Source organism: Pan troglodytes, chromosome 3 (assembly GCF_028858775.2).
Source record: "Pan troglodytes isolate AG18354 chromosome 3, NHGRI_mPanTro3-v2.0_pri, whole genome shotgun sequence".
Classification (NCBI taxonomy): Eukaryota; Metazoa; Chordata; class Mammalia; order Primates; family Hominidae; genus Pan; species Pan troglodytes.
The window spans coordinates 26513033-26585121 of NC_072401.2; the positions used below are offsets into that span (position 1 = coordinate 26513033).

At 43.8% G+C, this 72089-nt stretch overlaps 1 long non-coding RNA gene and 1 pseudogene across 2 annotated transcripts; both read left to right on the plus strand.

Moving 5' to 3' along the window:
- Nucleotides 1-22109: 22109 nt before the first annotated feature.
- Nucleotides 22110-57464, plus strand: LOC107974065 (uncharacterized). Of its 2 annotated transcripts, none has more exons than XR_001716607.3 (4): nt 22110-23371; nt 31844-31984; nt 33807-33914; nt 57082-57464. It is a non-coding gene; the product is annotated as an uncharacterized LOC107974065 (long non-coding RNA). The 2 variants fall into 2 exon arrangements; XR_001716606.3 differs by lacking the exon at nt 57082-57464 and adding an exon at nt 55680-55892 and having other exon boundaries at nt 22120-23371.
- A 6153-nt stretch (nt 57465-63617) lies between these two features.
- LOC100614398 (zinc finger protein 248-like) lies at nt 63618-65593 on the plus strand (annotated as a pseudogene).
- Nucleotides 65594-72089: the final 6496 nt, after the last annotated feature.

The following is a 72089-nucleotide window of genomic DNA, read 5'->3' on the forward strand; positions in this document are numbered from 1 at the left end:
CAGAGATACAAATACGCCAGGCCATGGCCCCACAAAGTCTGGCCTCAAGGCTGCAGCCCATTTGGAAAACGTTTTAATTTCATTTGCGTGTTTTTTCAATTTGATTATTAAGTGCCGTTTACACACGGACGGGGAAAGCCTGTTTTCATTCGCTGATTCCCCTTCCTCCCTGGCCTGCGTGCCTCCCTGGTGAGTAATGGGGAGGCTGCTTTTCTGGAGCACAAGGGAAAACTTCCAGCAAATTGCAAAAGCATGTTCCTTCCTTGAAAAATCCTTTCACACTTGTTTTTTACTCCGTTTGTAAAGTTCATGAAAAGCCTCCATAAAAGTGCTTTAAAAAGCCTAAACTTTCTTTGTTCTCCACGTTCAACTTTCTTTTTCTCTCTTAAGAGGGTATATAATTTCAAGGGATAACAAACAAAACATCAAACCTAGGGAGCAAGTGGCGAGATGAAGGAAATGAAGCAAACTTTAGAAATGTCGGAGGATCACAGGTTGGAGGTGCCAGTGAGGGGGAAATTTCCACATGTGTTTTCAGAAGATGAGAATCCAGCACTCCCCGACTGGCCCCATCATCGCTCAGATTTGTTTCTGAAGTTATTAACATTTCACGCAAGGCTGGGGCAGCTGGGCAGACAGAAAGACTGAAATAATAAAGGCTCAGGAAGAGCGACACATCCTTTTAGGTACATTTCAGCAGCCTCAACTATCAGGGGTGCAGGAGATGGGAGCATAGGAAACGGTGCTGCCAAGAATTTGCAAAGAAGGTTTCCCTCCTGAAGGCCAGAGTGGGGTCATCCGATCAGAGAAATACAGAATGTTCTTGAAGGGGATGGAGGCCATATAAGGAGTTTCCCTCTGCAGAGACAGACTCCATTCTGGTTTGGGTTTGATGAGACAGCTAGAAAAGAGCTGAGAGGATGGGGTTCCCACCAGCCTCGAGGGACTGTCCTGGAGAGCCTCGTGGGGGTAGCCAGGGGAAGTGCCATGGGGTTCTGTGGGCAATGCTTGGGGACTGGGTGGCATGCCTTAGCCAGCTATTGATCTAATTCCGGTCACTGTGACCTGCCTGTCCTGGTGTCTGAATCCATCTAGGGCTGCATGTCTGGTGTATCTGTCCCTAGCCCTCTGGGCTCCAACGTTGGCAAAGTAACACTGGCGGGCTCCCCTCCCTACTCCCATTTCTCTCTCTGCAGCACCTGCTTCCCCCCTGCATACCCCCTCCTCATCTGCCTCTCTCACCCGCAAGGAAGGACTTCCAAGAAGGGACTGAGAAGAGGCAGAGAGCTGTATTTTCACAAAAGCCTGAGAGGGAGAAATGCTGTTTGTTTGCTTAGTGGGTTCAAGATATGGAGGATGGGCAAGAAGCGGGAGGAATGGAGCCATCTTCAGCTCCTGAAATCCTGGGATGGACACTGTGATTCCAAAGGCCACCGTGCCTACCTAACCTAATAATGAGCTCTGGGTGGACAGGGGCCCAGTCTTCATCAGCGCTGTGGGCCCTGGGTTCTGGGATATTGCAATTAGGATGGTGCTTTCCCCAGTAATGGCCACGTGATCAGCAAATAGATCCTTACATCTCTTTGAGCCCCAGACCCTTCCTCTGCCGCAGAGAAAGAACCAGCAGTGCACCCTGCACACACCCTCTTCCTTAGGTACTGGGCTGACCATAGGACTTGCTGTGCCTACTGCTGAGGAAGCTGCCCTGTGGCTCCTCCGCCCTGCCTGGGTGGCCTCCTCTTCTTCCCCAGCTGGCACAGTCGCCTCCTCTCTGTTCCGCCTTTTCCTCGCCCTCTTTCTTTCCCTTCCTCTTTCTACCCCTCTGATCCTCTCTGATCCTTGGATTGCCTGGCAGAAAGCCAGGGGGTAACCCGGAGTTCACCTCAGCAGCCTCAAGCTCAGAAGCAGTTTCATGCTAAGCCATGGCTACCCCAAAGGCCTCTCACCTCATTTACATCGAGGGCTTTTCCTCAGCCACACCCTCGTGGGTGCTCCGGAGAGGATGTGACAATCACCATGTCTTTGTGTCAGTCCTAAGTATAACCCCAGCCAAGACAACCTGCTTCTTCCAACACCTGATCTTCTATAGTTACTTCCACTTTGCACATGGAGAAACTGAGGCTCAGAGAGATGAATTTACCTACTCTCCGGAGCATGCACTGCCATAATTATACTCAAGTAAGGAATCACTTGTTAAATGCATCTAATCCCATCTTCTTTCGAAGAACAATGTGGTCAACAGGGTTGCATCAGGGTTGTTAATTAACCTGAACTTCTCTGACCTGGCTACCTGCATCCCCTCCCTGAGACACCAGCTTCCTCATGCTTCCACTGTTCCTGCTCCACCCCAATTTAGCAAAAGCCTGGCCATGCTTTGGATCTTTCCCTATCTCGGGCTCTACCAGAACCTACTGAGAATGAGCGAGATTGACATAGCTCCCAGCTCCTTGGGTTTTCCTCTTCAATCACTTGAATACATGATGCATTTTTATGTGCTTGCAATGGGACGGCTTCAGCTTTGCAAAATCAAGACTGTCAGCCCCTTTAGAGAGAATCTACTCCCTCGATTAACTTGAGGGTATGGAGAACCTAATAAATAAGTTGCATTTAATGCAAAGAAGATCATCACTTTTAACTGTCCCTGTGGAGAAGCCCATGCCAGATCTCTGATTCTTCTCCTGAACTAACTGGTTCTTTGCTGGGAGATGAGTGAAAGCAGAGTTTGTTGAGGCAACCGGGAGGAGCTGTCCCCCCCTCCTCCCCATTCCTCCCCCAACCCCCGCCCCTTGGCCCCTGGAAGGCTCTTTTTAGGGCATGCTGGTTTTCATGCACACTGATGACTGTTTTGTATCTGGGCTGATAGGCTTGACTGAGCGGTTGCCGCACAGCCGGCACACGCTGCAACACGGCTAGGAGGGGGTGTTTATGGGGCTAGCTGCTAATGATTCCCATTTATGGAACATGTGTGCAGCAGCTGAGTGGGGCTGGCTAAGATAGGACATCAATAAGAGCCCTGCTGCACACACAGGATCTCCTGGACGGCTGCAGGAATGGTTCCAGTGTAAGCTTCTGGGGGAACCTGAGGCTCCCCAGAATTCAGGCCCTTCAGTGCTAATCATGCCCTAACAAAGACAGCTATGCTGGGAAAGCTGTGGCCAGGCTGACTGTACAAGGCCAATAAGAAAAAGGATTGCTGGCCGGGCGCAGTGGCTCACGCCTGTAATCCCAGCACTTTGGGAGGCTGAGGCAGGTAGATCACGAGGTCAGGAGATTGAGACCATCCTGGCTAACACAGTGAAACCCCGTCTCTACCAAAAATACAAAAAATTAGCCGGGCGTGGTCGTGGGCGCCTGTAGTTCCAGCTACTCGGGAGGCTGAGGCAGGAGAATGGTGTGAACCCAGGAGGCGGAGCTTGCAGTGAGCCCAGATGGAGCCACTGCACTCCAGCCTGGGCGACAGAGCGAGACTCCATCTCAAGAAAAAAAAAAAAAAAAAAAAAAAAAGAAAAGAAAAAGAAAAAGGATTGCTGTGATAAGAATTAAAACTCACATTCACTGGGTGCTCACCTTATACCTCGTGCCAGACATTGTGGGAAGCTAGCACATGCGTATTTTTTTCCTTTTGTTTGAGCCTCACAACAAGCTTATGAAGTTGGAACTATTTTTTTGTTTGTTTGATTAATCATGGTACAGAAGAGGAAACACTTGTAGAGATGAAGGACTTCGCCCAAAGCGGCAGAGTTGGGATTTAATCCTGGTGGTCTAACTTCAGAGCCCTGTTCCATAGGTGTGGAAAAGTGAATTCTAGATGTTCACTCAAATCATTTTAGATCATAGTTGACATAAGAGTAAAAGACATGCATTTTGGTATTAGAAAGACCTAGATTGAAGCTCCAGCTTTGCCACTTACAAGTTATATAAACTCCTTAAGCCTTGGTTTCCTCACTAAAAGAGAAGATAATATAGTGTTACCTAGTACTAGAGTGTGGAAAGCCATAGCCCAGTGCCCACCATCGAATAAGCCTCCAGGAAATGTGGAACAATGCGTTCACACCCACAGACCCCAGGGGTCAGTGCACCTGGGGTTCTGAGTATGGACCCCAAGATGCAGGAGCATGCTGGATGGAGCTCAGCTTCTACAACTTTCTCAACCCCACCCCCTGCCCCACCCTGAGCCTTAATTTCCTCATCAGTAGAATGAGACGGTAATAGGGACTGCTAACAACAGGTGTGTCAGGGACCACACAGAGTGGGATGTCAGGAACAGAGGAGCTTGTATGTACAAAACACATTTTGCATCTTCCAAGGCTCTGGGAAAATGCTACTTGTTGTCTTTGGAAACAAAATCCTGTTGGATTTCTCCCTTTTGAGCACAGCCGCCCTGCACATGGCACGTAGTTATAAGCAGAGGGGAAAACAGAAACCCAACCTTCAAAGTTCTTATGCGCTCCAGGGGGAAGATGGGATCAACAAAAATAAAGCGTTCATTAAAAACAAAGTGGCATGTCCATATACACACATGCTTGCAGATAATCACTTACAGCCATGCAGAGACGTGTGCAGGGCCTTGGGGATTTTGCTCGAGTGCCTGGGATGACATCTGCGTGGGTTTGTAGAAGGAGGGGCCATTTGGGGCAGAGGAAGGAAGCTCCCCCCTAGAGAGGGAGCTCCACTTCATTTCCTTCTCATCTTGCCACCAATGCCTCCAGCACACAGTTGGTGCTTAATGTGTGCTTGTGGAATGAGAACAGGAAGTGGAGAGAGCAGGATCCAAGCAGGGGAAGTGGACAGGGTGGCGTGACTCAGAGGTGGGGCAGGCACACCACTAAATGCTGAAGGCATGAGTTTATTCTTCTTGAGTGTTTTCTGCCAGAGGTTGGCCCATGATAGGCCCAGAGGACCTTCTTCTCCCCAAAGATATCCTTCGGGGATAAGGAGAGAGAGAGAGAGGAAGAGAGAGAGAGACTGAGGGAGACAGCGTTCCATTTATGCAGTTTTATCTCATCTTCGTGTGAACTTTACACACACAAACCCCTCCTAACACTAGATTCCAGTACGAGCAAAAAGTGATCCTCTTGGGGCACAGACACTTTGGGTGGCCTCACCCAGATCTATTCTCCCCTTCCTTCTTGTTTACAGCACCCCAGTCTTGTTCAGGAATCACTCCTCAGGGATGGTCACGATGATGGCTTTGTCATGTATTGGTGTGGCTAGGCTGATGGTAGTTTTCTGGAGTCCACTTTCTTGTATGTTTCCAGTTCTGCCACAAGAGATATCTTGCCTGAGATTTGGAGGGCAGAAGTCAAGCTCCAAAGGTCAGGCAGTGTCGCCAGGCTCATTTCATTGTCAGAGTGTGGTGGGCGGGCCTGCAAGTGCTTTGCCTCTGCCTGGATCCTTCTTCAGCATCCTGAAGGCCGTGGCAGAGCTCAGTGACAAAGGACACCCACTTCTCCTGCAGCACATGGAGATCATCCTCATGGGGTCCAGCTTGTCCTTGCTCTTTTCCACTTGACATCCATCTCCTCTTCTCCACTTCCCACCGCATGGACTTCCAGCCACAGCCACAGCACTGTAGAGACAGTTGAACCTGTTCCCACAACTGCAGAGGGTCAAACCTCTGTAACAAATCTCTCATTGCATGTTTATATGCAGAGCCACTTTCTGTCTCTCTATCAAACTCTGACTTATGTAAATACCATATTCCCAGCTTGAGAGTGAATCCTGGTTGGTCTGAGCCAGTTGTGGTTCATTCCCCTTGATGGTGACGGGATCAGGGATGGACATGTGACCTGGGACTCCAATAGTGGAGCCTGGGGGAAAGGCTTCCTAGATCTGAAAAAAAGACACAAAGAAAAGATGGTGCTCTTCTACTGATGCAGTATCCAGATATCATGCTTGGAATTGAGGCAGCCATTGTAACCAAGCCAGGGGACTACCCAAAGAACCAATCTGAGGACCAAGATAGAAAAGATGGAAACAACCAGTGTTCTCCATGGTATAGTTCAGCTGGGGAGTTAACCTTCCTTGAAACTGCCTACCCCAGCGTTCCAGGTATGGGAGATGTTATGCAGTATCCCCCATTATGTGCAGGTGATATGTTGCAAGATCCCCCGTGAACGACTGAAACTGCAATAGTACTGAACCTTATATATGCTATGTTTTTTCCTATACATATATACCTATGATAAAGTTCAATTTATAAATTAGGCACAGTAGGTGATATGGTTTGGTTGTGTCCCCACCCAAATCTCATCTTGAATTGTAGCTCCCATAATTCCCATGTGTTGTGGGAGGGAGCAGGTGGGAGATAATTGAATCATGGGGGTGGTTACCCCATCCCGTTCTCATGGTAGTGAATAAGTCTCACAAAATCTGATGGTTTTATAAGGGGAAACCCCTTTTGCTGGGCTCTCATTCTCTCTTTCCTGCCACCATGTAAGATGTGTCTTTTGCCTTTTTGCCATGATTTTGAAACCTCCCCAGCCACGTGGAACTGTGAGTCCATTAAACCTCTTTTTCTTTATAAATTACCCAGTCTTGGGTTTGTCTTTATCATCAGTGTGAGAATGGACTAATATGACAACAATAATAAAATAAAGCGAGTATAAAAATATGTCAGCATCACTGCTCTTGAATTTAGAGCCATTATTAAGTAAAAGAAAAGACACAAGCGCTGTGCTACCTCGAAGGTTGTTCTGATCACCAAGATGGCTACTGAGTGACTAAGGGGCAGGCAGCATCTACAGTGTGTATATGATGAACAAAGGGATGATTTATGTCCCAGGCAGAACACAGCAGGACTATGAGAGATTTCATCAGCTACTTAGAATGGTGCAAAATTTAAAACTTATAAATTGATTATTTCTGGAATTGTTCATTTAATATTTTCAGACCACAGTTGACTGTGGGTAACTGAAACTGCAGAACTTGAAACCGTGGATTGGGGAGACTACTGTATTTTCTCGTTTAAGCCAATTGAGGCAGGCTTTCTGTTTCTTGTAACCAGAAAACATCCTCTTCCAATTCCCACCCCAAGAAGGAGCCTCAGGTTTCCTCTTGCAGTGGGTCCTGAAGTCTCCTTGCTCTGGGAGCTTTTCCAGAATGGAAGTGGTCAACTTGGAGTGAAGCTGGTATCTGGCCTCCCTGAGCTTGGTCTTCTCATCCAAGAGGCCGGAAGATGGGCGCCCCAGCAATCCACAGAAGATTTGAAAGTAAATAGAATTTAGGATGATCAAAATGGTTTCCAGATTATGGCCCAAGGAAAAATGGGCTAAGGCTCTAATTGCGGTAATTATGATAATCAAGTGTACCAGCCGGATGCAAGGAATGGAAGCCCAGTGGGAGCTGGTGAGACCCGCCCTTTACCTCTCGGCTGTCATGTCTAAGCTCACCCTACTGCCCTGTGATGCCAGAAGGGTACTCTGCAAGCCACAATTGACAGACTATGCCCATAGGAGGCACTAGAGGGAGACTGGGGCAAGAGAAGAGGAGAAGGACCTCATTGTTGTCTTTCAGCTCCTGGCAGTGTCTCTCTAGCAGGAGCAGACGGTGAGCTCCACTTGCCAGCTCCATTCAGCATTCCCAGGGGCCCCTCACCATGCACCTGCAGAGGTGCTGGAGCCCACCAACAGCCTGGGACCTGGGGGGTGGAGGACAAGCTTGACAGCTTCCTCACCTACTCACTGTGGGCATCAGAGCAATTCCTGGCCCACCACCCTGGGGGTGCGAGCATCTGTCAAATCATGCCCCCTCCTCTTCAGTGGTCTGAACACAAGCTATGCAGTTTCCCCCCAGGAGCCCGGCACCAGCATCATGAGACCCTCCTCTGGTAAGCACCCTCTCCCCTCTTTTCTGCCAGCCCTAGGAGTAACCTACTCCCAAGTTATCGCAGCATCCTCATTTTCATCTGTCACTGTGTAAAATTCTTTTACTAAATCTCCTGTTTTGAAATATCTACTGTGGTTTCTCTTTTCCTGGCTGGGGCTCATCTGAGAGAGTACATTGATTAGGTTATGTAATCCACAAGTCCAAATTGAAGGTAATCTCAGGCACAATTTGTTCCAAAGCGTCTAAATATGATTAGGGCCAACACTGAATTTTTTGTTGTTTTTTTTTCGAGATAGGGTCTTGCTCTATTGCCCAGCCTAGAGTGCAGTGGCATGATCACGATTCACCGCAGCCTCTAACTCCTGGGCTCAGGTGATCCTCCAGCCTCAGTCTCCCAAGTAGCTAGGACCACTGGCATATGCCACCATTTCCAGATAATTTTTTCCCACCCTTCTTTTTTTTTTTTTTTGAGATAGAGTCTCACTCTGTCACTCAGGCTGGCTGGAGTGCAGTGGTTCAATCTTGGCTCGCTACAAGCTCCGCCTCCTGGGTTCAAGTGATCCTCCCACCTCAGCCTCCTGAGTAGCTGGGACTACAGGTGCCCACCACCATACCTGGCTAATTTTTCTATTTTTAGAAGAGATGGGTTTTCCCTATTTTGGCCAGGCTGGTCTCGAACTCCTGACCTCAAGTGATCCACCTGCTTCAGCCTCCTAAACTGCTGGGATTACAGGTGTGAGCCACTGTGCCCAGCCATTTTTCCCACTTTCATTTAGAGATAGGGGGTCTCCCTATGTTGCCCAGGCTGGTCTTGAACTCCTGGCCTCAAACAATCCTCCCTCCTTAGCCTCCTGAGTAGTTGTGATTGCAGGTGTGAGCCACTGCGCCCAGTCCACTCTCTTTCCCAACATTTTCTCAGCACCAGTCTCTTCCGTGTGTGAACTGTTTTTAGGGTGGCCTCCTTCTGGGTAGCAAAAATGACTGCAGCACCTCTAATCCTCACATCCAGAAGCCAGACCTCATCTGAAGAAGACAGAGAATGCCTTTGTCCCACATTTCTAAACACGAGCCCTGAACTTCACTTTGCTTAGATTAGGTCCTGCCATTTTAACCAATTCCTGTGGCCAAGGCACCAGCCCACTGATTGGCTTGGTGTGGATTGCATGCTCTCTTCCTAAAACTGGGGTGGGGCCAACACCTATGGGGTCACTGGACGCACAGATGGAAATCAGAGCTTCCTGGGAAGCTATAGTTAGATGCTGGTGAGATCAAGATCCCCTACACTTAATCTCAGATTGTCCAGGGAAGTCCAAGCTTCCTATCACTATTGCTGCTGTTTTTAAAATAAAATACCTTTAAAAAATATATAGCTGCATTAGTCCATTTCTATGTTACTAGAAAGGAATACCTGAGACTGGGTAATTCATAAAGAAAAGAGGTTTAATTGGCTCATGGCTCTGCAGGCTGTATAAGCATGGCACCAACATCTGCTCAGCTTCTAGGGGGAGCCTCAGGAAGCTTTTACTCATGGTGGAAGGCAAAGTAGGGGCAGGCGCATCACATGGCAAGAGAGGGAGCAAGAGAGTGACGGGGGCTCACATCAACTGGTTACAACATATGTGCTGAGTGTGTCATAGAACAGTTCCTCCAAACTTTTTTTTTTACATTTATTTATTTATTTATTTTTAAAAAAGAGTCTCACTCTGTTTTCCAGGCTGGAGTTCAGTAGCATGATCTCAACTCACTGCAACCTCTGCCTCTCAGGTTCAAGTAATTCTCATGCCTCAGCCTCCCAAGTAGCTGAGATTACAGTTGTGCACCACCACACCCTGCTAACTTTTTGTATTTTTAGATGGAGTTTCACTGTGCTGGCCAGGCTGGTCTCGAACTCCTGGCCTCAAGTGATCTGCTTGCCTCGGCCTCCCAAAGTGCTGGGATTACAGGAATGAGCCACCACGCCCAGCCCAAACTTCTGACCTTGCATCTCTACCATTTAAAATATTTGAGAGCACAAGCCAGTCTATGGGTACCAAAAACACTCCTGATCATCCATCCTGGTCCCTGGAATGGGCCCCTGACCCAGTTAAAGGACTTCCCTCGGACCCCAGCTCAATAGTTAGTATCTTATGGAGGAGATTGGGTCTTTAACAAGGCTTCTACTATCCCAGAGCTGTCGATAGTACTGCTGCAGAACCTTCCCAGATGACTCAAGGGTGTCGCACAAAGCCCTGCTCAGCGCGGGTGCCAGGGCATCCTTGCCCTTAGGGCCCCACTCTTGGTCTAGAGGAAACCAGGTGGTTTCCCCATTCGACATTCATTTTCTCTTTTTTCTTGTTATAGCCTGGGAGGCAGAGTGTGGCGTGCCCGCCTGTTCACTCACACACGTTTCTTCTGCTCGTTCCAGCTGGCTCAGAGCCCAGCTGTCATGGAGCATGTTCTCTGGCATCCATGCACACACACAGGCCAGTCCTGTGCCAGGGAAACACCATCCCAACTTTCTGCCTGCTGGACCAACTACTCACCTGCAGGGTCTCAGCCCAAATATTAGCTCCTTCCAAAGCCTTCCATGGCCCCCTTGCCGATCTTGCCACATAGCTCCCTTCAAGATGATGATCTGATTTTGTAAGAAAATGAAAGAGGACTTTAAGTGACAATGTAATTCTTTGACAGGAAACCAAGGCATTCAATAAACGAAAGTAGCACATTTGTGAACAAGCCTGGATGAATATTTAGTTATTTTTCAAATGTGAAATGAATGCTTTTTAAAAAATGAACTATTTTAAAGTGTTCTGAAAGACAGGTTTAAATACTTGTGCTGGTGAACTGGCATCATGTTTTCTTTTGCTTTGAATGTGAGGATGCTCAGAGCTCATGGATGCCAGCTCAGAGCTTGATTCGGTGGCTTTCCTCTGCCTGGGCTTTGAAGAGAACGCTGGCCCTCTTGGTTTTGGCCTTTGTCTTCTGTGAGAGCCCATGAGGGCAGCAGCTTGATGGGGTGGACAGAGCTTGGGCTTTGCAACCAGCACTGGGTCAGTCCCTGACGGCTCACTCACTAGAGATGTGCCTTTGACTTGGGCTCGGTTCTCCTACAGGCAGGCCTGAGACAAGATGGGAGAGCAAGTAGCTCCTCTGGACAGGATCATGAGAAATGCCAGGAGGGGAGTCAAGAGGAGAAATGGGAAAGAGAAGACAGAAAAGCAACCCAGAGAGCTTGACTGAGCAGGTTAGGTCACCACGGAGGGCAACTGGGAACTAATCCCAGAAGGGATCTTTGAGAGACTGTGGAGCACACCTCAGAGCTGTCCCACCCAAGAGGGGAGGAAGCATGGGGATTTAGCTACCAGCTGCCATCAGCCACAGGGCAAGGGCTGCTCCTAGAGGCATTAGCTCCTTGGCACCTCTGGTCTGTCCCTAGCACAGGCTGAGTCAGAGCCTGTGGCTGAAGAAACCTCTTAGGCATGTTATGGGCTGAATGTTTGCATCCTTCCAAAATCCCTGTGTTGAAACACTAGCCCTGAATGTCATTGAATTAGGAGGTGGGCCTTTGGGAGGTGATTAGGTCATGAAGGTGGAGCCCTTGGGGTGGGGTTACTGCCCTTATAAGAAGAGACGCTAGAGTTTGCCCACTCTTTCTGCTCTTGAGCATGTGAGAATACAATGAGAAGACAGCCATCTGCAAACCAGGAAGCGGGCCCTCATCCAACACCCAATCTGCAGGTGCCTTGGTCTTGGACTTCCCAGCCTCCAGAGCTGTGAGAAATAAAGGCTTGTTGTTTAAGCCACCCAGTCTCTGGTGTTTTTTCTTTTTCTTTTTCTTAAATAGCAGCCAGAACCGACGGAGACAGGAAGGGACCACTGGTGCTTACAGTAAGGAGCCATCAGGGATGGTGAGAACCCAGGGCGTAAGGAGGGGCAATGACAGTGTCTGCTACCGACCATAAAAGTAAGAAGAACAATAAAAACATGAATGCTAACTTCAGTGTATGGCTGGGAAATCCAATGAGGTGATACATGTGAAACCACTGTGTAAACTAAGTCATCATACCAACATTCCATTTGATACTAGGGATGGTGATGATGCCGATGACAGCAATGAATCACATGCTAGATCACTTGCTCCATCTCCCTCATAGGAATCCCTGACCATAGATTGGGTTCCAGTAGCTTTTTAAATTTCTTTGTAAATTTCTCAGGTGGCTGGAAGTGGCATTTCCTCAGTTTGTTGGACCTGTCCTAAGAGTCAAAAACGAAACCCTGCACAGAAGTCCCTCTCCTTCCAGCCCCGGACCCTACAACTTTCAGCAAATAAATAGAAATGCCTTTTGTTTTATTTCTAGCATTTTGAAATTCAACTTTTTGAATGTATTTGCATGGGGCAAAATTCTGGGAAACATTAAATATATTAAGAGGCATACAGTGAAACCATCTCTGGTTTTCACTCATTCAGTTCCCTTTCTCCCAAAAGTCAACATGACTACTATTTTCTCATGCAAATTTACAAAGTGTGCATATTGTGTATTCAGATTTATTTATATTTATGTAAACCAAATTTGCATTTTCCTCTTTTCTTTTAAACAAAAGATTTGAAATAGCACAAATTGTTCTTTGCCTTCCTTTTGTCACTGGGCACTATATCCCAAGTTGTACATGAAGAGTTTTCTCTTTTTTTGTTATTATTATTATTTTACCACCCCCAGAAATGCTACGTGAGTGTTTTCTCTTTTTTAACAGTTCTGTAATATTCCATTCAGCTTTTGATTCTAGAAAATGTGAATCATCAGCAATGGGTGAGCCTGCTATGGGGTTTAAACACACGACCTTATTAACCCTTACACAGTCCCAGGAGGTAACTAGGGCCTGTAGTTATCACCGCCATTTTGCTATAAGGAATTGAGGCCCATTGAGAGATTAAGTCCTGGCCCAAGGTCATAGAGTAGGGAAGCGGCAGACCAGTCTTGGGCCTGTTGCACTACAAGTGCATCCCTTAACCACTAGACGGCCTCCCTCTCACGGAGAGACTTTGGACTATCACTAAGACAGTGAGCTGAGTGGTATCCTAAGGTGCTTGGCAAAGGTCTTGGATGCCAACTTGGGTATTTCTTTGGCAATAATGCCATATTGCCTTGTGCATGCTGTGTTTTGTTTCAATGCATATTTATATGATTTCCTGCATTTTTGCCTCTCAAGAATCCCATTTGAGGCATGAATTATTGGAGGAAGTTGGCGGGGGGCATTCTTAAGGACAGGCCCAAGAATTTGCAGCAGTGCTGGCAGAGTGCAGTGGAGCACTGTCCTCAGTGAGCTGAGCCCTGGGGAGCCACTGTCAACAGTAGGGGTCAGGGGCACACACTGCAGGGCCTGGAGCTGGGCCTGGGCTGGAGCCCTGCTGAGGCCAGGGAGGAGTCCAGGGCTCTGGGCCAGGAGGTAGATTTAAGGGAGGAAATTGGGAGGGGAGCTGGGAACTAAGAACAATGTGGGAGCTGGGAAGGGTGTCTGGAATCATTTGGTACAAGGCCACATTTTTCGGGTGAAAAAAACCGAAACCCAGAGCAAGGTGGTGGCAGCCCCAAGTTCACAGAGACTGGAGCTGAACAAGAAGCCAGGCCTCATGACCCCTAATCCATTGCCCCTTCTACCACCGCTCTGAAGACACATGCGCATACAGTGTGTGTGTGTGTGTGTCTCTGTGTATGTGTGTTTGTGTGTTTGTAGTCTGGGGAAAATAAGTGTGCATGTGAACCTCTGTGTATGTCAGTCTGCAGCACAAGCTGAGGAAGGGAGAGTAAGAGGAACTCAGGGACAGGAGGAAGAACAAGGATAAAAACGAAATAAAATCCAGGAATCCTTCCAGTATGCATGCAAGTCCCAGGACTTCCAATTTGGAATTTTGCCATCTTTAATTCCATGACAATGTGTGACCATATAACTGGTATTCATCTGAGGGGTTGTTGTTTATTTTTATGACTCCAGCAACTGCAGATGTGAGAGTTCTCATGCCCTTTGGCAGATTCTCAGAAGCTCTCACTTATTAATGGTCTTGATCACACACATATGCAGGAGACGGTTGCTGTCCTTGGCTCAGCCTTCACTGCACTTCTTCAGGTGAAGCCCCACAAAATGATGGGGATTGACAGTGGAAGAAAGATGGTTCCCTAAAGACTTTTTGCCAGAATTTGGCCTGGCGTGGTGGCTCACACCTGTAATCCCAGCACTTTGGGAAGCCACAGCAGTTACATCACTTGAGGTCAGGAGTTCGAGACCAGCCTGGCCAATGCGTGAAACCCCATCTCTACTAAAAATACAAAAATTAGCTAGGCATGGTGGCGGGCACCTGTAATCCCAGCTACTTGGGAGACTGAAGCAGGAGAATCGCTTGAATCTGGGAAGCAGAGGTTGCATTGAGCCGAGATTGTACCACTGCACTCTAGCCTGGGTGACAGAGCGAGACTCCGCCTCAAATCAAAAGAAAGACTTTTTGCCAGAATTATTGGGGAAGAAAATTTACCCCCCCTGTAGTTGCTACTGGAAGCAAGCCTGGAGAGGTGGAGGCCTCTTCGTTGGAAAAGCATGTGAGGATGAAGGCAACACAGATAAAAAAAGCAGAACATAGAGAGTGATTCCAATTGATACCTTTTTGAGCACCTGGATCCAGCGTGTCCGGAATTGGTGGGTTCTTGGTCTCACTGACTTCAAGAATGAAACCGCGGACCCTCCGGGTGAGTGTTACAGCTCTTAAGGTGGCGCGTCTGGAGTTCGTTCCTTCTGACGTTCGGATGTGTTTGGAGTTTATTCCTCCTGGTGGGTTTGTGGTCTCGCTGGCTCAGGAGTGAAGCTGCAGACCTTAGCGGTGAGTGTTACAGCTCTTAAGGCAGCCCGTCTGGAGTTGTTGGTTCCTCCCGGTGGGCTCGTGGTCTCGCTGGCTTCAGGAGTGAAGCTGCAGACCTCCGCGGTGAGTGTTACAGCTCATAAAAGCAATGTGGACCCAAAGAGCGAGCAGTGGCAAGATTTATTGCAAAGAGCAAAGGAACAAAGTTTCCACAGTCTGGAAGGGGACCCCAGCGGGTTGCCACTGCTAGCTGGGGCAGCCTGCTTTTATTCTCTTATCTGGCCCCACCCACGTCCTGCTGATTGGTAGAGCCCAGTGGTCTGTTTTGACAGGGCGCTGATTGGTGCGTTTACAATCACTGAGCTAGATACAAAGGTTCTCCACGTCCCCATCAGATTAGTTAGATACAGAGTATGGACACAGAGGTTCTCCAAGGCCCCACCAGAGCAACTAGACACAGAGTGTCGATTGGTGCACTCACAAACCCTGAGCTAGACACAGGGTGCTGATTGGTGTGTTTACAAACCTTGAGCTAGATACAGAGTGCCGATTGGTGTATTTACAGTCCCTGAGCTAGACATAAAGGTTTTCGAAGGCCCCACCAAACTCAGGAGCCCAGCTGGCTTCACCCAGTGGATCCCGCACCGGGGCTGCAGGTGGAGCTGCCTGCCAGTCCTGCGCCATGCGCTCGCACTCCTCAGCCCTTGGGTGATTGATGGGACTGGGCGCCGTGGAGCAGGGGGCGACGCTCGCGGGGAGGCTTGGGCTGCACAGGAGCCCACGGAGGCGGGGGAAGGCTCAGGCATGGCCGGCTGCAGTCCCGAGCCCTGCCCCGCGGGAAGGCAGCTAAGGCCGGGCGAGAAGGCAGCTAAGGCCGGGCGAGAAGCGCCGGTGGGCTGCACTGCTGGGGGACCCAGTACACCCTCCGCAGCCGCTGGCCCAGGTGCTAAGCCCCTCATTGCCCGGGGCCGGCAGGGCCGGCCGGCTGCTCCGAGTGCGGGGCCCGCCAAGCCCACGCCCACCCGGAACTCCAGCTGGCCGGCAGGCTCCGCGCGCAGCCCCGGTTCCCGCTCGCGCCTCTCCCTCCACACCTCCTGCAAGCTGAGGGAGTGGGCTCGGGCCTTGGCCAGCCCACAAAGGGGCTCCCACAGTGCAGCACTGGGCTGAGGGGCTCCTCAAGTGCCGCCAAAGTGGGAGCCCAGGCAGAGGAGGCGCCTAGAGTGAGCGAGGGTTATGAGGACTGCCAGCACGCTGTCACCTCTCACCAGCTGTGCCTGAAGCAGGTAATACCTGGACTTTTAAATTACAGGAGTCTTTACATGATCTTTTCTGTGATATACATGATGAATGAAAACTAGGCTGCCTGGGTTTGAATTTTGGAGCTGCCACTTCCTAGTTGTATAACCTTGGACAAGACACTTAACCTCTTTGCCCCTCCACCATATTATCATCTATAAAATGGGATAATGCTAGTATCTACCTCATAGGTTGATATGAGAATTAAATGAGTTAACAAATGGAAAGCATTTAGAACAGTGCCTGGCATAGAGTCAGCATATTGTAATTTAAAAAAATTATATGTATCAGACACTATACTGCAATAACAGCCCCAAAGTCTTTGTGGCTTAAAATAATACAGTTTTTATTTTTGCTCATATTACATATTCAGAAATTCAGGTTGATGGAGCAGCTGCCATCTCTAATGTTGCTGGCCACCACGACAGAGGAAAACAGAATCTAGAAAAAGCCATGCTGGCTCTTAAAGCTTCTCCCCAGGATGGATACAGGTTGCTTCTATTCATGTTTCATTGGCCAAAACAAGTCATGTGGCCACACTTAACTTCAAAAGGGAAGAAAGGGCAATCCTGCTGTGTTCCCAGAAGGAAGAGCCCTATTGACCCCACATTATCATTGTTATTTTGTAACTGATTGAATATCAAAAAGATGCAGAAATAATTTTTTAAAAAATCTGTTTCCCTGTTTTTCTTGGGTTTTATTATATTTTATTTAAAAAAATTTTTAGAGACGGGGTCTGGCTGTCACCCAGGCTAGAATACAGTGGCACGATCATAAGTCACTGCAGCCTTGAACTTCTAGGCTCAAGCCTTCCTCCCACCTTAGCCTCCCAAGTAGCTAACACCCCAGGTGTGCACCGCCATGTCCAGATAACTTTTTATTTTTTATTTCTTTTGGAGAGGCGGAGTTCTCACTATGTTGCCCAGGTTGGTCTTGAACTCCTGGCCTCAAACAATCCTGCCTCAGCCTCTCAAAGTGCTAGGATTATAAGCATGAGCCACAGCACTCTGATTTTTTCTGGTTTTATATTCCCCAGGGACCAGGAGATATGACTGAGCCATACTCTATTTACCCCACTTTTCACCATACTACGCCAATCACTTTAAAATCTGTTGGTCCTGGTGTCCATGACCCAGGGGCCAGGACCAGGTCACTGACATTTTCAACAATCTCTTGCTGGTGAAATCCCAGAGAAGAGGAAAGAAGCTGTATCTTGGGCCCAGAGTCACAAGCAAACAAGAGAAAGAAAGAATTGAGGACAAAAGAAGAAAAGCTCTCCTTGAGAGAGGGTGGTGTCTTGGGTCTGGAGCAAAGGGCTATGAGGAAAGCTGGACGGGGCAGGGGAAGGTGCTAAACAAGGATGTAGCATCAGCTGTGGTCTTGTTCAGCCTGACTTCATGGGCAGCTCTGAAGTGTGAGTTGCACACGGAGTGGGTCCTGCCCTGAGGCAAGGGAGCTGACCTTTTGTACCCCATGACTATGAGTCATTGGCAGTGAGCTACCTCTTGAAGGGGGGCATTCACCTTCTGGGTCAGGCAGCTCCTGTTGGGTTGGTCAAGGGCAATTCTTGGAGAAGGGGGCCACTGTGCGCTGTTCGCATCTAACCCTAGCAGGCGCTAGGGGATGCGTGCAGCAGCCCCATCAAGGGACCTGGGTGGGGCACCAATAGCATCTACTACAGGTGGTCAGAAAAGCACTAGAGGGCTCATCTGCCATCTTTCCCACCCATATAACTGCACTTTCGAAGCATGAGATATATTGACATTAGTGGGGTAAGTAATGGCATCCAATGGCTTCCCATTTACCTCCTGGATTGAACGCAAATTCTGCCATCAATGTATATTTCCAGGCTATGTCCCAGTGCTCTCCCAAACCCAGGCTATATGAAAAGTCACCTGGAAACTTGCCATCTTCTGAAGAACCTCTGTGCCTCGGATCAGGCTCTTTCTTCTGCCAGGAGTGCCCTCTCTACCCCAAGACCCATGAAATTGTATCCTCACTTCAAGGCCCTTTCAAATACTAACCAATTCATAAAGCCTTTCCTAATCACTCAACGGGATGTGAGCTTTTTTTTCTTTCTCTCAAACACTCTTTGAAACTTCAGAGTCCTTATTTTATGGAGTGGGTCCCATTCCATGAATTTGAGTCGTTTGATCAGGTTATTCCCCCAAGTCTTTTGTGAACTCTTTAGGAAGAATTGAGTCTTTTTCTCTTTGCAGCATCTGGCAAACACCCTGAAAGACAAAGGCACTAAATTAATGTATGTGTAATTGAATTGAGACTTTTCTGAGATTAAACGTCTGTGCTTAATCAAAGCCTTGTCTTATATACATCACCCATAACAGGCATGTACTGAGCATTCGTTTTGTGCCAAGAACTGTGCAGAAAGGATTTTCTTCACATTAATTATCTCATTTAATTGTATTATTAATGATCTCCACCCAACAGATGAGAAACTGAAGCTCAGAGAAGGCAAGCAACTCACCCAAAGCCACACAGGTAATGGGTGGTAACTGGGTGGAGACTCGTATGTCTAAATTCAGAGCTCATACCCCTAACCTCTATGAAGCAGCTGTGATAGGGACAAGCACGGGTTTTCAATCAAAGACATGGCTTCTGATTGGGTACATCAGCAAAATTGGCAGAGACTGGCAAGCTCTGTATCCAACCCATCCCCTTTTCCTCCTGGGCAAAGAGACCAGCGATTCTCAGGTTTCAATGTGCATGTGATTCACCTGGTGCTCACTGAGAATAGAGGAAACAAGCAGAAAACACACACATGCACCCACCGTAACACAATGTGAGAAAGTCTATTATAGAAATATGCTCACAGTTGGGAGAAGAAGGCCGGAATGCAGACAGAGGTGCAAGGGAAGTCAGGAAAAGTGCCCCAGAAAAGGTAACCCCAGAGCTGAGTTTTTTTTTTTTTTTTTTTTTTTTTGAGGCAGAGTCTTGCTCGACCCAGGCTGGAATGCAGTGGGTGCGATCTCGACTTCATGCAACCTCCACCTCCCAGGTTCAAGCAATTCTCCTGCCTCAGCCTCCCGAGTAGCTGGGATTACAGGCACCCACCAGCACGCCCTGCTAATTTTTTTATTTTTAGTAGAGACGGGGTTTCAGCATGTTGGCCAGGCTGGTCTTGAAATCCTGACCTCGGGTGATCCACCCATCTCAGCCTCCCAAAGTGCTGGGATTATAGGCATGTGCTACCACTTCCAGCTCTGAGTCTTAGGAAGGAGGGAGTGGGAAGAAACTGCATTACAGGTGGCAGCTTCAGCACAGACAAAGGCAAGAGAGGCGAGAGTACACGAGGGCATTTGGAGAACTGCTAACAGCTGAATATAGCTGGAGGGTAGAGTGAGGGTAGAGTGAGAGAAAGAGCCAGGCCTGGAGAAGTAAGAAGAGGGCAGGTCCAGGAAGCATCATTTGAACCATGTACCAAAGGTAAGGGGAACTGCTGAGGCATCTCAAGGTGAGCGAGAGTGTCGGCCTGACCTTCAGAACTTTCCTCTGCCTGCTTTTGGGAAGACCGGATTAGAGGGGCTGAAGTTAGGGGCTGCTCAGTTTATTTTTAGATGAGGAGCTTCCTGGGTCCCAGCAAGCCTCACTGCCTGGGACCCCATAGTGGGAGGCTGTCCCTAGGATTCAGATGATCCATGCAGGGCATTTCAGAGGCCAGGGAGTCACAGAGCCATACAGCCCTGGGGATGCGAAGCAGGCACCTTGAAGAAGGCCACCAGGACATGGAGTAAAGGGGAAAGGAGGCTAAAAGTTCAAGAGGGGTGGTCTAAGACAGACCCACACAGACATCTTTTCCCTGGGATCAGTCTGTTATCTCTTCACCAGGCCATTAGTTCTCAGCCTTTCTCCTGTTGAACATAGAAGGCACATGACCTTCGCCAGCAGGACCCATGTCTTTGATACACCCAGGGTCATACACACTCCCTGGAGCCACCAGTACTTGCAACTGAGAGTGACATTCACAGAGGGATGACCATGAACTCACTTTAATTTACAAAATAAGTAATTCACACAAAACCATTGATGTCTTCTCCATTGTTAGAAGTAGACTATAGGCTTGGAAGTCAGACAATCTCAGATTCTCATTCTGACCCCCTCACTTATAGGCTGTGTGGTGCTGGGTGAGTTACTTCCCCTCTTTGAGTCTTAGCATTCTCATCTGCAGAATGGGTATGATAATAGAACTCCTACGCTGGAGGGTCCGTTAGGATTGGATCTGATTATGCAAACTAAATGCTTGGCAATGTGCCTGCTAATGGTAAATACTCAGTAGGTGATAACTGCCTTATTATGAATATTTTCTTATTCTTGTCATTAGCAATATGCCTCACGGCCGATGGGAGCACACCTGTGGGTAATAACACCGTGGCTGCCTCTTAGCCTATTAGAGAAAGGAAAACCATTTACTCCTAATTGGTTCACCTTTGTCCTTGAAAGTCATCATGCTGTGTTTTTTTTTTTTTTAAAACATGCTGTAATTGAAAATTCAGTCTAATTCACCCAGCCCTCCCCTCCGTTCCCAATCAGTGGGACTTTTGCTGGATAGGGAACTGGGTTGTTCATAGGTTCTAAGCCAAAACCCAGCTTTAATTTCCTATTATAGGCCTGTCCTTTTTAAGATATGCTGGATGAAAACAACATCAGTGGTGGGGCAGAAGGAGCTAGGAATGGCCTCCTGTGCATTGACAGGGGAAGTATTCAGTCCCGTAACAATCTTTCAGCAGCCCACATACCTGGGCTCCATGTGGCTTGTAGTCTCTGCCTCTCCAAGAAGCTGTTTCTCTTCACCACCCGTAGGGGGCAGAAATACCTTGATTAGGGCCCCCTCTAACAGTGTTTCCATCTGAATAAATTGGCATGCTGCCCGCTCAACCCTACAAGAATTTAATTAGTTTGGTTGTTGGCAGGTCCCCCAAAGATGAAAAGAGCAAGAGATTCCACTGTCTCATCCAAGCCAGTGTCCTCTCCGGCCCAGACCCAGGCAAGAGCCCCCTAACTAGTCCTGCTAAGTAAGCCCACTCTGACCCCGCCAGCACATTCTCTCTATGATAGAGAGATCCATTTAAAAATGCAATCTCATTCCATCACTTCGCTTGTCAAGCATTCTCAATCGCTTTCTCAATCAATGCTAGGACTCAGATTTTAGCCCCCAGGGCCCACGACTGGCTTCTGCTGGCTGGTCCAGCCTCATCCAGGCCCTTTCTGCCTTTCTGTGCCCAGTCACACCAGGGCTTAGGCAGTCCTTTGAGTGTGGGGAGCTCCTGCCCACCTCTGCCTAGCTGGCATCTTTGCTGGGAAACCATATCTTCCTTCCCCACCTCCCACCTGTACTCAACTTTTGCTCCTATGTTCTCAAGGTTTCTTATTTTTCTCCCCTGTGGGCTTACCCCTGCCTCCCCCAGTGGGGTATCAGCTCCATGAGGGCAAGAACTGTGTTTTATTTACCTCTTCATTCCCAGTACTGACCACGGTGCCTGAGCGGCATGTAATAGAGAGTTGACAAACTTTTTAAAAATGACAATCTTTTTTTTTTTTTTTTTTTTGAGACAGAGTTTCGCTCTTGTTGCCCAGGCTAGAGTGCAATGGCATGATCTCGGCTCACCGCAACTTCCGCCTCCTGGGTTCAAGCAATTCTCCTGCCTCAGCCTTCCGAGTAGCTGGGATTACAGGCATGCACTACCACGCCCGGCTAATTTTGTATTTTAGTAGAGACCGGGATTCCTCCATGTTGGTCAGGCTGGTCTCGAACTCCCGACCTCAGGTGATCCGCCTGCCTTAGCCAAAATGCTGGGATTACAAGTGTGAGCCACCACACCCAGCCTCAAAAATGGCAATCTTTTATTATATTGGAATTGCACATGAAGAGCTCTGTTTTTGCCAAGGGAGATGGAGTGGAAGTTGGTTTATCCATTTGATTGCTGTAGACTCAATTATTCAAAGGGCAAATGCAGATCTGCCTATTCCTTCAGAATATTATGCTGTCAGGAGTTATTTCCCTTAATCTTAATGTTCCCTTTATGTCCTTCAAACTCCTTCTCAATTAGAAGATGCTATTTATTACTTCCTTATCCATGAAGCCTCAGGCTTCTTTGGTGGTTATTATGTCACAGAGAGGAATCTTGTCAAAATCAAATGGAATGGAGGCAATCGGGGGAAAAGGATTTTATTTTTCATCTGATTACCATCATTTTCTCTCCCTCTCTCGGGTCTAAGAGTGGGATGGATGTAGGAAGAGGAAGGAGTTGTACTAATATGGGTTACTGAAATGTTATTGGCCCATGTTAAATACAGAAATGGAGGGTTTAGAAATGTTTAAGGTGATTTTACTTTGCCACAGTGTCCAAGCACCTGATCAATGGACTTGTCTTGATGAAGAGGGCAGTGGTGAGCATTTGGGGTGCTGTTGAATTTGTGTGGTGGCTCACACACACTAGGACCACATATCCTCCCTCAAAATTTTGGAAATTTTAAAAAACTCATCCTTAACTGCAGAGAGTTTATAAAATATATTGTCAAAGATAACATAGCCCTAGTCACATGGTAAGGAAAAGCCAACAATCAAGAAATGCTTGGAAACTGAGAAATGGTAAAGGCAGGAGTACAAAGGAGGTGAAGAGAATGGTCACGGTAGGTTGAGGTGAAACAGGAAGTCGATCCTTGGAGATGAATCCTCAGAGGGTCTTGAAAAAAAAAGTTGGCAAATATTAAGGGGTAGAAGGATGTTTCAAGAGAGAGGAAGCTGTGAGCGAAGGCATGGAGGCCTATGCAGAAGATGTGAAGGCCATGCACATTATTTGCTGATTGAAATAGAAAGGTCAAGAGTCTGGGTTCTGCCATTTGGCAACCGTCCTAATGATAATTGATTGAAGTAAGAACATTAATGGATGCTAAGGAGTGGGCAAGTTTGAGAAATAACAGACTATTTAGATAGTCTCAAAGTATCCGCCCTCCAGATTCTTAATGACAAAGCAAAACTAATAACCCTCCAATGATAAAACCTAGCAGATACCACCTTAATTAACTGATCAGTTAGTGTTACAAGAGATGAGAAAAATCCACAGCATTTGCCTCCTGATGTGATGCACTGGGGAAAACACAACAACACAACATCATATTTGTGTTATTCCTGCAAAAAAAAAAAAAATAGCATAACCTAAATCTACTCATGAGGAAACATCACGCAAATGTCACTTGAAAAACATTCTACAAAATAGCTGGTCCGTATTCTTCAAAAATGTCAATATCATGAAAGACAAAGATTGAGGAAGTGTTGCAGATTAAAGGAGACTGCAGACACGTGACAACTGAATGCAATGCATGACGTGGGATTATCTTTTGCTTTAAAGCAAAATGTTGTTCTTTAAAGGACAGTTTTGGGACAATTGGTGAAATCTGAATAAGGTCTGTTTACTAGATAAAGGTATTGTATCAATGTTAATTTCCTGAATTTTGTCATTGTACATTCAGAGAATGTTCTTATTTTTAGGAAATACACACTGAAATATGTAAAGGGACATTGTGTCTCAAACAGTTCAGAAAAAATATAATACTAGTGAGGATGCAGATGTGGAGATAGATTGAGATACAGGAATAAAGCAAAGTGATAAAATGTTAACATTGGGGGAATCTGGGTGAAAAGTATGTAGGCCTATGAGAATTATTTTTATTATTCATGTAACTTTTCTGTGAGTCTAAAATTGTATCAAAGTTTAAAGTTAGGCTGGGTGTGGTGGCTTATGCCTATAATCCCAGCACTTTGGGAGGCTGAGGCAGGCAGATCATTTGAGGTCAGGAGTTCGAGACCAGCCTGGTCACCATGGTGAAACCCCATCTATTAAAAATACAAAAATTAGCCAGGCATGGTGGCATGTGTCTGTAATCTCAGCTACTTGGGAGGCTGAGGCACGAGAATCGCTTGAACTTGGGAGACAGAGGTTGCAGTGAGCCGAGATCGTGCCACTGCACTGCAGCCTGTCTCTAATAATTAATAATAATAATAATAATAATAATAATAGTAAGTTAAAGGAAGAGAAGAGAGCCATTAGGCTCTGGTCCCTTCTTTGCTCTGTATAAATGTGTAATTTTGGCTAAGTCTCTGCACCCCTGGGTCTCCTCCTGCCCTTCCAGTTGGAGGCCTCGTGGCTTGCCTTTCTTGTTCTGCCTCCTCCCAGCTAATTTCCAGATTGACACCTTGTCTCCTCTTCCTGAGTCAATGTTTCTTTCGCACTGCGCCCTGATAGCTGATCTCTTTGGCTTAAAGCCCCTTGAGATCTGGGCCACCATGGAGGTTTTTGTCCAGCATCCAGGACGTTTTTTGCCGACTTGGGCTTGTACTCCAAACAGATCAAGGTAATTCACATTTATTGAAGTCCTACTCTGTGCCAGCACTGCTCTTGATCTTTTCAATAACCTAAAAGGTAACTTCTCCAATGTGTGTGGTCTACTCTCACTATTACCTCCACACAAATTTCAGTGGCTCCAAAGCCCTACTTCCTTGATCAGAGAAAGTTCAATATTTAGTGGATCATACCTTCATGTGAGAAAACTCAGGACCACTTAAACACGGATCCTACTTGGTTGTCCACTTATAGCTATGGATCACAGAGCTAGGATTTTTGGCCTCAAGTCCTCAATGTTCTATTGAAGGGGTCACTCAGGGTTCCAGCTGTCTCCATTATTTCTTGGGTACCATCAGAGCTGAACCTCAAAGCTAGATATCTTGTCACCTGTGAAATAAAGAGGAAAATGCAGGCCTGGTGTGGTGGCTCATGCCTATAATCCCAGCACTTTGGGAGGCCAAAGAGGGAAGATCGCATGAGGTCAGGAGTTCGAGAACAGCCTGGCCAACATGGTGAAACCCCGTCTCTACTAAATATACAAAAATTAGCCAGGTGTGGTGGCGGATGCCTGTAATCCCAGCTACTTGGGAGGCTGAGGCAGGAAAACCAATTGGACCCTGGTGGCGGAGGCTGCAGTGAGCCAAGATGATGCCATTGAGCTCCAGCCTGGGTGACAGAGTGAGACCCTGTCTCAAAAAAAAAAAAAAAAAAAAAAAAAAAAAAAAAGAGGAAAGTGCTCTTTTCATGTTACAATCAGTTGCAGTCGATGTGAGGGGGTCCCACAACCAGTTCCAGAATTCTAGTGCAATGGCATTTATGGCAAACCTGTTTAAATTCTGGGTAAGGCTGAGATCCAGTACCAGCCACATTATAGTACCAGGGCCATTCTGCCTCCTGAACACTCAGGCCTGGCTTTGGAGCCCGCCTCCCCACACAGGACCATTTCCTCAGTGTGAGTTCTTTCCCAACCCTTGTTGACTCTGTCTGCAAACTAAATTTTTAATATATCTGAGACAGAGATTGTGGACTTAAGTCAATATGTAAAGGGTATTGCCTATCGCCATGGGCCACCAGGAAACCCTGGGCCAGATCCTGCCTCATCAAGAGACTCTGTTGACACTGGAGGCTCAGAGAAGTTACCCATTTGAGGCTGGGGGTCCCGCAAGTCATAAGTGGTGGGGTCAAGATTTGAACTCATATCTCTGGGGCTCTTTCCAGTCCACTGTCTTGTTTTCTCCTCAAAGTGCAGCATAGACAACAATTAGGTAAATGGAGGCCTTCCTACTTGAGGCTTTGTTAGCAAATTGAGGTTTTTCTGGCCTGGCCTGGGATTCCGGAAGTACAGGGGACAATTGTTTATGCTGCTGTTGGTGATTTCACATTTAGATGATGCAGACTGCTTGTTTTTCTTTCTTCATAGTACCTTTTCCCTCCCAAGCACTTAATCACCCAAAAGACGGAAACATCAAGGGTAGCCCATTTTTATACAATTCTGGAAAATGCTTGGGGCAGGTGGGAGGAAAGGGTGAAACGACTGGCAATGTGGTTTTATAGAAAGAGCGTGGGCATCAGAATCAGACAGTTCTGGGTTCAAATCTGGGTTTGTCGCTTCCTATTTGAGTAAACATTTAGAAGTTAAAGGTCTTCATCTGTAAAACAGAGACAATACCATCTACCTCTCAGCGTTACATGAGAAACCTTATTTAAAATTATCAGTCTTGAAGAGGGCTCAATGACACTTAGTGTCCCTCACTTTGGCTGATCCTTTTTGGATTATATGAGAATTTTAGCTATCTATATTTTGCTATTCATTCCTCTTACAGACAACCCTCAAGTCAACTCAGAAGCAGGTCTTGTTTCCATGGAGATGTATTTAAGGTAAACAAATGTGAAAAGGGGAAGCACAGACGCCCATCCTCTACACCCACTCACGGCCAATGCACCATCTCAGCAGAAATGTTTCCAAAGAAATGTTTCACAAAGCTTTCGGGGAAGGCCAAGGGCTCTTTCACAGTCTTGACATGCTTTTTCATTGTACGGCTCTTGAAGTGAACAATAATTCGAAACAGATAATAATGAACTTCACACAGCAATGGATCAAAAGTGGAATTACTGAGCTCAGCATTGTCTAGTATAATTAGGCTGACATGCTGCTGAATCCAAATGGATGGCTTTCCGACCCCCACTTTTGCATGTGCACGTTTATTTGCAGAAGAACTTTTAATGGGCAGAATATTACAAGATTTCTGGACCCCACATGGTTTCAATTCTAATCCAAACAGCTTACTTTCTTCTGAAACTCTGATTTTCCTTCCTCGCTTTCTTCTTTTTTTTTCTTTTGGCATCACTATTTTGTAAATTTCAAAGGAGAATTGGTTCCTTGAATGTGCATGGAAATATAAGCACATAAATCACACGCTGAATTTACTTAACAAGGAGCAATAATCCCACTGTCACTTCCCACTGAACAATGCCTTTTTAGGAAAAAATGCTGCAAATCCTTTAGAAGTCCAAATCCGATGCATCCAATCAACTCACTTTTTTAAATTCCACAAAATAATTTCTCTGTCTTAAATAGCTTATTAAACACAACAGCAATCAGATAATAGATATTTCTTAATTAGACCTAGCTTTAGATCTCTCTTCAATCATGGCAGACAGCAGACTAGCTAGTCATTTTATAGGGCCATAAACATTCATTTCAAAGTCTAATAATAGAGTGGTTTCCTCTATTCTCCCTCTAACACAAGGGCCAATTTTTGTCGAGTGAAAATCAGCCCATGTCTTACACAAGACATCTGTCCTCAAGATGTGACACCTAAAATGATAAAGCAGAAATATGTCACCAAAAGCAACAACTTATAAAATTATGGCTAACAAGACTAGACAATCTTGTTGTTGCATCAACCACAAAAAAGAAAGAGAAAGGGCATTTAATATAGCCTTTATTAGTCACTTTATTAGTCACTGGTACCTGTCTTGAATTTTCCAAAGGCTCTAACAGAAGAATTAACTTGGCCCATTTACAGAACCACAGGCAGAAGATTCTGCACTATCAGGGATATCCATAGTGGTAGCAAGAACGATTAGCAGAATGTCTAGATGTCCCTAAGCAGACAGATTAATGCCACCATCCTCAAGGTAGGCTCTGAGCTGCTAGCTAGAAGGATATAAGGAGCTCTGGTTAATACAGAGAGAAGGTCCCAGCCAATAATTACTAACATTGCTGGCCCCATCCATCCACATTAGATCCAGAGTGGAGAATGAAGTTGAACCTTAGAATCCTTCCCATTGTCATGCAAACAAATCTGTTAGATGAGATCTTAGAAGCATTGAGCAGCCCCCAAACCATAGAACTGCCAACCTTAGAGGTGGAAAATTGTAGAAGAGGAAACTGCAGCTGAAGGTGGTGAAATGACTCGCCTAAGGTCACACAGAAACCACACCACCCTTCACCACTTGTGACTTGAATGGAAATAGTCTTTTTCTGACCAAAAAAAAAAAAAAGAGTGAGTACACTGTGTGTCAGCAAATGTTATGCCACATGCAGCTAGATCATTGCCCAACAAAGGAAATGTGGATTCACAGAACTAGCTTCCTACTTTGAACACTATTTTTCCTGTAATCGGGTAAGGCTGGGGGCAAATTCTGGTCAAACCCTACAAAGATAAAGGGAAGCTCCATGTTTATAGATGCATGAACTGTAGGCCTAGTGAAGACTTCTCAATCATTTATCAATCCAGTATTGATTGGGGCATGCCCAACATGGGGCAGGTGTTTTGGAAAATATAGAAAAAGCGTAAGACATAGCCTTTTCCCTTAAGAAAAATTTAAACAATGTAGATGATTCTTAGAGATCAAGTGCAAAGATTAGATATTGATGATGATCCCAAAAGGCGTTCAAAGATGGGAGAAATCGCAGGGTTTTTCACAAGTCAAGGATGGCTTGACTGACCTGAGATCTGTAAGGGACCTTGAAATCTGGATTGTGTAGAAGGATAGATGTAGGGGAGAGAAAACCTGGGGATATCTAAGCAGGAACAAAATTTCTGAGGTTGGAATTAATATGGCCCCAGAAAGTCTGGTCAAGACACCTAAGTGGCCTAGAAGTTGGTTTTAAGGACACAGTGAAAAACAACACTGAACCCCGAGGGAAAGCCATAACAAGTGACTCACCAAATCATTTGGCCAAAGCAACACCAAACAAAGCTCAAGAGTCAGACCCATTTCCTTGAAGACTCGTCTCTCTGGTATGCTAAGAAAAATTAAATTTGCAATTTTCGGATGTACATATGCCAGAATCATCAAAATGTCGTGGATTCTCCTTCATATCATGACTAATATCCTCACCTCTGTACAAAATAGAAAGTTGGCCTGAGCTTTAAGAGGAAGGATTGCCGCTTTCTACCACCGCTCCCCAAAAGGAAATTGACTAAATAGTTTTGGAAGCCATTTCTAGACCCACAAGGCCCTAATTCAAGAAAATAAGGTGTTGCCAAAGGTATTAAATATCCAAGAAACTATCCGAATACCTTTCTATGCTTTTGAACATTCCTTCTCTCTGACCTTAAACATGCGCTTAAATTTATCAACTCCTTCCATCTGAAGGTGTGCCCGCACATGGCCTTTCTAATATTACCTCCAATTTGGGGGGGCAGAGGATAAACGGACAAGCTGAGGAATTATAGAGCCACCTAAATGGGAGGCTACTTCAAGGTTAAAACATGGCATGCCCAAACGCTTGCTGTACACAAAGGCTATTTATAATAGTTCTGATTTTAAACTTGGATTTATAATGAAGTTCAAGGCAGAAAGAGCAAAATTCCATACTGAAGAAAAATTACAGCTGGAAAAATCATTTGAAAAAAAAAAAAAGAAAAAAAAAAAAAACAAGAAAGCCTTCCAAGTGGTTACTCAATTTGGGAATTTAGAGAAGATGGCAGTTTGTGTCCAAGAAGAAACTACTTTTGGGGAAATGGAAGAGTGGAAAGTCTTGCCTTCAGTCTATTTTTGTAGCCCTGCCTCCAGCCATGTACATAACTGAGTCAAGGAAGGGCATTCCTCCCCACAGCTTCCAAAAAGGCGCATGTGAACAGATGCCCCTGGTCACACTATGGTGAGCCGAGTGCAAAAGCTTCAGGCAGCGAAGGGCAGTGGGAGGAGAGATATTAACTTGCCTCTGGCCTTTGGTGCCCAGCAAACCTGTGCCCTGCCTGCCTGTCCAGCCTGCTTGTGCCTCTCCAATCTATGTTCCAGCATCTAGCTCCAGGTCACTCAGGAGTTGCGTGTGTTAGAGGGGGTGGGACAAGGTGATGTGATGGATAGAAACTCTCTTCCTCTCTTACTTTGTCTTAAGTGGGAAGGAGTTTTGGGCTTGCGGGGAATCGTTGCTCAGCATGCTTGCTTGTGCTCTGTAGGTTAAAGCATTTAACTATAGGGTGGCGGGTGGTATCTATCTATGTAACCACTTCTTACCTCTCTCTAGCAGATGAGCCTCCAGAGCACAGCACTCATTTACTTTGAGCAAAGACTCAACTCCAGAATCCTTCCCAATCCAACAGTCCAGGCTGTCATTACTAATCAGAATGGGCAAGTGGTTTGCAACTCATTTGCCAAGGTAGAGAAAAGAAGAGCAGGAAGAAAGAGGAAAGTAACATTTTCTGAGCACCAATCATATGCCAAATAGTGGCATGTCAAGTGGGTGGGGAAGTCAGCCTCGATGAGGAGGGGACAGGTTATCACTGGCATTGCATAGTGAATATAAAATGACTTCGATCATCTTTACACTGGGCTCTAATACTCCATGGACAATGCACCCTCATTGCCACTCCCACTGTCCCCTCCGCCCTCCTGACTGCACCACCAGGACCAAGAACAGCTGGTGGCCCTTTCACAGGGCTTGTCTTTCCCAACAGCCTGGTGGTGTGGCAAGGACTTGGAACCATCCCTCTTATACTGTTAAATCCCCTGTTGAGGTCAGACTGTGCCTCAGTTTCCTCACTTGTAAAGTGAAGACAACAAAGCTGTACCTTTCCTAGAGGGCTGTAGTGAGGGCTAGTGCTTCTGCAATTGTGAGAGGGCACAGAACCTGGCATATAGGAAGAACTGTTAAATATCAATTTTCCCTTAAGTTACCAGCTGAACTGGGCTGCCCCACCTGAGTTTTAAGATCATTACAATAATAATAATAACCAATTGTAATATACCACATAGGATTGTCTGGTTTAGAAAAACAAACAGGATACTCAGTCAAATTTGAATTTCAGATAAGAAATGGGTAACTTTTTAGTATGAGTATTTCCCAAATATTGCATGGAACATAGTTATACTAAAAATTTATTTATTTTTAATCTGAAATTCAAGTTTAACTGAGTGTCCTATATTTTATCTGGCAACACTAACATCAAATCTTAAGGTGTGTGGAATAAACAAAGGCATAACTCTTTGGAAATAAAAATGTCACACTGAAAGAAATGTTTCTCCAAATTGATTTTCAAACTTTTTCCAGCCACATTCCACAGCAAGAAATACATTTTGCATCACAGTGCAATACACACAAATGTGTATTAACTGAAATCAACATTTTACAAAACCTTTTTTGTGTACAGTATATTCTGATATTTTGTCTCCTTCATTCTACTTTATCTTATTTCTTTTTAAAAAAATTCTTTGTCCAGTATCACTTAACTGATTTCATGACCCCCTTAATTGAGGGGTCAACAAATTATGGCCCAGGGCTAAATCTAACTAACCACCTCTTTTTGTAAGGCTTGTAAGCTAAAAATGTTTTTTACATTTTTGGCCAGGCGCGGTGGCTCACACTTGCAATCCCAGCACTTTGGGAGGCGAAGGTGGGCGGATTGCATTAAAACCAGGAGTTTGAGACCAGCCTGGCCGACATGGCGAAACCTTGTCTCTACTAAAAAGAGAAAAATTAGCTGGGCATGATGGCGCATGCCTATAGTCCCAGCTACTCTGTAGGCTGAGGCAGGAGTTGCTTGAACCTAGGAGGCAGAGGTTGCAGTGAATTGAGATCATACCACTGCACTCCATACCACTTTTTGAGACTCTGTCTCAAAAAATAAAAAAGATAAGATAAAAAGTTAAAAAGATAAGATAAAAAATTTTCTACATTTTTAAGTGGTTGGAAGAAATCAAAAGGAGAATGATATCTCATGACTGGTGAAAATTATATGAAATTCACATTTTAGTATTCATAAATAGTTTAATTACAGGACAGACACGCTCACTTGTTTACCCATTGTCTTTGATCATTTTCGCACTACAGTGACAGAGTTGAGCAGTTGCGAGTTGAGAGTTCCGTGTTGAGTACAGCCCACAAAACCTAAAATATTTACAATTTGTGCCCTTACTGAAAAAAAATTGCCTACCCCTACCCTAAAGGGTTGCAATTTGCAGTTTGAAACACTCTGTTCTAAATGGTTTTGCCCCAAAAGGATTCATTTCTATTCATGTGAGTGAGCAGTTTTTTTAACAATGTCAAGTTAACCTTACTCTTCTTATTTCCTCATAGGATAAAGACAGAGGAACAAATACCAGACCAGCAAACTTACCTGAATCCAGCTGCCCTCAGAATATGGCTGAGGCTTGGTCAAAGCCCAGAACTTAGCAAGGGTTAGAGGACATCATGGGACCATATTCCCAGTCACTCCAGGTATCCACTACTCACAGGGAAGGGAGGGATTATGAAGAACACAGAACAAATGTCAAGTTCTTGACTTTGAATCATTTAGGCTCTTGACTCTTATTACAGAGATTGGGTGGGTCCTCCATAGCCAAGGTTTGTGATAGAAAAGTGTGATCAAATCTAAAGGCTAAGCCCCACGTAAGCACGACATAGAGTTTATACTACAAACAAGAGAATGGAAAGAGAGGAAAGGATGGTTGCTCTAGCTAGGGAAAGAGGAGAGGGGAAGAAGAAGATGCTGACATAGCCCTGAGGGGTCCTGCACTTTGCCTGCTCCCTCGTCTTGTGATTTTCTGAAGTGGAGTAGCGGGTGATAAATCATCAAGATAGGTTTAGTAATGCCAAGACCTCAGAATGTGTGCCCTGATCTACGGGAGACGCCTGGAGTTAGGGGAGAACAGCACAGATACATACAGAGATCATCAAGGACCCCAAGGGCCAAATGCAGCATGCTACTTCCTTTTGTAAGTGAAGTTTTATTGGAACACAGCCATGCCCGTTCATTTATCTATTGCCTGTGGCAGCCTTTGTGCTACAGTAACAGAGTGGAGTACTCATCTAAAATACGTGCTGTCTGGCCCTTTACAGGGCATAGTTTGCCATCCCCTGCGTTGTATGCTGGCCATAGTGGAGAAGAGAGCGCAACAGAGCAAAGCAGTGGGGAGGCCCCAGGAAAGCCCCCGATCTGTCACAGCCAGGCCCATGTAAGAGAGCATCCTAAAGTTTCCCTTGCTCCTCCCTCCAAAATGGGCACAAAATGGCCAAAAGAGGGCCGCAGACCTGAGCAGAGCTTGAGGTTGGGACAAGAAGATACAGTGGAGATGGAGGGCTTTCTAACAACGGAGGCCTTGGCAGCCTCCAAGTATGGCCCCTGGGTGCCACTACGCATAGGTGCCGATGGCCAAAGACCAGGTCTGCTTCAGGCTAAGGATGCCTGTGGACCATACCACCCCATCCCTCTCTCAGTCCCCCAGAACCCCGTTTTCTACACCTACACCATCCTATATTTCCAGGATCTTACCAGCAACCCCAAGAAGAAGGGAAGGGCATGAAATTTTGAATTGAGTGACTGAAACCGGCATGACTGCATAAACACTGAAGTGAGTGATTTTTACCAGGAAGACACTATATATTAAGTTTCCTGCCACTAGAAGAATGTAGACTTAAACTAGAAATTAGGTTATAGAAAAATGAAGAGGTTTACATTCTACATAGCCGATAGGAAGAACAGGAAACTGACTTTGTCGCTGCAGGAAATTGGAACTTCATTCACAGCAATTCTGAGACCACAGAAGTTGAAGTCCTTATGGTTCATGACTCAATGACTCCATACCTACTCATTTTTCTACCGACTTCTTTCTAGAATAAGACAGTTTAAAGCAGTCCAAATCTTCCGGAGATTTTTCCCATTCTACCTGCAACTCCATAAAAGGAATCCTGTACAAGTCTAAATTTTCACCAGTAGGTGGTGCTAACACAAACACTACACTGTACTTATCTGAGGATGAATTAGCCAGACACTAATTAAAGCTCTCTGCATTAGCACTTTTCTCTACAGCGCCTTCCCTCTGGTCTAATTGAACTTTGTTATTAAGCAGTCCCTGAGTGGTTTCACCTCAGGGCTAACGAGTGGTATAATGGAAAGAATTCCAGCATTAGGAAACATGGGGTATGGATTTTGGCTGTCTTACTAATTAGATGAATTCGCCAAGTCACTTAATCTCTCTGAGTCTTAGGATCTTCATTTTTAAAATAAGTGAATTGGGTTTGTTGGATGCTTGTTTTCCAGGTTTGAGAAACAATTCCACAACCGCTCTTCTCCCATCAAGCTAATACATTTTGAGGAAAAACTCAAGATTTCAAGAAATAGGCTCTCGGACACAATTCTGTGGGGGAGGTAAGAAGTCCGTAGCACAGACTTTCTGTCAGGCAATTTGGCAATGTATAGTGGCAGTCCTAAAAATGTATGTACCTCTTGACCACGAATTCCATATCTGGGAATTCATCTCAAATAATTACAGGCATGTGCAGATATGGAGCCAAGAGAACACTCTATAATGCAGTGCATGTTGACTTTGTTGAGAGCTCAGTGTATCTTCGCTAACCAGTTTCTGAACTTCAGATAATCCTTAGAACTATATTATAATCCTTGTATAAGGCAACAAAACAAACTATTGCTTAATCATACAATGAAAGGAAGAAGTAATGAACATATTTTGTGTGCCACACACCAAGCCAGACACTTTTCTTAAGTTCTTTATTCTTACAATAACCCTATGGCGAAAAGGTATTATTAATTCTATTTTATAGCTAGGGAGTCCAACACTCAGACCAGTTAACCTTCTTGATCAAAGTCACCCAGTGCTGATTACAGGGAGAAGAATTGCATCTTCTACTTTACAAAGATCAAGTTCTCTGAGGGCTTGGGGAAAGCTTTCCCTGTCATGGAAGTAAGAGGAGGGAAATTCAGTAGGTGAACTTTGATTCTGCCTCAGAATTGGATCTGGGCTCTTGGGCGTCTTTGAGGAAGAAGTGCAATTTCAAAGCTTCTGCCAATTCTTTGTGCTGCTAAAAATGGAAACCCAAATTAGTCTGCGGGGGCCAACGCTTTCTGGTGGAGAAAACGTTCTTAATTGAGCTTTTATCTGTGCAAAAGGAAATTCCGTTCTGGGATGGGAAAGCCTAGACAAGGAAACGCTCAAGCTCTGTGTCTACCAAAGTAAAAGAGTGAGGATTGTTCCGATGTTAATGGATTTGGGGCTTCCTCTGGTAGACAGAGGGAAGAGGCTGTGGGGGCACAGCATTCAGGGAAAGAGAAACACAGTCAATGCAAACCCTGGTGTGGAGGTAAAGACGGCATAGGAGCACACCTGGCAATGTGCTGGGAGCCTGAAGGTGAAGGAAGACCAGTAGGAATTGGGTGGGATGAGATTTGACCCAAGGACTTGGGGTATGGTTGGTCATGGCTGACACTGAGCTTCATTTTTCCCTCTCTGCACTGAAATTTTTTCAAGCTTTCAGTTGAGCCAGAAAGCCTCATGTTAGCATTGTCTTGGGGTGAAGGGAGGCACTGAATCCATTGGATCAGGGACATACATTCAGGTGGAGAAATGGTAAGTGAATGCCAAGACTGTGTCTACATTCCTTGGAAGAACCCTGGGCTTCCTGAAGCCTCCTGGTTTGGAAGCTGGAGTTCTTTTATTTGCATATATATATATTTTTTACAAAAAGGATGGTCTTGGAAGGTTGTCATAAACTCAGGGACACAGGAGTTCCGTCTCATTGTTATATTTCAGGGACTGAGACTTAAGATGTTCTGCAGGACAGCTGAAACCATGGAGAAGGATGCTTTTTAACAGGGTTCACCTGTTCTGAGGACTCTGCGACCACAAGCACTTGGCCACTGTCAGCGGGCTAGGTGATTACAGCATTAGATCATGCCTCTAATGGGAAAAAGGCTTCTCCTTTCTGGCTGACTAATCAGCTTGCCATTTTTATTGCATGATCAGTATCAAGAGCCAATGATTTCTGTCAGCTCCCCGGGTGCACACTAGCATGACAGAAAGAACAGCTATATTAGCAAAGAAAACAGGTGGAGGGATTAGCAAACTCACTTAAAAGGTCAAGACAGCTTGGTCCCTTATGGCACAGTGACAGGAAGGCTGAAGGGGCCCCTTTCTTAGAACAAGAATAGCTGCTAGTACGAGACTCCCATACTTCTAGTCATCTAGTCATCTTGCTATTTTCCTTTTTCTTATTATTATTTTAAAGTCCAAAGTATTTCATGCTCATTGTCAATCTGTAGCAGTTCCCTAGGGCTGCCATGACAAATTACTACAGACTTGGTTTCTTAAAACAGCAGGAAATTATTCTCTCATGGCCCTGGAGGCCAAAAAGTCTGGAATCAAGGTGTGGGCTATGCTCCCTCTGGAGGCTTTATTGAAGAATCCATCCTTACCTCTTCCAGCCTCTGGTGGCTCCAGGCAATCTTTGGCATTCCTTGGCTTGTGTCTGCGTCACTCCAATCTTTGCCTCCATCTTCGCACGGCCCCCTCTTCTCCCTAAGTGTCCCTTCTCTGCGTTTCTCACATAAGGACACTTGCTGTTGGACCTAGGGCCCACCTGGATCAGCCATGATGACCTCATTTTGAGATCCTTAACATAATTACATCTGCAAAGACTCACTTTCAAATAAGGTCACACCCATGGGTTCGAGGAAGACATGAATTTCGAGAGGTCAGTATTCAACCCAGTTCTTGGGGATGTTCTTTTGTGTCAAAGTGCTTTCAAAGCTCTTGAAAATTCATGTTCAAATTCTCAAGTGCGAAGGGCTGATCTGTGAAGAGCAGTGCCAGTGTATCCATAGCTGCCTGAAGGTGGACGATGGGCAGTGCTGGGGCCAGGACACCTCCGGAATAGTGCTCCCTCCCCACTCAGCTCACATCAGCCACCAAGTGCTGTGTGTGGTCCCCTCTCCTCAGTGTCACACCATCATAACCTCTTCTCCAAAGCTCAGGCCACCAAATTCCTTACCTGAGGAAGAGCAACATCCTCTGGAAGGAATTTCTTCACCTCCTGTCTTGCTGGCCTCCAGTATATTCTCTAACCATCAGCCCACGTGATCTTTCTAGGTTAAAATTAAAATTTTGCAAAGCTTGCTCATTGCCTTTGGGCTGTGGTTCAAGCCTCTTGGCTGGGCACTCCAGGTCCTCTGAGACCAGCTCCTTGCTTCCCAAGGCAGTCTCAGCTCCCCACCACACCTCTGGCAGCCTAAGCCCCAGGCATTCTTGCCACTGAAGAACGAAGCAAGTCCACAAACACCTCCTTGCCTTTACATCCTCTGCTCTTCCTGTCTGAAAATACTTTTTTCCTTATTCACCTGGTCTCTTGGGGTGAGTAGTGGCCCACAAAAAGATATGCCCTGTCCTAACTTCCAGAACCTGAGAATGTGACCTTATTTGGAGAAAGGGTTTTGCAGATGCAAGCAACTTAAAGATCCCAAGATGAGATCGTCCTGGATTACCTGAGTGGGCCCCCAATCCCATGACATGTGTCTTTATAAGAGAAAGGCAGAGGGAGATTTGACACAGAGCAGACAGCCTGTGAAGACAGAGGCAGAGATTGGAGCAATGCTGTGCAACCTGAAACCAAGAATTGCCCAGAGGAATCACTGGAAGCTGGAAGAGGCAAGGAAGGATTCTCTCCTAGAGCCCCCAGAGGGAGCATGGGCTTGCCAACACCTTAATTTTGGACTTCTGGCCTCCAGAACTATGAGAGAATAAAGTTTTGTTGTTTTAAGCCACCCAGTAGGTGATAATTTGTTAAGCAGCCCTAGGAAACTAAAAGGCACGGATAATCCCAGGATCCCATGGAAGGTTGTGCAGGTTGCTGAATTCTCAAGGGCACTACTTGAGAGGACGAGGAGAGACTAAATACAGCTCACACTGGGCCTGCCAACCTGCATGGCCTGCAGGAGACTGCTCCTGGCCAGAAGGGGTACCTCTCTCTTATTTACAGCTGGCCAGCGCCAGCTCTCATTCTTGGGTTTTCTTCAACTCTCTTCTCCTGGGTCGACCTTCCAGGAAGCCTTTCTTGAGCCACACTTCTCCCCAGGACTAGTCTGGACCCTTCTTCTGCTCCAGTAGATATATTTATCCTGCTGTAACACAATTGTCGGTTCACATTTCTATACCCTCCTCCATATCTCAGAAGCAAGGGCTGCTCTTAGTCTCCTCTTTCCACTGTGCCTAGCACATCATAGGTGCTCAAAAGAGACCTGTTGAATGAATGAGCAGGAGCCAGCTATGGAGCCTCAGTGAGCCTGCGGCAGCAAGAGGCACAGTGAGCGGGAGCAGGGATGAGATGCCCGTCCCAAGGGGCTGCTGAATCAAGGCAATTTCATGGTTGTCACAATTTGCCCAAACTAGCCATCAAACAGAACCGAAAAATGGCTCGAATAGAGAGCACCACCAGGACGTTAACATTTTGCAGATGTGTTATCTGAGCTTGTGCCTTTATCTTTTCCCTAACTGAGGCATCAGTGCCTAAGGATATTTCCACTGGGGCCAAACACATGCTTACACATCCAATGGGACCCAACGTACTGCATTCCACGCAGATACACACATGAGCTCATGCAAGTCCCAGGGTGCTCATCTGGTCCAGATTTGAAGGAAACTATTTAGCTAGATGGAGAAAAACACATCATGTACAACTTAATACCAAACAGATTTTATGACATACTGAAACTGCTTTTGATAATCTACTAATATATCAGAAGAGCTAATCAACTAAAAAAGAACCAGCTAATATCCTATCTCTGAGGTCTGGACAATGTTTATGTGAGTTGCAGGGATGACAGAAAATACAAAAAGATGCAGGGAGCTTTAGGGAGAGTTATCCAAAGGCTCCCCCACCCCCTGCTGAGATGCAGTCCTGTTTATTGTAGCAAGAAATGTATTTTGCCAATTTATGAACATAGACAATTATTTTCTGGCTGAAAGTCAGAGTGGACTTTTCCACAGATGCAGAAACGCTATTGCTTGGCCACTAAGATCCCTCGTGGGGATGCTGCTAGGGAATGCTGCTAGCCATGGATGCTGCTAGGGAAATAATCGGTGCATGACAGTTTCACTTGGGACTATCTCAACCCATTGGTGGTTTCCTCGTCAGTGTGGGGAGCCCCTTCATTAACTGGTCACTTGACCATGACAGCATTCCTAAGTGATTCCTAAGACTTCATGAAGTCTCTCGATAAATGTTTTAAATTAAAACCCACATCTGTTCTTGTCCTGGCACCATCTGGGGTTATAAGAGGCAGCACAACATACTGAGATAAGAATGACTTTGAAATTGCAGTTCAATTACTTGATGATGTGAGCTTTGACAAAACTGCTTAATTACTCTGGCCTCAGTTTCCTCATTGGAAAATGGAGAACAAAATGTTGACAGTCTCACTCTGTCATCGAGGATGGAGTACATCCTGGAGTACAGTGGTGTGATCTCAGCTCACTGCAACCTCTGCCTCCCAGGCTCAAATGATTCTCATGCCTCAGCCTCCTGAGTAGCTGGGATTACAGGCATGCACCACCACACCCAGCTAATTTTTCTGTATTTTTAGTAGAGATGGGGTTTTTGCCATGTTGGCCAGGCTGGTCTCGAACTCTTGGCCTCAAGTGATCTGCCCGCCTCGGCCTCACAAAGTGCTGGGATTACAGGCATGAGCCACCGCGCCTGGCCTTGCTTAACTTTTCTTAATGCAGGATATTCAAATGGGGCAAGTGCGAGCAAGGATTGTGGTACTGTGCCCAGAGACAGGGGATGTGGGATGGCGTTTGGAAATTTGTGGAAGTCTATCTGACTGTTGCAATACCTGGGGAGAGGAAGGCAGGGGAGCGGAGCATTACTGGTCCTGAGAAGGAGCCAGAAAGCCTCAACTTATTATAACACCCTCACTGAGAAGCACTGCATTAAAGTAATCTCAGGCTGTTCCTGGCTGAATCTGTATGAAACCCTGTGATTCTATGTGATGAAGAGAAGGCGTATTACTTCTTGTGTTTGCTTTTGTTTTGATATAAGTTATCGTTGTAGGGAAGTGTTTTAATCTTATTATATTGTATTTTTTAAATAACCAAATCATTTTGTTGGCATTATATAAAGAGACATATTTTCTAAAGTACCAAGAAAAAGGAGCAGGCCATTTAGACTGATGGCATCCTTTCAGATGCTGCGCTCCCATGAGGAGCTCTAGGAGCCAGTCTTCTCCTTTTGGGCTCTCACAGGAGATCTTAGGAAGAGGTTCTCAGAATAGGGCTGTAGGAAAACGTCCCGACACCTGGCGCAGCCAGGCTGGTGGGGATTAGGGAGCAAACATGATTCACTTCATTTTATTTTTATACAGGAAACTAGAGACATAGCTAAGAAACAAACTCGCTATTTCTGGTTCTTGGCTAGTTGTGGCTCTTAGGGGACACTCCCTTCCTCTGAAGAGCTGTTTTTATGGCAAGGGACTCACATGCTTTTTCATTGCTACATTATCTTTGAATCATAGTTGGCAATTAGGCATTGAAATTTGACTATTTACCTTAGGGACTCCTCTGGGTATGTGAAGAATTCCCCTGTTTTGCTCAGGATGTGGGCAGATGAGGAAGTAGTAGCAACTGACTGTATTATATCTCCATTTGGCTGGTGCTGGGGAAGAACCTTTGAGTCAGCCAAGGAGACATTCCCCAGTGCAGAGATGGCAAATAGAAGTGTATCTTTGGATGTCATCTACTTCTTCAGCTATCCCCAGGTCAGAGGGAATGGGGGTGGGTGGAGGAGGTGTGGGGGGTGGAAATCCCACCATTCAAATGTTCAAGGCAATCCGTGACTTAAACAGAAAATTGTGGGACTTGGTGAAAAAATGGAAGGTTGCACTATAGAATTAAAAAGAAAAAAGAAGGAATTCAAGCCAACAACCATAGATAGTCCCAGGCTCACAATGGTTCACTTCTGATATTTTAATTTTGGTGGTGCCGAAATGATACATAATCAGTAGAAACTATACTTGGGAGTACTTACACAATATTGTTTTTCACTTTCAGTACACTGTTCAATAAATTGCCAAGCTTTCCCACACTTTATGATAACATAGGCTTTGTGTTAGATGCGCTTGACCAACTATAGGCCATTGTAAGTGTTCTGAGCATGTTTAAGGCAGGCTAGGCTAAGCTATGAGATTCAGTAGGTTAGGTGGATTAAATGCATTTTTAGTGTATGATATTTTCAGTTTATGATGGGTTTATCAGGAAGAAACCCCATAGTAAGTTGAGGAGCATCTGTATTTATCAAGCATTAGGCGCTGAATATAAAATCATCGTTAACATTAAGAATAGCTCATTTCCTATCCTCCTTCTAGATACCAGACACTGTTTATTTAAAATATATGTATTAACTCATTTAATCTTCATAACACACCTTTAAGGTACTTACCTATTAGTATCAGGAGCATCTGTATTTATTAAGCACTAGGTACTGAATAAATCATCATCGTTAATAAGAATAACTTGTGTTTCCTATCCTCCTTCCAGGTACCAGATACTGCTTATTTAAAATAGATGTATTAACTCATTTAATCTTCATAACACACCTGTAAGGTACTTACCTGTTAGTATTATGCCTATGTTATGGATGCAGAAACAAGGCACCAAACGGCTATGTAGCCTTCCTGGAATTATCCAGATAGTAAACAGTAGAGATGAGATGTCAATGCAGACACTACGCCTCCAGATTATGGGCTTTATATCACTATAACATAGCTTCTCTTAGGATGTGATTTCTTTTCTCAAGGACGTTACAGGGAGCTGGCAGCCTGCAATTAACGAAAGCTTGGCTGCCGTGGTTGGCTGAGACTCAGCTATTTGTTACAAGAATATACTCTTAAGTTAGGTTGCAATAGGATTCAAAGTGTGGAGGACGCTTAAGGCCAAATTTAATTTAACAGGGACATGGTTATGGATTGGCAGAATAATTGGTGAAATGTTGCCCACAGTGACAGGAAAGATAGAAAGAACACCTATAAATGTGTGTATCTGGCTAAGAAGATTTCCAAGCAGAATGGCAGCTTTTTTTTTAAGTAGGGAGGAGTGAGATGAGCTTAAGAAAGAACTGATTGGTTTTCAAGCAGAATTTAGAGGCAATATTTCCAAGGCAAGGCTTGCTTGATGGGAATCTTTTTAAACAATTTTATATTCACAGATTATCTGGAAAACAAATGATTCCCAAAGTAAGAAATGACCAAAGGACAAAAATCAAATCCAAGAAAACATAGCTTCCAGGTAAAGAACAGATCAGGGCTGTGGTTGTGAGAACCTTTGTTGAAATATCAGCAAGATTTAAAGTGATGCCTCATGGACCTCCCAATTAGACAAATAGCTAAAGGGATTTTCTAGACCCTCCTAATCAGACAGTAGCACTTCTGAGAATTATAAATGTTTTGCCTCACCACACACTGACTTGAGGGTTCTGTCTCAAAGAGACTTACAGATATTCTTTTGTCTTAGGTATGGATTATAATTTGATACACAGGAAGCCCACAACATTTTTTAAAGGAATTATATCGCTTTAACTCAAAGGGAAAGATAGTGGAAAATAAAAAGAGGTCCCAGGACCCTAGACTTCCTAATGGCAGGAAGCAGGCTACAAACACAGGGCATTTCTTATAGGAGAGGAAGGGCAATTTAGAAGGAGAAGTCAAGATTCCAGAGGGAAGAGCTAACAGCCATGGAAAATCACTCACAAGGAGCAGAAACAAATGCTTTCTTTTCATTGTTTATTGATTTTATTTGAAACTATGTGCATCTTACATGTTTTAGGTTCTTGATAACATTGGAAGGGGACATAATGATGTTTGCTGACAAACAGCTTTCTGAAAAAAAGAGTTTATACGCTATTCCGCGTGGATCAAAGACTTTCAGATCTTTTCAAATTATTATTATACTTACTGCTTAAATTTTTAAAAATGTTTATCTCAATAGTTTTTGGGGTGCAAATGGCTTTTGGTTACATGGATAAGTTTTTTAATGGTGATTTCTGAGATTTTGGTGTGCCCTTCATCCAAGCAGTTTACACAGTACCTAATACATAGTCATTTATCCCTCACCCAGCTCCCACCCTTCACCCGGAGTCCCCAAAGTTCTTTATATCATTCTTATGCCTTTGCGTCCTCACAACTTAGCTCCCACTTGTAAGTGAGAATTTGGTTTTCCATTCCTGAGTTACTTCACTTAGAACAATGGCCTCCAGCTCCATCCAAGTTGCTGCAAAATCCATTATTTCATCTCTTTTTATGGCTGAGTAGCGTTCCATGGTATATATACCACATTTTCTTTATCCACTTGTTGGCTGATGGGCATTTAGATTGGTTCAGTATTTTTGCAATTGTGAATTATACTGCTATAAACATGCATTTTCCTGTGTATTTTTCAAATAATGACTTCTTTTCCTTTGGGTAGATACCCAGTAGTGGGATTGCTGGATGGAATGGTAGTTCTACTTTTAGTTCTTTAAGGAATCTCCATACCGTTCAGAAATGAACTCTTAATTAGGGAATGTTCTCTACCCCTGGAATCAGAGAAAATGGCCATATGTGCCTAATTGAGTTTCAAAATTGCTAAGAACAGTAGGGCCATGTGTCTCCTGTTTTCATCTTTTTTTGAGCAGAAACATTTGTTGCTTTATTCTCTTTTTTTCACAATTTTATGTTAGCTTCTGAGATCATTGGGACTTTTTTTTTCTCTTTTTTTTTGTTTTGAGAGTCTCATTCTTTCACCCAGGCTGGAGTGCAGTGGTGTGATCTTGGCTTACTGTAACCTCTGCCTCCCGGGGTTCAAGTAATTCTTGTGCCTCAGCCTCCCAAGTAGCTGGGATTACAGGCATGCGCCATCACACCCAGCTAATTTTTTTTTTGTCTTTTTAGCAGAGATGGGGTTTTGGGTTTTGTTGGTCAGGCTGGTTTCAAACTCCTGACCTCAAGTGATCTGCCTGCCTTGGCTTCCCAAAGTGCTGGGATTACAGACGTGAGCCACCGCGCCCAGCCTCATCTGATTTTTTTGTTTCATGGATCTTCACATCCAAGAAACCACAGCTGAAAAGCTATATTCAAGGAGTAGACCAGGGATGCCTCATCCTCACTAATGCCTGTTTGAACTGATGTTGTCCTAAACTTTGAGCTGATTCCTTTTTTTTTTTTTTTGGAGCTGATTCCATATGGAATGAGAATTTGAGGGAGGAGTGAATTTTGCACTTGAGAGTACATAGTAGATAATCTCCAAATATGTCCACTATCAATTTCTTCCCTCCTTGCATACAAATACCACTCCCTATCAATAAATGTAGATTATTTCCACTGGGCTGGCCTTGTGATTTGTGTTGACCAATACAATAGCGCAGAAGTGTCAGATGGAACTTTAAAATCTGTCTTATGAGAACCAGCAGCTTCCACAGACTCCTTCCTTTTGGAACACAGCCCTCATCTGTAAGGAATCTCAAGCAGACACGAGGAGAGTAGTATATAGAAGAATAATGGCTGCCTGTGGTGGCTTATACCTATAATCCCCAGCACTTTGGGAGGCTGGGGTGGGCAGATAACTTCAGCCCAGGAGTTTAAGACCAACCTAGGCAACATGAGGAAAACTGTCTCTACAAAAAATACAAAAATTAGCCAGGCATGGTGGCGTGTACCTGTAGTCTCACCAGCTACTTAGGAGGCTGAGGTGGGAGGATTGCTTGAGCAGAGAGGTCGAGGCTGCAGTGAGCCAAGATCACACCACTGCACTCCAGCCTAGGTGACAAAGTGAGACCCTGTCAAAAAACAAAGAAAAAATAAAAAGAATACTAAGGTCCTCAGTTGTCTCAGTAAAGTGGCCAGCACCGATTTTCAGCTATATGAGTGAGGCTGTTTTTGAGCAATCAACCCTGTTAGCACCTTAGCCAATACTGCACAAAGAAGATTCACCCAGGTAACCCACAGGATTGTGAAGATACTAATTTGTTACTGTTTGAAACCACTAAATTTCAGGTGGTTTGTTGTAGCAACATATAACCAAAACAGATGAAGATTAAAACATTGAGGTTGACTGAGATATCTCCAAGAAAGCAGTAAAATAATAAAACAAGATCAAGTCTGGGGTGAACAAGAATTTTAGGTGGTTAGGAGGTGACTACAAAAGGAGACAGAGAAGAAATGTTCAAGGAAATAGGAAGAGAGCAAGAAGCAACCTCATAGGTAGCCAGGGAGGACCTCTGCAAGGTGGAGGAAAGACCAACAGTAGCACATGCAGCAGAGAGTTCTAGAAAAAAAAAAGGAAAGGTATGGAAATCTGCCATCATCTCTGGTAATTAAAACCATCGATGACCTTTGCCAAAGCAGCTTTATCAAAGTGGTGAAAAAAAGAAGCCAATTTACAGGGGGTTAAAGAGATGTCTAGCCAGGAAATTTTACTTAGTCATAGACGGTGAAAACAAGAGGAAACAACAGGTACAGACATCTCTTGTAACCAAGTGTCTAAAAAAGGACATTTGGTAACTGGGAGCATGAGATCAAGAGGAATGTTCCATTACCACATTTGTGCTTTTTAGTTAAGCTCTAGATGGGCTTGGCTTTTTACAAATGACCATCTTTGGGCTGATGTGTGGCACCAGCTATTATTCAGTCCACATGATTCTGCTGGATCGCTGGGTGAAATCAAGTTTTTGCGATGAGTGGCATCTTGTGGTGCAAGGGGCACAGTATTGGGTTTTCTGAGGCTTAGTTTGCCACCAGCTAGCTACAGTAAGTCAGTTTACTTCCAGATCTCGCTCTTCCTCCATTTGGTAAATGGACAGCATTGGAAGACCTTGAAGGGCTTTCCAAAGTTAACATTCTATAAAAATGATTTCATCCTCAAAAATTTCTACATTTGATTATTATGCTTTGTTATTGTTTCCCAGAAATCCAGAGTATAAACATGATCTAAATCACTCAATTTATCAAGTGAAATACTTGCGGCTTAATGCCTTTGCCTAAATAAATGCAATACTCTAGTTTCTAGCCCATATACTTGACAAAATGCCAGGTCCCTCCTGAGCTGCTCAGGCTTATCCAGAGCTGGTCATTCTGGGTCCCACGGTTGATGAGCTAAGACCTTCCCTTTGATCATCACATCTAGAGCTAAGAGGTCTGTGGGCATGCCCAGGGACAAACCAGGCCACCAAGCAAAAGGCCAAGGGTGGTAGGATGGGAGTGGGGGTTACCTAGGACAGCTTATTTCCTAAACAGATAGATGTTCCTCAGTTTATGTGGGTGGGGGAGACATGCCTGTGACTTAATGTGTTTCATAGACAAGGAACACATGCCAAGACCTTCAATATCCCTCCTTCCCAAGGGTCAACATTTTCAAGCATTTTTTTTCACACTTAATGGTTACTAGAGGATATTATTTCTGTGCCAGTTTCTTTTAAAAATTTTTTTAAATAAATTTATTGGGTACAAGTGTCATTTTGTTACATGGATCTATTGCATAATGGTGAAGTCAGAGGTTGTAGTGTATCCATCACCCAAATAACATACATTGTATCCATTGAGTGATTTCTCATCATTCACCCCCAGCCTTTCAAGTCTCCATCGTCTATCAGTCCACACTGTACGTCCATGTGTACACATTATTAACCCCCACTTATAAGTGAAGACATGCAATATTTGTCTTTCTGTTTCTGAGTTGCTTCACTTAAGATAATGGCCTCCAATTCCACCCATCTTGCTGCAAAAGACATGCTTTCAGTCTTTTATTTGGCTGAATAGTATTCCACTGTGTATGTAACACATTTTCTCTATCCAGTCCTCCATTTATGAATACTTAGGTTGATTCCATATCTTTGCTATTGTGAATGGTGTTGCAATAAACATACAAGTCTTTTTTGTGTCATGATTTTTGTTTCTTTGGGCAGATACCCAATCGTGGGATTGCTGGTTTTAATGGTAGTTCTATTTTTAGTCCTTTGAGAAATCTCCATACTATTTTCCATAGAGGTTATACTAATTCCCACCAACAGTGTATAAAACCTTCCCTTTTCTCATCCTTGCCAACATTTGTTGTTTTTTGTCATTTTATTAATAGCTATTCTGACTGGTATAAAATGATATCTCATTGTGGTTTTAATTTGCATTTCTCTGGCTTCTTCCTTTTCTATTTCTAATTTACACTTTTGTCTTTATTTTATGGGATACCTTTGTTTCTCAGATACAATTAAGGACAAAGCCAGAGAGTAAACAGTTTTTCTGTGGTCAAGAAGTATATTTAAGCCAACCAGCTATTCAGGAGGCTAAGGCAGGAGGATTTATTGAGTTCAGGAGTTTGACATCCTGGGCAATGTAGTAAGACCCCATTTCATATTAAAGAAAGAGAAAGAGAGAGAGGGAGGGGGAGAGAGAGAGAGAGAAAAGAAGAAGAAGGAGGAGGAGGAGGAAGGAAGGCAAGGAAGGAAGGAAGGTGAGAAGGAGAGAAGGAAGAGAAATTTAATTGGAATTACGATACTTTTTTGTTTAAAGGAAGAAACTAAACTAGAAAGATAAACGTTATTACATCTCTCACAACCACAACCCCGAATCCTAATACTTGAATATCATTATTCATGTGACAGTGGAATAAACAAATTTGTGTTGGGAAAAGTAATTTATCATCCTCCACTAGTTCTAAGGGAGGATCCTTTGAACATCCATGCTAAGTGGAATGATGAGTGTGATTAGTGTGATTAGAAGGCAATCGTCCCCATCAAGTGACAGGGTCCATTTCGGGGAGCTGATGAGGCAACAGAGCAGCTATTGGCTGAAACGAAACAACACAGGAAGAATTAAGAGGCTTAGCAGGGATTTCTACTACTGTGCCTTGCTCCGTGTGATGGACCACTCTCCACCATTTCTCTCCAATGTCTTCACTAGCTCAGCCCTTGGTGTGGTGGCTAAGAACACAGGTTCAGGAGCCAGAGTGCCTCATTTCCACCCCCCCGCCCCCCTGGCTCCATTCCCACCTCTGGCTCGGTGACTTTGGGCTATGCAACTCTGCGTGATTTAATCCAACATCTTCATGCTTTGGTTTCCTTATCTGTACAGCAAAGATAATAATAGCACCTACCCCATAAAGTTCTTGTGAGAGTTAAATGTGTTAGTGCATGCAAGAGGCTTGTAATAAGCCTTGCACATGCCGAGTGCTATATTTACCACTACTAAAACTTGGTAAAATTTGATTTTTTTTTTTTTTTTTTTTTTTTTTTTTGGTGGAGGGAGGATGTGACAAAAAGCCAAGTTTTCTTTCATGGAAAATGAGATAACAATGAAGATCGCTCCCAGAGACTAGTCATATCTGATATTTTTATAGTAGTTATTACTATGGCTACTATTACTATTTCAGTCCTTCCTCCTAATGTGGATCTGAGCCCACACACTTTGCTTTACTACTTTAGCATGTATGCCCATTCATTTATTCCTTCATTCATGCAACAAATACCTTATTGAGCACTTATTACTTTCTATGTGCTAAGCACTTGTCCAGAAGCTGGGAAATAATACAGTTAAGATCCCTGCTCCTGTGATGTTTATATTCTCAAGAAAAAGGTAGAGTATCACTATGATAACCAATTAAACAAACAAGATAATTTCCAAACTAACAGCTGCTGTGATTGTCATCAGACAGGACCATGGGGTTGAAATGGACTTGGAGAGAGTCTCTCCATTAGACAGCATGGTAAGGAAGTCCTCTCTGAGCACGTGATATTGGAGCTGAGAAGTCCCTAATACAAAGGAGGTAATCACAAGAAGGTGTTGGGCTGAATGTTCCAAGCAAGAAAGAATAAAGTCAAAGAACACTGAAATGAAAGTCAGCCTGGTGTGTCTGAGCAATTGAAGGAAAACCAGGGAGCTGGAGTACAGGAAGTAAGGAAAAGAGTGGAAGGAGAGGAGATGTGAGAGGTAGAGAGGGGCCGCATCAGCCAGGCCCTCAGGGGCTCTGGAAGGGAAGCCACTGGGGGGGGAATAGGCAGAAGAGTAACAGAAGTGTATTTACTGTGTGTATGTAGACATTGATTAAACATCTACTATGTGCAAAGCACAGTACTAGTCTTGGTGGAGGATACCAAGTAGAAGCCAGTCTTTTTATAACCTAAGACCATCCTGGATGCTGTGGGGAGAACAGAAGATGGAAGGGTAAGGCAGAAGCAAGAAGTCCATTGGGGAGAATCCTAGAAGAGAGAAGCAGGTGTCTTGGGCTGGAGTGGTAGCAGTGCAGCTGGAGGAAAGGGCACAGATTTTAGAGCTAGAGCTGAGAGGTTCTCCTAATGACTTGCTAATGAATATTGGTGGGTGGGCAGAACAATAGAGGAATTAATGACGAGGAATACAGACTTGACAGAATTAATTCAGAGAAGTCACAAAGTGGAGAAACAATATGTATTAGTCTGTTCTCACTCTGCTAATAAAGACATACCCGAGACTGGATAATTTATAAAGGAAAGAGGTTTAATGGACTCACAGTTCCACATGGCTGGAGAGGCCTCGCAATCATGGCAGAAGGCAAAGGAGAAGCAAAGGCACGTCTTACATGGTGGCAGGCAAGAGAGCTTGTGTAGGGGAACTCCCATTTATAAAACCATCAGATCTCATGTGACTTATTCACTACCATGAGAACAGTATTGGGAAAATGGCCCCCAGTGATTCAATTATCTCTACCCTTGACACAAGGGTATTATTACAATTCAAGGTGAGATTTGGGTGGGGACACAGCTAAGCCATATCACAATACAACAATGTGAATCCAGGGGGATGGGGGAGAATGTGATTTCCAGAGTTGCCACATTATATTATCTAAAATGCCTAGTTTCAACAACAAAAAAATACAAGATGTGCAAAGAAACAAAAAAGTATGGCCTACACACAGAGAAGAAAAGTAGTCATAGAAATTGTCTCGGCAGAAGGCTAGATTTTGGACTTACTAGACCAAGCCTTCAAATCAATTGTTTTAAATATGTTCAAAGAACCAAGGAAATTGTCTAAATAAGTAAAGAATAATATGTAAGAACAATTTCTCCCTAAAGAGAATATCAGTAAAGTGATAGAAAGCAGAAAAATATTTTTAGGAGTCCTAAGTCCCTTACATCTTATAAAGAGTTTAAAGAAATGTCTCAGGTGATGAGTGTGGTTTTCAGAAGCACAGCTCTGCAGGTTTAGTGATGTGCTGTTTTATAATTTACTGCAAGTTGGAAGTCTTCATTGAAGTGTTTTCTTTCTCTTTCATGTACCTCTGTTGATCTCCCCTTCTTTCTATATGTATTAGTTATCTATTGTTGCATAACTATCCCACACCTTAGTGGCTAAAAACAACATTTATTATTTCACAGTTTCTGTGAGTCATGAATCCAGTTAAGGCTTAACTGAAGTCTTCCAACTCAGGGTATCTCCTGAAGCTGCAACCAAGATGTCAGCTGAGGCTGCAGTCATCTGAAGGCTCGGCTGGGGAAGGGTCCACTTCCATGCTTACCCACATGACTGTCGGCAGGCCTCAGGCTCTTGCTGCCTGCTGGCTTGAGATGCCAGCTCCTTGCCACATGGGCCTCTCCATAGGGCTGCTCACAACAGGGAAGCTTGCTTTCCTTATGCCAAGGCATCTAAAAGAGAATGAGAGAGTATGGAAGCCAGTCTTTTTATAACCTAATCTTTTCATAACTACATCTCATGACTTTTGCCATATTCTATTTGTTAAAAGTTAGTGAGTCCAACTTACACTCAGGGGAAGGGGATTGTCCAAGGGTGTAAGTACCAGGAAGTTGCCTATCACCTGATTGTAACCATTTTTGGTGGACTAGACTCTCCTGGGTAGCAATGAGAAGCAGGAAAGGTAATAATAGCAGCAAGTTATCCTATCCCATAACTTTTGGGATAGTTGCTGATACTTCAGGCCGATCTAATAAAGTCGTGAGAGGAATAGTTCCTGGTGCCCTCTGTACAGGAAAAACACAATGTGGAAAAAGTGAAACAATGTGTATTAAGTTTATACTGCCTGCAACCGAGTCAGCAAGAACTGTATCAGGTCTGCATTGTTCAAGAAGTTTCTGAATCTTCATCCTCAAGTACAATTATTTGGATTTGCACTATAAGATTCTTGTAATCTGATCCTGTGCTCATTGCATAAACCTTCCCTAAATTCATCAACAGACCTTTCCCAAAGTGATGTTCCTGGACTCCTTGTTGCCCACTCCTAATGAGAGCTTCCTTCATTTGCAGGTGGCTTTTCTCATGACAATGTCATTCACATGAGGGGACAGTATCAGGCATGCTCTGTCTAACTGAATGCCCATTGTGTTCTTGGCTCTTTGCACTGCTGCACTCAAAATAATGTGAACATCCAACAGCCTCTTCTCTGCTCTCCCACAATGTCTTGTTCTTTGGTGCAAATTTTCCTAGATTCCCAAATTTAATACCTTCCATCGCTGTAATCTAAGCTTCATACATTTTCCTTCTGCAATGAAATGTTTATCTTCTGATCAATAGTTCGCAAAACCCTACCTGTGGATATCTTCCTGGGATAGGTTCCCTTAGAACCATAGATTTCCATCTATGATGGTTAGCTTTATGTGTCAATTTGACTGGGCCACAGGGTGCCCAGTTATTTGGTTACACGTTGTTCTGAGTATGTCTGTGGGGGTGTTTCTGGATGAGAGTAACATTTGGATTGATAGACTGAGTAAAGCAGATTGATCTCCACAATGTGGGTGAGCCTCATCCAATCAATGGAAGACCTAAAGAGAACAAAAGACTCAATAAAGGAGAATTTGCTCTCTGTCTGACTGTCTTCAAGCTGGAACATCAGTGTTCTCCAGCCTTTTATCTGGGACTTGGACTGGAACTTGCACCAGTAGCTCTTCTGGTTCTCAGGCCTTCAGACTCAGACTGAAACTTACACTATCAGCTCTCCTACCTCTCAGGGCTTTGGACTTGCACTAGAACTATACCATCAGCTCTCCTGACTCTCCACCTTGCAGACAGCAGATCTTGGAACTTCTCATAATTGTGTGAGCTAATTCCTAGTAATAAAAGCAACTCCCTCATTTATATATATCCCATTGGTTCTGTTTCTCTGGAGAACTCTAATACACCAATGTAGGTTAAAAGGTGAATCTCACAAAGTCCAGTAAATGTCACTAAAGAGCAATGAAGTCATATCAGAGTAAACCAGATGGTAACTGAAGGGTTTTCCTCATTTGCATCCTGAATTTCCACAATACTACTTCCCCACGTCCCAGTACGACTTCATGGAAAGTGTTGGACTTTTCTAGGTCCTAGATAATTAGAATTAAATTGTAAACTTCCAAACCTTTTATATCTGTGACCTAAAGTAGCTCTCCACTCAGAGGCTTCAAAAACTGACAACTATATCCTAGATATAGCTTCATTCTCGTGTTCTGTATCCTACCTAAAACATCATCTCCCAGCAGTCAGAGTGAAGAATTGTCAACTTTTTGATCTTGTAGTGGTGTTCTGTATTTTTTAAACTGGTATTTCCATAATTTCAAAAAGCATGAAATCCCCTACCTAAAATTATATTTACATTGCTCTAAAGAACTATCTATGGGCTTCCAGAAAGAAAAGCATGATGGAGTGGTGGTACCTCACTTACTACTTTAATCAAGTGACTTGGCCACTTTGTATATGTGGGTAACAATTCTTAGCTCTGAGGGCTTTATGGGTCAATATGAGATCATCGTTATTCATTTAGCGACTGTTGACTGAACACCTCCCAAGTAGAAGGCATAAGGCTGTGAGCTCTGGAGGAAACAAAGATCAGTTAGAGAAAGACAGTGCCCTTAAGGAACTTAGAATCTAGAATGGAAGATTAAAATTAATCGCCGTGATTTAAGGTAGAGAGTGACAGAATACCTTCAACCAGGTCCCAGAGCAAACGTCATCTCCTCCGAGAGGCCTTTGGAGCACTCCAGCTAATGTGACCCTCAAACACTCTTTACCACCTTATCTTGTTTCACTTTCTTCTAGCACTTTTATGATCTGCTATTATCATAGTTTTTTACTTTTCTCTTTACTCAATTTCAGTCTGTCTCTTTCTTGAACATGTGAGCCATGTGAGGGCAGAGACCTTCTCGGTCCTGTTCATCACTGCAAAACCATGATCCACGGATGCTCATGGAGGAGCAAATGAGAAATTCAAAATTAGAAGTGAATATAATGCAGAAGTGAGAAATTATTTTGATGTGTAAAAGAACTTGGTAAAAAGCTAGCAACTTTTCCAAAGGAAAAAATCTGGTTTGTAAGTTTTACGTCGTTTCTGGTGAACTCTACAGAGAAATTTCTTTCCCAAGATTGGGCTTAGGCTCCGGGCCCAGGGAGGAGCCACCATTGAATAAGGCTTGAGGAGAGAGGGGAGTCCATCTTCTAACCAACTCCTGGGAGTGATTACCCCGATCTCACCCTAGGTATGGAATGACTGACTGAAGTCATCTTCCTGGGGAATAAAAAAAATAAAATCAACTCTATTGGATGAGGCAGACTTTCACATTGCTCCTAGCAAATAACATAATACAATTTGATTTAACAGATGTCAATGCCTTGTGGGAACAAATATATAAACTTACATCAGGGAGGCTTTACCATTAAGAGTACACTTTATGGCCAATATACGAAGCACCTACAGGACAACTCCCCTTCAAAATAGAAAAGAAAAAAAAAAGAACACTGCAAATGCTCTATGATAATTTTTACGTGATTAGACAAAGTTTAAACACCTCAGAAAACATCCATGCTTTGTCTGAAAAAACTATAATTGCCTAATAAAAAGAAAGTCACCTATAATTCCTATGATTTCTTTTCTTTTTTTTTTTTTTTTTTTGAGACGGAGTCTCGCTCTGTCGCCCAGGCTGGAGTGCAGTGGCGCGATCTCGGCTCACTGCAAGCTCCGCCTCCCGGGTTCACGCCATTCTCCTGCCTCAGCCTCCCGAGTAGCTGGGACTACAGGCGCCCGCTACCACGCCCGGCTAATTTTTTGTATTTTTAGTAGAGACGGGGTTTCACCGTGTTAGCCAGGATGGTCTCGATCTCCTGACCTCGTGATCCGCCCGCCTCGGCCTCCCAAAGTGCTGGGATTACAGGCGTGAGCCACCGCGCCCGGCCGATTTCTTTTCTTATAGTTCTTGTAGGATCAATAATAAAATGCAAGTTTTTACAACCTCATTATAATTAAATCGCATTTACTAACAATGACCTCTTTCTTCATTAAAATAATGTTTCATTTGATAACTACTGCAAGCGTCAAGCCAATTTACCCAGGGCTGTTTGATTTCCATATTGCTTAGTGCTCGCCACACTGGACTCAACTCTTCATGTTTGCAACCTCAACAGAACTTCTCTCCACTGGGTGACAGTGAAAGAATACTCTTTCTTTACGGTTGGATTTGTTCCTGTCCCAGGAAAAAATTAAAGAAATCGTCTTCCTATATGTTTCAGCCTGGGACATGAGTTTGGTGGTAGTTTAAAAATTAATTTGGCTTTGATGTTAGATATAAACCAGGAACTCAGGACACAGTCCACAGGTATTGAAATTCCCCTGAAATAGGTGTGACAAATGACATCAAGAGCCTCTGCAGGAAAACAACTCACATTTATAAAATGCCTACTGTATGCTAAGCATCTACATGTGCTATCTTGTTTGATCTAATGCCAAAACATTTAACTATGTGTTATTTACTACCATGCTTTATATCCTGCTGTCTGGGGATTTGATGGTGTGAAGAAGTGAGAACCTACACTCAAAGGCCATATATTTAAGTTTCATAATAACGTTTTGGGATGAGTGACTACTATTCCCATTTTATATATAATGTAGGTTTCAACTTGGATAGGAGCTCTCTCCATCTTGCTATGCCCTGTGGAATCTGTTTGCATGAAAGATTGAAGAAATTTATGACAGGAAACTCACATTAAGGGAAGGGAGAGCTGAGCACAGTGATCTTGACCAGGTTATGAATACCCTATTTTAGAGGTCAGCAGAATGTGGTGCCTGCTATTGACATCCCTGGACCTATCCATAGGATTCATGTCTGGGTCCTGAGACAGCAAGGGAATGTAAAAGAAAACAACAACTACATTAATAAATAAATAACACAAAGACCCAGCCTAGGCAATATACCAAGACCCCATCTCTACAAAAAATTTTCAGAAGAGAGTTGGCCAGGTGTGGTGGCGCATGCCTGTAGTCCCAACTACTCAAGAAACTGAGATGGGAGGATTGCTTGAGCCTGGAAGGTCAAGGCTGCAGTGAGCCATGTTTGGGCCACCACACTCCAGCCTGGGTGACAGAGTGAGACCCTGTGAATAAATAAATAAATAAAACTTTAAGAGTCATTTCTCTGGAAGCTGCATGTGCCCATGAGCCAGAAACAGTGGGCTTTAGTGCCACCCTTCTCTGGCCCAGACCAGAGAGTCCCCTGCCCAACATCTATTCTCTCTCTTTGTTTTTCCTAACATAACCCCAACTTTGTTCAGTTATCTACTCTTCCTTTTTGACCAGGAAGCTTACTCTGGGGAAACGGGCCCCATCCCCAGTCGGGGGGTGCACTTGACCCATCTAGGAGTAATCTTTACCCCTTTGCCATTGACTGGCTCAAAAGTGAGCAAGACTCCATCCAGCCTTGATAGGGTCTTGTGGGAAAATTATCTCACATTCCTTTAGGAGAATGTCTGGAAGCCACCTCTTCTCTCTGCACACAGTCACAACGGGCATGTTCTGAAACTGCTTCAATTGTTTTGTTACCAAATTAAAATGAAACCAAACACTGAGTAGGCAAAGCCAAGTGACTCACAAGAAAACAGAGTTGAAGTCCATGGTAGTGAACAACCTGAAAGGTGCTTTGGCAGAAACAATTCCACCCAAAATTGTTCTCCCCATTTTCCATGGGGTTTTGCTGAGCTGGTTTTGCTGAGCACCTGGCCATCCAGAGTAAACATATCATCTCTCTGCAGTTTGGTGTGTCCATGTGCTGAGCTTTGGCTGAGGGAATATAAACAGAAGAGTCATGTGGCAACTTCTGGGAACCTCCATTACAAGGATCCTGGGTCATGAACATCTTCATCTTTCTCTTCTTTCAGTTGCTGGGAGCATGAATACAATGGCTGGAGCTCTAGTTAACAATTTAGCCCATGGGGACAATGCCACACTGATTTAGGAAATGGCAGAGCTGGAAGGAGTCTAGAAGAAGATGAAAGTTTCTCCAGATTCTATTGAGTGCTGTTACTATAGAAGCCCTGGCCTTCTTATCTCTGGCCTATATGTGAGAGAGAAACAAAGCTTGTTTAAGCCACTGTTAGTTTCAGTCTCTGTTTCTTGCTACCTAACCTAATCCTCACAGATTCATATACTTTCTTACCTTTGGACACCTACTTTATTGTTCAACAGACAATTTCCACTTGTTTGAGCCACATTTGGTTGAGTTTTCTATTAATTCTCAACCACAAACATCCTAAGTAATACATAGAATGAGGTAGTCTTATCTGCACTTAGCTACAAACCACCTTATAGTTTTGACACATCAAGGCATGCAGTATATTGATGGCCACACCAGGACAAATATGCCATTGGAGAGGTGCTGCATATCACGAAACAGCACTATTCACTAGCAGCCATCAGAAATAAAGGTACCCATCAAAAATTAAAGAGAAAAGTGCGTTCCACATGATGGTTGACATGATAGCTAAGTGGATTTGTATAGGGGTTAATGAAAGGCACCCTAAGACTCTCAGAAATATTTGAGGAATATTCCATTGGCTTGATGGAATATTCTTTATCATCCTTAAATTCAGCTGTTTTAAGCAACATGTTGGTGAGAATAGAAAAGGTTGAATTACATACTGATTAAGAAATAAACTCAGAAAGAATGTATAACATTCACAACTTCATATAACTAGTCTCACAATTTGAACCAACATCAAATCCTTATGAAGAGATACTTTAATATCATGGGTTTTTTTTGTAATAAATGTTATTACCTTCCTCTAAACAAATGCATCCTTGTGTTTTGCCAAGAATTTTCTAACATTGGATGAAAACCCAAATCATATTTACAGTAACACCCACTTACCCAAGATAACAGAAGATAACCTATCAGGAATATTGGATCCCACAAGTTCCCTTCTAAATACAAATACTTTGACTCTATGATCCAATCCCTGATGTTTATTATAAATTTTAAATTATATTTTTCTTTTAAAAAAATCCAGCTCCTGCAGAAAAGTGTATTTTTGGGCTCAATCCCTAAAATTTTTAATAATCCACATATTCCCTTTAACCTTAAGTAAGAATAAATACACTTTAGTCCGGTATTGAAATAATTCCAATAATTTTCACTGTTGTTCAATTGTTAAAAATTAGCTCTCCAGTTTCAACCAGTTGGCCTCAGCTTTGGAGCACATGTAAATTGGTAAATCTGGCAGAGAAAAGGCAGACATTTTTCCAAGGATCGGCCAGAAAATGTGTGATTTTTTTTCCCTGCAGGCTGTTGGCTTACCAGTTGCAAGGAGTGAATCTCAAGAGATTCAGAAGCTCAATCTGAATAAACAACCAAAACTTTGGAGGCTTATCAAAACTCTGGCAAAACTAGGCCAGAAGTGGACTCTATTTTCTAGTGAGGTTTCCAGTATTTTCTGTTTCCAGTGGAACTGGACTAGCTCAGGAAGATTCTACTAATGACTAGAACCAACTGGACATAACTGGAGAACACAGAAAGATTGAAACAAAAAAACAAGAACAAAAACATGAGAAAAGATAGTGTGTGCTGTTTCCAGCTGCAAGAGAGATGAAGATCATTCAAACATGGTGCTGAAAGTAAGTTGACCTGTTACTTCTATTTTCCTAGAAAAAAAGTCTGAAGGGTTTTATTCTTTCTGATTTTGATCTCTGCCCCAAAAAGAGATCTACAAGGTGGCCGCCATGCCGTCTATGGTGTGGACTGCAGGCAAATCTATGCAATGGTCCAGTGTCATGGAGTGCGATTTATCTACCCTTAGCCATTACTAAATTTGTGGCAACAAGTTGGAAGAGGCTATGATGCAATCTGTGATAAATAATAGCCTGATTATGAGTCATCCTTCCCAGAGCCAAACAGGACTATCCTCTGTCATTCCAAAGAGGTGGGCAATAAATCTATTTAGGGAAGGGGATCCAGAAGAGCCACTGAAGAGCAAAGATAACTCACTGTAGTAAACACAATTCATTCAAACACAACATCCCTTCCCGCATTTTTTGTGTGTCTGCCTGTACAGCAGAGGGTCAGAAAGTCAAACAGTATTTTCCAGGCTATCTTGCAGTAGAGTTCTAGATATTATTTGGATTCTACTAATTGGAATCACTAGTGAAAGCTTTCAGATGGTTAGTGAGATGAATGCCTCACTTCTGCTTCTGTTATTTCTGGAGGCAAACACCACTACGGCAGAATTAGTATGGTCTCAGTACCCAGCCCTCAGCCATCTATTTTACAAGTGTGGATTGTAGCAGATATGTCAAAATTCTGAAGCTGCCAAATAGCAGGGACTTCCTTATCATGGCGTATCACCTGGTCATGTTGTTGTCTGTGTATCCCATTTCTACTGCCTTCCTGATTGTGGCTTGGATGGGGTATTTCTAGAGCATGCAGCTTTTGCAGGAGCTTTCAAATTTTGTGAGTAGCATCATGTTTATGGGAGATTCTGTGGCTGCCTTGGTGTCGCTGTTTTGTAGTATGCCTTTGCTAGCTGGTCCTATAAACAACCTCCCCAATAATTTGGTAAGTCACTGAATACCCCTTAATCCCTTTCTCCTTTAAACTGGCTAGAATGTATTCTGCTCTCTGCAGCTGGACTCTGACCAATGCACCCTCTCCCTTACATCTACAGAAATTCCAGTTTCTTCCCGGTTTTGCACATGGGAGAGACTGAATGAGGAGTGAGGGTGGAGAAGGAAGCAGAAGGGGGGTTTCCAGGAGCTGACTGACCTAGGGGAAATTTTTTATCCAGGAAATCTTTTTGAACTGATGAGTTGCAAAGGAGAGAGAAAAACAGAAGCCAGGAAATGGAGCCAAGGTTACAGCAGAGAAGAAAGTAAATTCTGTGGTAAATGGGAGAGGCTTATGAAGGCAGAGACTGAGAATGAGTTGAAAAGTCAGTAGTAAAAAAGAATTGAGAGCATGGGGCAAGGAGAGATTCAACTCTGGGCAATCCCAAGTACTTCAGGTAGCTGAGGTCAAGTTTAGTCTGGTATTGAAATAATTCAAATAATGTTCACTGTTGGATTGTGAATTAGGTAAAAATAGTCTCAAGTGCCCATCCCACATGCCCTAACAAATTCAGGACTCCTCCTAACACACCAAAGTGCCTTGGAAAGGAGAGGTAACTCATGTTTTCTCAAATCCTCTCAGGGCCCTGCTTCCACTCTATCCTCCATCTCAGCTTCCACCCTCCAGAAGAGCAGTGCCTCTCCCCAAGGTACTGCCTGCAGGACACCACTTCAAATGTTTGGCTTCTCAAAGTGCAACCAGTTCAAGACAACACACAGCAGACTTCACGCAAGGGTTGGGAAACAGTGGATATTATAGCGTAGCTTGTTATAGAAAACCGCAGCACTGAATGTGAGTCTCTTTCTTCAAAGTCCCTTGGCCAACGTGGCCCTCAGATGCTTCTCTTTGGGTCCAGGTGTGGGGGCTCACAACTGTAATCCCAGTACTTTGGGAGGCCAAGGTAGGAGAATCACTTGAGGTCAGAAGTTCGAGACCAGCCTGGCCAACATGGTGAAACCCCATCTCTACTAAAAATACAAAAATTAGCCAGGTATGATGGTGCACACCTGTAGTCCCAGCTATTTGGGAGGCTGAGGCAAGAGAATCACTTGAACCTATGAGGTGGAGGTTGCAGTGAGCTGAGATCACATCACTGCACTCCAAGCTGGGCAACAGAAAGAGACTCTGTCTCAAAAAAGAAAAAGAAGATTCCCTTTGGTTCTTTCTCCTACTTGGGCTCTTGCTTCATCGTGTAATGTGTCAAGACCCTCCTCTTCCCCACCAGCTAACCTCAGCAAATTATTTTTTATTTCTTCTGTTGAGCCATTTACATTTTTTTGTCTCTCCTCATCCAGTGTGGCTGCCCCGATGACATTTTCTCCAGGCAAAATGGGCCATGGAGACAGTTTGTCCTCTAAGACATTTTCTGCCACTAGCTCTTAAATCAGAGTAGGAGGTGGTTTTGAAGACATGGTAGAGAGGGTTTATTTGGATCAAACTCCTAGTGAAGAATGGGGAATGGCATCCAGGGCTCAGATGGAAGTGACAATTCTCCTTGAACCCTCCCACGAGGTGGGAGAAAATTGCAGAGGTAGGCAAGAGAAGAAGGGACAGAAGAGAGAAGACTCCCCACTCTCTTCCTGGAAGGCTGAGAATCAGTGGGCAGTTCCCTTTGCCTTTTAATTCAGCCTTGGTGCATTCCATGATGTCAAAGCATGGTGGTTAGGAGTCTGCACTATACTGAGAAAAATGACAGAATTCCAAGCCAAAAAAACAAAGTCTGCACTAGAGCCAGGTTGCCTGAAAATAAACCCTCACTCCACCACTTACAAGCTGCATGGTTTCCAGGCAAGTTTGCCTGACTCTCTGCATTTTGTAAAATGAGGAGAGCAATATTACCTATCTTATAGGGTTTATGGGAGTATTAAATGAGAAAAGCATAAAATGCATAGAACAGTGACTTAAATATCAAGTGCTCAATAAAAACCAGCTATGTTCTGGTAAGGGGAGTGGCCTCTTAAAGGAACCAGACTGGGATAGACACATCTTCTAAGACTCATCAAGAATGAACTGGGCAGTAAAGTAAGATTAAGGGATTGAGTCCCCCACTCCACTGTTGAAAGCTATGTGGCTTTGCACACAGTGTGTAACCTGTCCAAGCTCAGTTTCCTTACCCACAAAGTAGGGGTGATTATACCTACCTCCTGGGGCTCTTCTGGGGATAAAAGACACTAACACTTATAAAGAGGATGGCACAGTGGCACTATAAAGTCTGTCCTTGTCTGGAAAGTGAGCTCCACACCCAGGCTGATCCCTCATTCTTACTCTTCCTCACTAGCCAAAAGGGATTAAAAACACCAGCAACAAGAATTTAGGAATGTCTCTCTTGCCTTCCTCTTTTTTTTTTTTTTTTTTTGAGACAAAGTCTCGCTCTGTTGCCCAGGCTGGAGTGCGGTGGTGTGATCTTGGCTCACTGCAACCTCCACTTTCCAGGTTGAAATGATTCTTGTGCCTTAGCCTCCCAAGTAGCTGGGATTATAGGCATGGCCACCATGTCAGCTAATTTCTGTATTTTTAGAAGAGATGGGGTTTCACCATGTTGGCCAGGCTGGTCTCGAACTCCTGACCTCAAGTGATCCACATGCCTCGGCCGCCCAAAGTGCTGGGATTACAGGCATGAGCCACTGTGCCTGTCCACCTTCCTCTCTCTCTCTCTCTCTCTCTCTCTATATATATATATATATATACACATACACATATATATACACATATATATACACACACATATATATACACATATATATACACACATATATATACACACACACATATATATATATAGCCACTGTGCCTGTCCACCTTCCTCTCTCTCTCTCTCTCTATATATATATATATATACAGCCACTGTGCCTGTCCACCTTCCTCTCTCTCTCTCTCTCTCTCTCTATATATATACACACACACACACATATATATATACACATATATATATATAGCCACTGTGCCTGTCCACCTTCCTCTCTCTCTCTCTCTCTCTCTCTCTATATATATATATATATACAGCCACTGTGCCTGTTCACCTTCCTCTCTCTCTCTCTCTCTCTCTATATATATATATATATATATATATACAGCCACTGTGCCTGTCCACCTTCCTCTCTCTCTCTCTCTCTATATATATATATACACTTCCTTCTGTATTCTCAATTGACATTATTTAAAAAAACGATTAAAGTTGAAGCAACAATAAATATATCTTTATAACAATAATTCTTATAACCAACTGATTGAATAAACCAGACTTGCCAGAAAGCAGACAGAATCACCTTATTCATTCTCCCATTGCCCAATCAATGTGCTCTTTGGCCCTCTTCTTCCCTACTCTGGGATGAAACCTTAAGTGAGATCCCATAGCTTTCTCCGTCATTCTTAGATAATAAAATGGTCTTCACATCATGTTCAAACATTAAGGAGATCCATCCAGTGTAATAACCAAATAATCAAAACTGCAGTCTCCTCCCCTAGTTAAAACTTACCCATTCCCCAACACAGTAGAAATTTACCCCTACCGTAGGCAAGGGGGTCAATTTCTCTGTACTTCTTACATTTCAATTTCTCTGTACTTCTTACTCCATCTCCTACCCCATTCATTAGTTTCTGATTATGGACCTTTGGGGTCCAGCATAGGGGGACAGGAGGAGGGGATGGAGGACACGACTTACTTGAAGGGAGAAGCTACTCAGGGCATTGGTGCCCTGTGGCATGGCGAATGTCCCTGCAGACTCTTACTCTCCTGTAGCTCTGTGGCTGTCTCTTTGGAAAACCTCTGCTGGGCACCTCCACATCTAACCCTTTTGACATAGGGTTAGATTCCTGTCCTTCAGCTGGCCGCTTTGAACTCTCCACTCAGCTCTGACTTCTAGCAGCCAAAACCTGTCCATCAGGATAAGTGGGCAACTGTCCTTTGCACATCCTCTTATAATTTGGCATGCACAAACAGTATGAACTCAGCTTCCCAAAGAATAACCAGAAACACAACATTTTCCAGTTCTCTTAGTGCAGGGCATGAACAAGTGACAAAGATTCTATGAATCAGAGGCACCATGTTGAGGCTTTCACACTGAAGTTAAACGTGAGCAAACAGGCAGGTGGGCATGGCCTCCACCGTGCTGGTGGGTGTGTCCATAGGTGGGTGTGGCTTCCATAATGCTGGTGTGGGTGTCTCCAGGTGCCGCTCAGCCCTGGAGTCAGTGGAGGGCCGGCATCAGCTCCCTTCTCAGGACAGTCTCTCTGGTGAGGTTCTGACACTTGGTCCTAGGGGAGCAGACTGGGAACTTATTCCCGATATTTTGTTAAGTCACTAATGCCCTCTGATAAATTCCTTTCTAGTTAGGCTGACTGGCAGTGGTTCTGTCATCTGCAACTAAGAACTCTTACCAAGGTAGAATCCCTCTTCCCCCATGAGAAGATTGTTGAGCCAGCTCCCTTTGAGGATGACTCTAGGCTGGCTTCCTTCCAGAAGTCACATCCAAGGGGTTCACTATCATCAACATGAAGCTTGCTCAGACAACCACCACTTGTCTCCACTCTACTGTCAGAGAAAGGTGATTAGCCCAGCCCCCTTCCTTCAAACTCTTCTCGTTGAGAGTCTCAAACTGGTCCCTGTCCCCCCAGCCCCAAGCTCTAGGAGACTCTTACACATCTCTGCAAGCCGCTCTCCAAACACTTTCCTCACTAGGTTCCAGGTGAAGGGAACATGCTCCCTTCCCTATCCCTATATAGTGGGCACAGAAATGCCCAGCACCCTCATGGTGTACCCCAACAGCTTCTTACTCTTCACTGGACTCCTCATCTCTTTCTTCTCTTCTTCTATAGCCCAGGCAGGGCTGATGGGCTAAAGCTGGCCAAACAAGCTTTGCAATTTCACAGCATGTTCTGCATGGCTGGCTTTTGGGGCTTTGGGGAAAAAAGCTCTACGATATGCATGTGCATCCCTGGCTTCCCCCAACTTCTTGGCTCATCCTTCCCCAGCCTCCAGTCCCTCATGGGAAACAATCCCTGGCCTCTGGTCGCACATGACAAGGGAGTGGTGGGATCCTGAAGCCATTGAAGTGTGTGTGCAGGTGAAAGGTCTGGAACAAGTTTAAGAGAGAGAACCTAAATTGGTAGTAAATTAATAAGAAATAAATGTTTACATTCACTCATTGAAAAGGGTCATTTCTAAGCTCAACACATATCAGAGCGACACATGGAGACCTCTCTCTCCTCCACTACACAGAAAATGAACAAATCCCAAGAACAAGTGTCATTCAAGGATGTATGCATAGACTTTACCCAGCAAGAGTGGTATCTGCTGGATCCTGCTCAGAAGATGCTGTCCAGAGATGTGATTCTGGAAACTTACAGCAATCTGGTCTCAGCCAGGTGTTGCATTACTAAGCCAGACGTGATCTTCAAGATAGAGCAAGGGGCTCCGGAATATTAGAGGAAGGATTTCCAAGCCATTGCCACCCAGAAAGGAACCGGAAAGTTGATGACCTGTCAGAGAGCAGCCAGGAAAACCAAGACAAGTATTTTTGGGAGCTTGTGTTCACCAAAAACAAAACAGTAAGCATAGAAAGTGTTAATAGAGTAAGAAAAACTTCCAATTTGGGTACAAACCCTATTTCTTCAAGAACATATCCTAATAAAATATGTGACTTGTGTGAAATGAGTTTGAAAAATACTTTGCGTTTAATTATTGATCAAAAGAACTGTTCCAGAAAGAAGCCTGATGCATTTAATGTATGTGAGAAATTGCTCCTTGGTATTCGGCTTGAGAAAATTCCTATTGGAGAGAAATTGTATAAATATGATCAAAAGAGGGATGTCATTAATCATCACCAGGCTCTCACTCAGACAATTTTTGACCAAACTTTTGATTATAATAAAAATGGACAAGGCTTCTATGAGGAGGCAGCCTTTTTTTTTTTTTTTTTTTTTACAAATAAGAGTTAATCTTGGATAGGAGAGACACTTTAAATATAATGAATGTGGAAGAACTTTCACTGTTGAAAGCTCAAAGAACTCATTTGGAAAAGGAGCCATATGGAGGCAGTATTTGTGAGAAGTCCTTCTGTATTGATTTTAGATTTGGACATCAGATCAGATAATTCTTATAAGGGATAATCTTTTTTTTTTTTTTTTTTTGCAGAGAGTTTTGCTCTTGTTGCCCAGGCTGGAGTGTAGCAGTGGGATCTTGCTCACTGCAACCTCCACCTCTCAGGTTCAAGCGATTCTCTTGCCTCAGCCTCCTGAGTAGTTGAGACTACAGGTCTCACACCCAGCTAATTGTTTTGTATTTTTAGTAAATATGGGGTTTTGCCTTGTTGGCCAGGCAGGATTCAAACTCCTGGCCTCAAGTGATCCACCCACCTGGCCTCCCAAAGTGCTGGGATTACAAGTGTGAGCCACTGTGCCCAACCTATAAGGGAGAATCTTTATGAATACAATGAATATGGGAAATCTTCTGTGACAGTTCAACTTTCATGATCTGTCAGGGAGCTTACACAAGAAAGATTCCCCATGAATATAAATCGAGTGACAAAACTTGGGAAAACTCAACTCTCTTTAAACATCAGATAGTACACATGGGGGGAAGCCCTCTGACCACAATGAAAATGGGAATAATTTCAGCAAGAAGTTACATCTCACTCAGCTTTGGAGAGCTCACTGAGTGAGGAGAAATAAACCTACGAATGTGGTGAATGTGGGAAAACCTTGCGGGAGAAGTCAAACTTCACTCAGCTTCAGAGAACACACACAGGAGAGAAACCCTATGAATGTACTGAATGGGGAAAAGTCCTTTGCCAGAAACCACACCTTACCAACCATCAGCAAACACACACAGGAGAAAAGCCCTATGACTGTAAGCAATGTGGAAAAATGTTCTGTGCGAAGTCAAAGCTCACTGAACATCAGAGAACTCACACAGGGCAGAAGCCCTATGAATGCAAAGCACATAGGAAATCCTTCTGCCCCAGGTCAGCCCTCACTGTCCATCAGGGAACACACACAGGAGAGAAATCCTTTGCATGTCATGAGTGTGGAAAATTCTTCTGTGTGAAGTCAAATCTCATTGTCCATCAAAGAACTCACATGGGAGACAAACCCTATAAATGTAGTGAATGTGGGAAAACCTTCTGTGAAAAATCAGCTCTCACCGAACATCAGAGAATTCACACAAGCCAAAAGGTCTTTCCACATCCTGAATGTTAGAAGCCTTCATACACCTGTCAAATTTGTGTTCAGCTTTTAAAAATTAGAGAAAGCAAAGAATGTCAGAAATTACTAGAAAATGACTTCTTGTTTGAATATGTGAAAGCATTCAAGAAAAATTAAACCTTTTCATTAGGAAATTTGTACTGAGGGGAATTCTAAGTAATGCAGCAAAAACCTTTATCTAAAATTTATGTTGTTTAGTGTCGTATGCCAAATGTAATACCAAAATTTTATTGTAAATATAATGGACAATATTCGTTTACTCATCTTCACAGTAGAATCTGAAGCATATAAAAGTTGAATGACACAGAATTAAACATGTATGTGGGTGTGGCGTGTTGGCTCATGCCTGTAATCCCAGCACTTTGGGAGGCTGAGGCAGGTGGATCACCTGAGGTCAGGAGTTCGAGACCAGCCTGACCAACATGGCGAAAGCCTGTTTCTACTAAAAGTACAAAAAGTAGTCGGGCATGGTGGCGTGTGCCTTTAATCCCAGCTACTCAGGAGGCTGAGGCAGGAGAAGCTTGAACCTGGGAGACGGAGCTTGCAGTGAGCCAAGATAGCGCCACTGCACTCCAGCCCAGGCAACAAGAGTGACTCCTCTCAAAAAAAAAAAAAAAAAAAGAATATACATATATATATGTATGTATATATATATATATATATGTATGTGTGTGTGTATGAAAAGTCCCTGATGTTTGTAGACCTTATGAGTATGCTAATGTAGCAAATTTTGGTATATTTCATTTCCATGTTGCAACCCAACGTGGTTGTCAGGAGAAAATACGTACCTTTAGTTTAGTAACTATTATGGTACGTGTTAACATTTTCCACACAAAATACCACTGGTATCTTTATACGTTGATATAATTATATGTGTGTATGTACTTATGTATGTGTATATATATGGGTGTATATGTAAATATATTTGTACACACATACTAAAATATAGTGATGTGCTAGCGACACCTCATATTGACTTAAAAGTGCTGCTGATTGTTAAATTTTCAGGAATTTTGTGAGGCAGTTATTAAACAGTCATTATTTAAAATATACAAACTTACTATTAAATTATATTAAAAACAAAGGTAATAAATACCCAACACTCATCACTTCTAATTAGGTTGCTACATTTCACTATGATCTTTGTTGTTTAGGTTACTTATATTATTGCCTCTGTATGGTGAAAATACTATCCACATCTACTGCTACTGCACGTCTCTTCCCGACTCCACATTCAGTACTATTTTGTTGGTAGCTTGTGGCAGTATTTACACCATCAAAATTGGCAAACTATAAATCAAGGTTTTCATTTTCTTCACAGAACCTGCTGTCAAATATTTACCAGCACATCATCATGTACATATGAAAACATATTTGATAGTACAAACCACATACCTCTTTTTATATTTCCTGACATAAACAAATGCCTATCGTCATTACCGCTGAACTGCCTCTTCAATAAAGGAGCTAAAAAATGTTTTTGTGAGGTTTTAAACTACCTCTGAGTCAGTCCTATTCTAAATACTATCACACTAGCTCTGCAGGTTGGCCAGTATAAGTTTTTGTTTTTGTTTTTGTTTTTGTTTTTGAGACGGAGTCTCGCTCTGCAGCCCAGGCTGGAGTGCAGTGGCGCAATCTCAGCTCACTGCTAGCTCCGCCTCCCGGGTTCACGCCATTCTTCTGCCTCAGCCTCCCGAGAAGCTGGGACTACAGGCGCGTGTCACCACGTCCAGCTAATTTTTTGTATTTTTAGTAGAGAAGGGGTTTCACCATGTTAGCCAGGATGGTCTCGATTTCCTGACCTCGTGATCCACCCGCCTCGGCCTCCCAAAGTGTTGGGATTCAGTATAAGTTTTAAGTGAGATATTATTTCACAAGGAGTTGTATTACATACCTTGCCTCTGACTGTTTGCTGGCACATGTGAATGGGTATGGCTGTTATTACTAACCTAGCACTTCAGTAAAGAAGAGCGAAACAGTATTTTTCTGAGGTTTTTCAGCTACCTCTGGGTCAGTCAGTAATGTAAATGCTGTTAATAAGGATAGTATTTACATAAATTATGCAAAGGTTAACATCAGTTGAAATACAGTAGTACTCACTGCACTCTACAGATGAAAAGTGGTGGTATGTTAAAAAAAAATAAAAGAAACTCTACAATAGTCTTTAACTTCCTATTTAAAATAAACAGGCACCATGAATTGAATTTGTCAAAATAAAACCATACCAAAGTTAGCATTTAGTTCAAGATTCCAAGTTAGCATCATGTTCTCATTCAATAAAATTGACCATTTCTCATGTTCTCATTCAATAAAATTGACCATTCCAACATTTTCTGTTTGTGCTATCAGCACTGAAAATGCACATCCACCGTGTTGACAGCAGCTAACAGAGTGACTCACGTGGAGGCATCGCAGGCTGCATTGAGCTGACAGGTTGTCAAACCAATGAACAGGCAGGGATGATGTCAGAAGACCTTTCTATCATTGCTGCCTGCAGTTGGTCCTTATTATATGGAATGCCCGGTATGCTGTGAAAAACCAGAAAAAGAAAATCTTACCTGTTCTTAACCTGTATGGAAGCCAAATCTCTCAAGGAGTACTGGCCTGAGGGCAGCATGTTCACACACTATTTCTATCATTTTTTTCCCACCTGCTATTGCAGAAACCTTGACTTTCTCCATCTTCAAAGTCCGCCCAGCAGTTTCTGGAAGTCCCCTGGAGATATGTGGCATGGACTCATGGGACTGTCCTCTCAGCTCCCCGGGACATGCCATGTTTTTCCTCTGCAGCCCTGGATTCCTAGGAAGAACAATAGCAAAAACTTCTTATGCCCATGAAGGTGCACCAAACAGATTGCAAAGGTCTGATCAACCCACACAAGGTGCTGTAAAGCCACTGCACAACAGACCTCCTGCCATTGTGGATGCCGCTGCCACCTGTGGCTGCTGCCACCCATGCCACAAGCCCAAAGTGGCACCAAAGCTACTCCACCTTCTCTGTCACTAGGGAGAATCTTCTGCCCCTCCTGGGGTGGCAAGCTGCAATGCAGTTCCCAATGCTCATGTGCCTTGGGTCCCTGGAGTCTCTATAGATTCCAGAGAACCTGCTCTTCATTGAGATGCATGGGAACCTTTGTGTAAGCCCGGGTCTAGATTAAAGCCTCTGGTAAAAATGGCTTCGACTCTGACTGAGAAAACTGACTTTTCACAGATTCAAAGCCACAACCATTCAGAGGAAAAGTCATATAGGTTGGCCCACAAAGTTGGCCACTCAATTTATAACACTTAGTAAATGTTAACGGAGGCAGGAGGGTTGATTTTTTAAGTGAAGGGCTATCAACGTTACTGGACAGAACATAGTGGTCTTTCAAAATGGAAAGAACTCTTAAGGAAACCCTGTCCTTGGTACTCCTGCCCCATGCGGCTACCCCCGCTCCCCACCCTCTGGGCATCTCCCATGACCACAAAACAGGGTACACAAATTCCTGCAGCCCAAGCATCCTGCCCTGGCTTTTCTGGCCCCAGATATCCCACTTTACCTCCTCCTGGGACCCCAAGTTCTAACAATCTCCCTCAATTTTATCTGAACTATCACTATACCTAACAAAACCAAGGCCCTCCACATGTCATATTATACAATAGGTAATACGACGTATTACATGTTGGCCAACTTGAGAAAAGGCAATTTAATTCTATATTGCACACACATGCTGACCACCTACTAAGTGACAAGCAGAAAACAAACAGAGATGAGTCAGACTGACTTCATGGACTTTACTGTCTATTCTGAAAGGGCAGTGTAGCATATAGCATTCAGGGGACAAACTAGGGAGAAGCTGGGTTCCTCCACTTAATTGACTTTATAACCCTTTTACAAATGAATTAACTTCCTTGTACGTTTACTCATCCTGAAAATGGAGTTAAGGAGAGATACTAATGCTTGGTGTTTCTGTGAAGAAGTAACAAGTCAATACACATAAAACACTCAGAAAGTGCCTAACACTATTAGCACTTAAAATGATTATTAGTGGAGACAGATGTGGACATAACTGCTTATGATATAATAAAATAAAATATTTGGCAGTGATTTAAAAGTACAAACAACTATACACCACAAATTATATCTATATATTTGTGTATGGATATATACATATTTGTGTGTATATATATATTTGTGACATTTTAGATATATTATCCATATATATCTCCATATATATCTGTGAAATATATATCACAAATATGTATATTTGTTTATAGTTGTTTGTATTTTTACTTCTACAAACTTGCTTGAGACAAAGCTATGTCTACCACTAAGATTCAAATATATATTCACCCATATATATTTACTGACTGCCCACAAGGTTTCAGATACTGAGCTGGACCTGGAAGACAGAGGGATGCAAAGGGTTCATAGAGATTCAGTCCTGCTCTGGAAACCCTGGCTGTAGTCAGAGGCTTGGTCTGGAGAATTAGAGACACGGATCTGCCAGATGTTTATTTGTGTGAAGAACTAAAGAATCTCTTTGGTTAAAAGAAAAGTTCATCCTACAGCATTAATCATTCACCAGGTGAGGCATGGGTTATCAGTCCATCCGTGGTTTGGTTATTCTCCAGCCAACTGTGGCCAAACAGGTGGGATCATGTGGTACAAAACAGGTGCTACCTCCTCTCCAGGACTGTAGGCAGGGAAGGTAGGTAGACTGGGCCCATTGTTTAATACCAGCAGGCAGGTATGAAAGATCACTCGGGCTTGCAGGGCAATGTGGCAGAGGTCCTGGGGAACAGAGTGGTCATTCACGTCAGTCTGAATACAAGAGAATGGATGGAGTAATTGATTGGTCATTTTTGTAACACTATGTCTTCTGACCTCTTTATGTCCTTTAATTTCTACTGTTGCTTAGGTTCATTCATATGTTACACCTTGAGGGAAGGTCAAAATAAGCTCACAATTTTTCTCATCTCACAAAATATCCTTCTAAACTTCCAACTCCTAAGAAAAAGATATTCTTTTGACTTCCCCATTTCTGTCCACATAACTATTTGCACTCTCCATCACACACTCTTGAAAACTTGAGGCTTTCTTTGACACCACTCTTTTTCTTTCCCCTTCTATTAGGTCAGTGGCTAGTCCTTTTGGGATGTGGTCCAGAGTAGTCAAAGGGGCTTGGCTTTGGGAGTCCTCCATAGCTGGGTATAAAGTCCAGCTCTACCACTCACAAAACATGAGATCTTTAACAGGGTATTGCATTGATCCGAGTCTCAGTTTCACAATCAGTAAACTAAGACTAATCATACCTACCTTATAATATCACTGTGGATTAAATAAATAAAATACTGTAAGGAAAGCCCCTAGCACAAGGCTGCATATAGTGAACTCTCAGGAACCATAAGCTTTTATTTTCTACTTCTGACAGGTATTTCACATCCATTGACTCATTTCTCTGACACACCCTAGAGTGACAATAACAACCTCTGTCTTCCATTGTTTTCCTCCCCAATCCATTATATGCCCAGCTGTCAGAAGGCTCTTCCTAGGAACAGTTCCAATCCCTTCATTGAGTAGATTGGAAATCTTTAATGACTCTTCCAATGCCAACCCAATAAAGAAAGTATGGACCCTTTAGCTTGGCATTTCATTTTTCAGATTAGCTCCCCCTCCTCCCTTTCTGTGAAAGTCTCTGACCTTCTCTAACTGGATGTGTCACCAATTCCCCCAAAACTGTCCATGTCTGTGCTTTTCTTTACACGGTTCTCTCCACCTAGAAGGCACTAGCCCCCTCCTTCCTTTCTATCCACATTCTACCCATCCTTCCGTGTTCAATTTTATTTTGGTTCACCCATGACGTTTTTCCAAATCACCAGCTGAAATCAACTTTCTTTCTGAATTTCCACAGGACATTTTAGCACCTCTCATAGGGTATAGGTCACCTTCTATATTACAGTGGCATTATCAGTGTAACGGCCTCAATTCTTTCATGATACAAAGCAGAACATAAATATATTCAAGTCCTAGATGTGGCCTGAGGCCTTAAAATGGCTGAGAGTTACAAGAACCCTTTCCTTCATAGCTTATAGATAAAATACCATGTTTGGGATCATAAGACCCCACCATTGTGGCTACAAATGATTGAATAGGGCTTTGTACCTGAGGCAAAGACATCCACTTTATAGGTAGGTTCTCTTTCTAGAAAAGTCTGAATTTGAGCCATATCAAAAGAGAGTAGTTGGAAGAACTAGAATTTGAAAGACGCTAAGAAGCCACATGAGACACCAGTAAATGGACACCTTGAGGCAGAAGCTGGAAGTGAGCAAGACCAAGAGGTCGAGCAGAAAGTAGAGAGAGTGGAAAGTCAGCAGTAGTAGTAGACATAGACTCCGTCTCTCAAAAGCAACAACAAAAGCAAAGGCACCAGAAAATCAATAACAAAACTTGTTGCTGAGACCTGGAATCATGTAATGCCCTGAACAAACTTCCAGATCTCCGCTGGGCA